A 65,085-nucleotide genomic window follows, 5' to 3' on the forward strand; every position below is an offset into this window, starting at 1 on the left:
AGTTGATTCTGACTCACAGCAACCCTATAGGGCAAAGTAGAAGTGCCCCTGTAGGTTTCTGAGGCAGTCAATCTTTGTAATTAAGAGAAGAAAGCCTCATCTTTTTCCTGAAGAGTGGTTGGTTATTTCAAACTACTGACCTTGCAGTTAACAGCCCCAAATTAAAACCGCACTTCTGTATTTGGGTTGGCTTCTGGATGGTGTTGTCATGTATCTTAATCACAGGTTGTTTGCCATTGTTTGTTCTCTGTCCAAAGGAATTCCTTTAACATTTCTTGTAAGGTTGATCTGGTTTTTACAAATTCCTTTAATTTCTGTTTATCTGGAAATGTACTAATTTCACCCTTGTATCTGAGGGATAGTTTTATTGGGTACATAATTCTTTTTTTTTGGGGGGGGTACATAATTCTCATTTGTCAACATTTGCTTTTGTAACTTGATATACATCATTCCATTGCCTCCTTGCCTGCAAGGTTTCATCTTAGAAATAAGAGCTTATTGGTCCTCCTTTGGAGGAAACTATTTGTTTTTCCCTGTTTGCTTTCAGGATTCTTTCTTTTCTCTTTGGTTTTGGAAAGTTTGATTATGATATGGCTTTTCTTTTTTGCCCTTTTAGGGTCTTATGGTGTTTGTTTGAGGTCAACTTCTTGAACACATATTTTCTCACACTTCATGATATTAGGCTTTTCTACCGCTTCTTTTTTATTGTTCCTCTAGCAGATTAGTATAGAGAGATTTCTTTTCAGTTTCATGAATTCTATCTTCTTTTGTTTCAATTATACTCCTTTGTCCTTTCAATGCACTATCTATTCCTTAAATTATAGTATTAATTGTCTGGATTTTTATTTAATTTTTTATTGTTTCTAATTTTAAATTTATTTGTCAGTTTGCTCCTTTACTGTTTTCTATTGTTTTGTAACTGGTATTTTATTGTGGTTTTGAGATTAGTAGAGATTTGTACACAAGTCTTAATGCTCGTATCAGAAGTTCTAAAATGACATGTAGTTATAAATCCTTTCTAAATCCCAGTGACTTTCCAGCTTTAAATTAAAGGCAAATTTTCCTTAAGAGATCAAGAGCCATTATCTTCAAATATTGACAAGGTGTAATTACATCATAAACCCCACTAATTCAGGATTTAATTCACATGCACTGCACACTCAAAATTTCAAGCACATAACAAAGTTATCAGGAAAACTGTATTACCATGACCAAAGGTGTTTCAGAATGCACACAGTTCTGACAAGAGAGCTATGATGAGGAAATTTTTCAAGCACATTTCTTCTAAAAATGACAACAACAGAGAAACAGAATTTAAAGTGTTCAAGTCATATAAATGCATAATGGTGATTACAAACTGCCCCCATCCAATCCCATGGAATGTTTCATTGACACCCAAGACAGTTGACTCTTCCCATAATTCAACATCCTACTATTTTCTAGTTCTATCACAAAATAAACAACCAGTAAATTATTTCATGTCTTAAAAAAAGAAGCATTCATACTTTAAAAAAATGGGATGAATGAACTGATACCCAGGGCTCAAGTAGAAAGAAAATGTTTCGAAAATGATGATGGCAACATATGCACAAATGTGCTTGTACATTGTATGTATGGATTGTGATAAGAGCTGTACAAGCCCCGAATGAAATGATTTTTTTTAATTGGGTGACGTGGGATTTCTTCCTTCTTAAAAATATTTCTAGAGCTACTAAAAACCGTGTATTTACAAAACAGTTGATAAAAAGATTCCTCTGGATTGTACCAGAAGGGAGATAACAAGGTCCACTAATAACACATGGTCAAAAGCAAACTCACTGCCGTACCAACTTGCAGTGATCCCATAGGACAGCGTAGAACTAACTGCTCCTGTGTGTTTCTGAGACTGCAACTGTTCATGGGAATAGAAAGCCTCGTCTTTCTCCCGCAGAGCAGCTGGTGGTTTCCAATTGTTGATCTTGCAGATCACAGCCAGACTCATAACCACTATGCCACCAGGCTTTTTTAAGACATGGTAGATAAACATGAATCAGACTTGGCTTCCTTTTTCTCTTGCTTCAACGGAGGCTGGACTCTGCTCATTTTTCGTTTCTCCATTTTCAGCAAGGTAACTCTAATTTCTTGGATAGCCACTTCAGCCTGCTTTCTCTTTGCTCCCTCTTTCCCATTTGTTTGCACTTTTTTGTCTGAAGATTTATCCATTCCTGCTCCCTGCTTTGGCTTTGTCTCCAATTTTGCAGGGAAGGTTGACAACCTCACTGATCTCCTTTTGGGCTCCTCCTCCATTGCCCCTTCGACTGAGCTAACCTACCTTATGGGCATCTTAGATGTGGGGGAGGGCAGAGGACGAGGAAGCACAATTAAATAGAAGTGTGCAACTGCAGAGACAGCAATCTCAATCAATACAGAAACACTTTGCCCACTACCAGAGCTGCTAGGACCTGTGGCGGAGGTGGGGGCTGTAGTGTTTTCTTGATTTTTCCCCTAGAGTTTTGCTTGTGTTTTCCTTGATTTTGTCTGCCCTGTCCTTGGTCTTTCTATATTATCATATACCTCCCATGCTGTGTCTTGTCCAGGAAGCTTTTCTGACTCTGTATTTTTGTTGCTTGTTTGAGCCACTTTTACTTGTTTCTGTATTGATTGAGATTGCTGTCTCTGCAACACTGTGGTTGCACACTTCTATTTAATTGTGATTGTATGTTGGTTTGCTCTGGGTGCTCACCACCTGTTTCCTGGTGGGAGCAATAAAGGATGGGAATGTGTGTACACAGGTGAGTGTGTGTTCGCTTGATGTTGGTCACCATCTGTAGTTGATCAGGTGGTATAGGAACAGGTGGTGTCCCCGGACCAGTGGGTAGGGCTTCAGGTGGTGTGAGTGTGGCTGGGCAGTCTCCTGCTGGGTAGGACAAAAAAAAATCACCCATTTCATCTGTCTCCTTGCTTCCTATTTTTGTTTAGCTTCTTTTTGTTGGTATTCAAGTCACTTCTCTGAAGCTCAGGCCAAAACTCTCAGACAATTTACTTCTTACACCTTTTAAAGCGCTCAAGCCAGCACTGTCATCGTTACCCAGTTACAAGGAAGCTTCAAATCCCATGGCTGTGTCAGCCATAAGGTACTGCAATCTCAAGGTATAATTTTAATTTTGCTAGCTGTTTATGTGACAATGATTGCCATTACATCAGGTGATACATGGGAATTATATTTTACAAGTCATGTTAGTACTCCCTAAATTGCCACTGCTTCTGTATGGTCTGGTGCAGGAGGCGGTCAGTGGGGGTGTGGTATATGTAATGTCAGTTCTAGTGACATCGTGCTATTCAACCGTAATAGTGATGTCTATTAAAAGTTCCCTTAATGTGTGGCCTAAGCACCCAAATGGGTACTTTCTTGGCCTGTGGTCCTTTGAAGTCAGTTTTAAACACACTTATGTAATAGAAGAAACACCGCTTTTTTTACTCATTATTATTAATGTAATTATCATTATCTTCTAATGTGGCAAAATATACACAATAAAAAACATTCTCCAATTCCACAACTTCCACTTGTATAATTCATTGCCATTGGTTATACTCTTCATGTTATACTACCATTATTGATATCCTTTTCCGAATTATTCCACCACTATTGACAAACTCAATGCCCTCTATGCAACCACTATTTCTCCTTCACCTATGGTAACCATTGGTCGTTTGTTTTTTTCTTCTTATTAGTTATCTTAGTGGTTTTCTTAATATAGTATTCACATATACACTTCCATGGTTAAATCGCTTTTAACATGAGTTGTTCAAGTGCTCCCTCTCCCCCAAGAAACACCTCTTGATGTAATTAGAACCTCCGTATGAACAGACGCTGAAGGCTGGTTTTGTGAAATTCCTCCGTGAGGAAAATGCTGTCGGCTTTCCAGACAGAACCCATCTCCAGATTTTGTTGGACAACCCTCTGGAGCCACCTTGTCTAACACGGTGGCTAGGGGTCACAGGTGGCCGAGACCACGTGGCCTGTTTGAACTGAGGTATGCTAGTGATTATCAGTTGAAATGATAATATCTGTATATACTGGGTTACATAAATACACTGTGCTTGGTTCCAGAGTCACAGCTTGCCTTTTAAAAGCAGGCACCAGAAAATTAGCATTACAGTACAGTATATGGTTCTTCTTATATTCCTGTGGGTGGGGCTGCAGTCATCTCCAGCCCTGGCTTGGCTCTGGGGCTACCTGCCCTGCCCGCTGCCCCTTGAATCTGGACAAGTTGATCGAGCTCCTCTCCCCAGGATCGCCACGCCCCCTGCTACACAGACAGAGAAGTCCATGAGCAAAGCCCGACGCCCGCTTCCTGTGTGCCGAGTCTGCACCGCCGCTGCTGCAGTTCACACTCGGTGCATAGGGCCAAGCTTTGCACGTGGGCTTCGCTGTCTGTGTAGCAGGGGACGTGATGATCCTGGGTAGAGAAGCTCAATCGACTTGGATTCAGGATCCAAGGAGGGGGGAGGCGGAGCAGACTCTGCACACAGGAGGGCGTGGTGGGGGGGGTGTCGGCTTTGCACGTGGGCGTCTCGCTGTCCGTGTAGCTGGGGTGTGACGATCTTGGGGAGATCGGCTTAACCAACTTGGGGTCTGGATTCAGGGAGAGGAGTGGGGGTTGGGGGTGGACGGCAGCAGCACAGGAGGCAGGGGTGGTGGTGGTGGTGGCTTTGCACATGGGCTTCGCTGTCCGTGTAGCAGGGGATGTGACGATCCTGGGGAGAGGAACTCAGCTAACTTGGGGTTTGGATTCAAGGAGAGGCGAAGCGAGGGCGGAGGGGCCTTTGTCCCCCCCACCTTTCCAGCCCCTGGGGCGGCATGCATGGGAACCCTGGGTGCTGAGCCCAGACTGCAGGGCTACCCAGTCTCCCAGACAGGCTGTAATTCCAGAGTCCGGTGGAGTTACACAGTGCTCTGGGGAGCCGACATCAGCTCCATGTCCCAGGCCCTGAGAAGGCAGTAGTGTCAAGGGTTACCACACTCCACCTTCCGTCACCTGGCAGAGCCTTACCAGCTCTTGTTAGCCAGCCCCCAGCCCCCTGAATCAGTTCCCACTCAACTGGAGTCAGCAGATATAGTGTCGGGTGCATGGCTCCTTTAAGATAAGGTGCCTTTGGAGTCCATTGTATCTATAAAATTAATACCAAAATCAAACTCACTGTCATTGAGTGGATTCCTACTCTTTACTAGACTACTACAGAAATAGAAAGCTTTATCTTTCTCCCACATAGAGGCTGGTGGTTTTGAACTGCTGACCTTGCAGATCACAGCCTGTCATTTAACCACTACACCACCAGGGCTTTATCTTTTACTATATTGGGGCCATTTTCAGCCATTATTAATTTAAATTCATTTTCCGTCCCATTCTCTCCCTTTTAAAAGAACCTAAGGGAGAAAGATGTAGCAGTTTGTTTCTGTAAAGATTACAGGCTTGGAAACCCTATGGAGCAATTCTATGGCTTTGCTTGAATTGGACTTGACTTGATCACAATGGGTTTGGGGCTTTTTGGTCTATTCTCTCCTTCTGGTACTGCAACGACTTCTTCCCACCCCCATTTATAGTCTCTATTTTGATAACATCGGAGGCATTTTATTCTCTTCTTCTCCCATCTCCAGTCTACCACTGAGTCCATCCGATGAGATTTTTATTTTGGTTATTATAGTTTTCATTTCTATAATTTCCATTTGTTTTTTCCCCTCCAACTTCTATTATTTTATTTAATTTTATTATTTTTTCACTTGCTTTAACAGAATTTATAATGTTTTTTGAAACATTTTTCTGATGGTTACTCCCACTCATATCTGTCCCTGGGGGGCCAGGGGGAGAAAAGCATTTCCAGGGCTTTGAACTGATTAATTCCTATTCAGCCCCTGCTCAGAATTTGTAGTCCCACTCCAGATATACTGAATCAGAATCTACAGTGTTAGATTCTGGAATAAAAATTCTTAGCAAGGATCAAACTGGAATGAACCAGTTTGAAGCCTTGGATATTTCCAACATCTGACTCATCTTAGTATTGTCATCTACTGTCTTTTCTCTTTTAAGTTTTTATTTCCCTAAATCTTGTGATCTGCAATATCAGCAGTTCAAAACCACCAGCCATTCCTACTCCCTTACAGTTACAGTTTTGGTAACTCACAGGGGCAGTTCTATCCTGCCCTGTAGGGTCACTATGAGTCAGCATTGACTTGATGGGAGTGTTTGCTTTTGTTTTTCTTTTGATATTATGACTTAACTCTTCAATTGGATCCTGGCCTTTTTGGATATTAGCCGGGCCAGGATTTTCCCATGATATGATCTAGCACAGTGTGGTCAACTCCATGATGGGATCTTCTGTGAAGCAGCCAAGCAGTTAATCTGCTCAGTCTTGAGCCAATTGAGGGAGGTCTTATGCAGGGTGTGGTCTCCTCTTAGTATAGACCAGCGGTTCTCAACCTGTGGGTCACGACCCCTTTGTGGATCAAACGACCCTTTCACAGGGGTCACCCAATTCATAACAGTAGCAAAATTACAGTTATGAAGTAGCAACAAAAATAATTTTATGGTTGTGGGGTCACCACAACATGAACTATATTAAAGGATCACGTCATTAGGAAGGTTGAGAACCACTGGTATAGACCGACTTCTTCATTTGAATCCTGCATCTGGTTTATGAACCTGTTCTATTGCCTGTCAATCCCAGGAACAATCAGCAGACTACTGACCTTGGATTCCTAAAACTTGGCATCTCCCAGCCTGTCTGGAGAATCTTTCCACTTATACCTGACCCATGGATTTGAACCAGACTGACGTACCCACTTCTACAACTATGTGAGCCATTTCTTGACATAAGTCTCTCTCTATATGTGCACATACAAGAGTCATTGATTTTGCTTCTCTAGAGAACCCAACCTAACACAGGTGACCCAGGAGCCTAATTAAGTCTTCTATTTCAGCAAGCAGTTACCCTGTTTAGGTTTAGTGCACAGCTTGATGCTGGTCTATTTTTGTTGGCTCTGGTTCCGATGACAATTTAGTTTTGGAACCCTTGCAGTGATTCTGGTCTGCTTTGTGTGCTACTTAGAAAGCACCTTGAAAACCTTGGTGGTCACATTGGATGGATGGATGGATTGTGATAAGAGCTGTAAGAGCGCCCAATAAAATGATTTAAAAATAATAAAAACAGAAAAAAAAACCTTGGTGGTATTTTATGCTGTAGTTTGGTTCTCAGACATGGTGTCATAGTCAGTTTCACCTTTGAGTTGGTCAGGTGTATTTCCAGGACTTCCTATGCAGATTTAAACATGTATCTAGTTCCTTCCTCTTGGAGCTCCTTCCCTCACTTTCTAATTGGAAAGAAGAGAGGCACTAGTTGTCACAGATATATAAAACCAAAAGTTTAAACTCCCCACTCTGTCTCCATTGATATGGAAACAGAAGGAGGGGAGTACTCTTCTGCATCTTCTGCTGATTCGTTTGGGATGTAGGTAAGGGGACAGGTCCCCAAACTGTCACTAGCTCTCTGCTGACAACATTGGTAGGTGAAGAAAGTACCTCTGCAGCTACTTGCCACTTGGTGGGTGTCTAGAGACTTGATTTACCCAAGATTATCAGGTCAGATGACTGGTGACAGAGGATAATGGATCCAAGGTCTGCTGGTAAAACGGCAGGCTGCTGATGACTCTTAGGATAGACAGGCAAAGACAGAATTCTTGCTCAAGTCTAAAGAACCAGAGGTCAGGTCACAAGTCAGATGCAGGATGCAGACCCACCAAAAAGCAAGCAATCTTTGTCAGAGAATTCACATGTGTTGGAAGCAAGCCAAATTTCCAAGAACACTCCCTTTCAGTTGATTGACTGTTCATAGCAGATTTCATCATGGAAATGATTACGTTCTATTAGATCTCATCATAGGGAATGGCTATATCTTCAAATCACTTAGAATCCTGGCTCAGCCAAGTTGACATATAACCTTAATTGTCACAAATGCCAAAAGAAGTAATGGTGGTTATATGTTACACTGCTAAATGCAAGATCAGCAGTTAGAAACTACCAGCTGAGGGACAGTGGGTTGGAAAGGGGGCACCGATTACAAGGATCTATATGTGACCTCCTCCCTGGGGGACGGACAACCAAAAAGTGGATGAAGGGAGACGGTGGACAGGGCAAGATATGACAAAATAATAACTTATAAATTAGTAAAGGCTCATGAGGGAGGGGGAAGCGGGGAGGGAGGGGAAAAATGAGGACCTGATGCCAGGAGCTTAAGTGGAGAGCAAATGTTTTGAGAATGATGAGGGCAATGAATGTACAAATGTGCTTTACATAATTGATGTATGTATGGATTGTGATAACGGTTGTATGAGCTCCTAATAAAATGATTTAAAAAAACTCAAAAGAAAAGAATGATAGCAACATGTACAGATATGCTTGATACAATTGATGTATGGATTGTTATCAGAGCTATAAGAGTCCCCAATAAAATGATCTTAAAGAAAAAGTCTTACTGACCCTCATCAAAAAAAAAAAAAAGAAAGAAAAAGAAAGAAAGAAAGAAACTACCAGCTACTCCATGGGAGAAAGATGAGACTTTCTACTTCCATAAAGATAGACCATCTTGGAAACAGACAGAGGCAGTTCTATTGTCCTATGTAGTCACTATGATTTGGGATCAAATTGTGGCAGTGATCTTGAGCTCGGATCACAATTGCCAGTAATATTTGTTTCTCCCTTTTTCATTTATTAAATGGAGCTGGTGATATTTGGACTATGGTAGAGAAATACTTTCAGAAGGCATAAGGATTTGTGTATCTGATGAAACTGTACAATATTTTTAAGCTACATGTGCTATTATTAAAATACTATGGTAGTGTAACTTGCCAGAAATTAGCTCAGAAAAGGACAGATTGTGAAATATTGTGAAATAATCATTTTTAACACCTTTTTCTCTCCAATATTTTTCTCTTACCCATCACACTATATTTCACATGATAAAAAATCAATTTCCCACATGATCAACAAAGAAAACCAAAACAAAACCAAATTCACTGCCATTAATTCTGATTCATAGCTATCAACAAGGATAGCAACCTGAAATCTGTAAGCCCAACTTCATAAGCACTCTGAAAAGTAAGCAGAGGTGTAGCAACTATTCATAAACTGAAACAAGGAAAATACGACAAATCGACTTTTAACTAATAGAAACTCACCCCAGCCCCTCATTACTGCATCTACCCTTCATCTTCACAAGTGTGAAAAGAGTGGCTTCTGTGGCTGAGGTAAACCATGCTTTATGTTTTCAGAGAGGGTCCAATCTCTGGCCCTGGAGTTAGTAGAACTTTTGTTAGTGGACTGTTCAATGTGTGTTCTGCTCTTTCTACTCTATCTGAGTGAGTGCTGCCTGAAGGACTAAAGCTTTGGTTTGGTATGACTCATATCTTACACTGTGCGGGAGAGGGCTGAGGAAGGACACATCGAACAACAGCTGATTCTCCTCATCATCCTTAATTGCTTGGGACTAATTGGTGAGTGTGACACAGACAACTCCCAAGAACTGAAAGAGAAGCCAGTGAAAGTTTAATGCAGAAATCAATCATTTTGAAATTATTATGTATACAGAGAAATTGAGAAAGTGGCACACATGCTCAGAACTAACATAATACTCCAACATCCTGGACTCAACAAAAATCACCAGGCATATACAGAAACCAGAAATGATGGTCCATTCAAAAAGACAAGATGAAGAGAGAGACCTTGTCTCTGTGGAAGCTTGGATAATGAACAAGCTAGAGATTTTTAAACAACAGTATTGAACATGCTCAAACAACTCAAGGGAAAAAAAAAATCCCAAGGAAATCAGAGAAACAATGCATATACAAAATGAGAATATCAATAAAGAGATAGATAGTATAAAAGCCACCTAAATTTGCCCATCAATGAAAGAAATGATAAACAAACGATCGCACATGTACACAGTGGAATAGTTTATAATATTAAATAACAATGGATATATGAAACACCTTGTAATATGAATTAATCTGGAAGACATTATATTGAATGAAATTAGTCAATCATAAAAAGCCAAATATTGCATGAGACCACCATTGTCAAAAGTCAAGCTTTCACACAAAAGAAACATTCTTTGATGTTTACCATGGGTGGGAAGGGGACGGAGAGTAAGTTGCCGGCTATAACATATGCACGTGTTAATTTGGGTGGGTGTGGGGAGACAATATACAAGAGGGAGGTTGGCAAAAGTGATGGAGGCAGAGGAAGACTGGGAGGAATTCAAGAGTTAAAAGCAAGGAGATAAATAGTTATATATACAACCCTGCATAAACAGAGATATACAAGTAATTACATGGATAGATATCCAGGCTGAATGGGTGTGGGAAGGAGTGGGAATATACCCATGAATACATATGGGTTTGACAGGATATTTGTACACCTTTGCTGCAAATATATCCATGAATGTGGTGGTGCGTACATGGACAAACTTCTCAGACATAGCCGACACCTTGAGGGGATGAATCACTGGGCCTAAGCACTTAGGGCCATGGTCTCAGGGGACCCCAAGGTCAACTGGCATAACAGAGTCCACAAAGACAATGTTCTATATCCTACTTTGGTGAGTAGCAATTAGTCTTAAAAGCTTGTGAGGGTCTAGCATGAGTGCTACTATTGGTCTCTCCCTGCTCAGAGTAAAGAATGAATAAAACCAAAGGCACAAGGAAACAACTAGTCCATGGGCTAATACAAACATAAACCTGAGACTAGAAGAACTAGATAGTTCCCAGTTACCACTACCAACTTCTGTGAAAGAGAACACATTAGAAAATCCTGGATAGAGTGAGAGAAAATGTAGAACAAAACTCCAAATCATAAAAAGGAATAAAATGCCAGGCTTACTAGTTGGATAGAGACTGGTGGGACCTCTGAGAGTATAGTCTGTAGTCACCCTTCAGACTTGGAAATGAACTCACTTCTGTGGCTTGATTTTCAGTCAAACAGTAGACAGATCTATCAGGGGAACTCTAGTGAGGTATGCACACCTTAGACTAAGCAACCATTTGAGATATAAAGGGAAGTATTTACTCAAGGACAAAGCTTAGAAGGGTTAGAAAAAGAGGGGGAATGGAAACAGGAAACAAGGAGGAAATGGGATAAGTATTGTACTATTTCATTGTAGGGATTGCAATGAATGAAATGAAATAGATGTGTATGAATTGTTAAATGAAAAGCTAATCTACTCTGTAAACCTTCACCCAATTCACAAAATAAAAATACAAAAAGGAATTGAATAGAATTACTGGACTAAGTTAAGTCCTCTTTTCTTTTTCTTTATTTTATGTTTTTCTGAATAGGGAAGTCAGGGTGAGTGGTTCTATGAAGACAGTACCTTTGGGCACAGAAAGGAAGGTGGGGAAATGGGGAAAGAATAGCACTGGGTACCAAAAGGAAGAAAATGTTCCAAAGTTGATTGTGGTAATGATTGAACACTATGAATGAAGTATTCAATTGTATGATATGTTAATTATATTGCTATAAAACTACTTTTAAATCTAAAAAAATACAGTAACTGAAATGAAAATATTATGAAGGTGATTAACAATATATTTGAACTGGAAGAAGACAGAATCAATGAACCAGAGGATAAAGCATGCTAAATTGATTTTGAAGAGAAAAAATAATCTAGAAAATTGAGCAAAGCCTGATGGAATTGTAGAATGCCATCAAATGACCAACATATACATCAGAGGAATCCTACCAGGCGAAAAAGAGATGGAAAGAATATTTAAGGAAATAATAGCTGAAAATTTTCCAAATATGGTGGAGATTAATCTGCAAATTCAAGAAGCTCAATGAACTACAAGTAGGATAAACTCAAGGGAGCCACATCAAGACACATTATAATCAAACTCTTAGAAACCAAAGGCAAAGAGAGGGTTCTGAATATAGCAAGAGAGACATACATTTTTATACTCAGGACTCCTCAATAAGATTAAATGCTAATTTGCCTCAGAAACATTGGAGGCCAGGAAGCAGTGGGAAGACATGAGGGTTGGGGATATCCAAAAAGTTTGTGGAAAATTGAATTGAAAGTTATTGGAAAGTTTTCATGAACTTCTTGAAGCCTCCTCCTATTTACAGTGCTAAAAGAAATAAACTGTCTACCAAGAATTCTTTATGGAGCAAAATTGCCTTTTAAGAATAAGGGGAAAATGAGGACATTGTCAGAGAAATAAAAGCTGAGGGAGAGACTAGAGCTGCCCTAAAAGAAAAGCAAAAGAGGTTTAAGATAGAACAGAAAGGACACTAGAAAATACAATGAAGACATGTGTAGTTGGAAAACAAAAAGATGCCTGGTGAAGGTAATCTATCTCATGGAAAAATAAAAGGACTAATTTTATGGTATTATTAGTTTATAGCTCTAGTAGTTATACCCTACATCATTTTTGAAAACCCACAAATGCATAAAATATAATTACATGCTATTGAGCACACATTATATGAAGATGAAATTTAGTATAATAACAAAAGAGGGAAGAGTGGTATAGGAAGAATTTTTTTGTTTGCTACTGCTATCAATTTGCACTATGTTTAATATGTTAAATGTCATCCTCATGATAACCACAAAGAAAAAAAACCTAAAACATACAGAAAAGGAAAAGAGAATAAAAATTTTCAACTAAACACAAGTAGTGCCAATATTTTAAGGAAACGAGGGACAAAACAATGGAAGACACAAAAACAAAGAGCAAAATGGCAGCTGTCCTTCGTTATGAGTAATTTCCTTAAATGTAAAGGTTAGACTCTCCGATCAAAAGGCAGAGAATAGCAGATGTATGCTGTATGCTGTTTACAAGAGCCACACTTATTTATATGTTTTGAATTTTATTTTCCTTTTAAAAATGTTTATTGGTATATAATTCATGTACTATGAAATTCAAAGGCTTAGATTTTTTTAAGTTGTGCAATTACCAGCACATTCAAATTTAGAACATTTTTTTCATTCTTGTATCCATTAGTGTTAGCTCTCCATTAACTCCCAATCTCTCCTGCCATAATACTAAGGAACTATTATTCTGGTTACTGTCTTTATAGACTACTTATCTTGGAGTTCATATAAAGAAAATCATACAAAAACCTCAACTATGGCAACGAAACAAAACACAGAAAAATCTTAATTCAAGAGAAAGCAGAATAGAATCTAGAACAAATTAAAAATGGCCCCAAAAGGGAAAACAAATGATAACATGTTAAATTTTAACCTAACTATATCTACAGCAATCCACTTTCGAATGTACTTTATTTATATCCCTAGTCAATGGTCTGAGGGTGCTCAATGGAGACTTAATTGGTGTGGGGACTCTGGAAATGAATTTTGAGCTTTTAATGTCACCCATAGCATTTTGTAAACTGGGGGCTCAGAATTTAAGCTCTAATACAATTCCCTCCTCTAATCTTGGATTTTATTATTTACAATCCTTGGATCATGTGGGCTGGTGTGCTCCTTCTGCGTGCACTTAGCTGACCCTCATTCAAATGAATGCTTGTTTTAAGACAAGCCTTTAAGACCCCAGACACTATTTTTTTCTGATAGCCAGGCACCATCTGATTTCTTTACCACACTTTGCTATAGCACCCATATCTTTGGTTATCACATCATGAGGCTAAGTCCTGAGCAGGGAGGGCTACATTGTAAGAACTAATTGTTCTTTGATTATGACTTATAATTAGGTTTGAGTTCAAAATCCATTCATATATCTAAAGTTTATGCATTCTTGGTTCACTTTATAGTCAGTGTTATCAGCTTGTTGAGAAATAATTTAAGTAACCCCCATGAAACATTGGGTAAGTCTAATAATAGTATTATTAATATAGTCAGTGGTATAGATTTTAAAGTCTATGGAGGAAAGGAAAACATACATGTACAGGAAAAGTGTTTTAGATGAAAATAAATGGGGTGTTCACTTATACAAGTTAAAAACTTACATAAGTGAACACTTTAAGAAAGGAATGAGGGTTAGACCCAAGGTAAATATTTCAAGAATGCTTATTCCCTAAGGCAAAACTAAGGAGACACATTTTAGACCAAAAGACGCAAATCAGGTTGAACAAGTTGAAAATGAACAAGAGAAAGATACTCCATGCAAATAGTGACCAAGAGAGCTGAACTATGTTACTATCAGACAAAATAAACTTTAGTTGTAAATTTCTCTATCCTACTTTCATTAAAAGTATTGGACAGAATATCTGGAAAGAAGACTAGTAAGGAAAGAGAGGACCCGAAAAACTCTATACAATAATTAGACCTCCCAGACACATATGCATATAGATCATTCTCTAGCATACGACTAAATAAAATTTTACTGATTTAAATTATACAATGATTCTTCTCTGATAACAATGAACTGAACCAAGAAATTAATAATAGAAGGAAAACAGGAAATATAGAGACAAATAAAAATTAATAACAACATATAATTAAACAACTAATGGGTCAAGGAAGAAAGCAAGAAATAAATCAGAAAATACTTTGACTAGAATAAAAATGAAAGCACACTGTACCAAAATTTATGGGATGCAGTGCTCAGAGGGAAATATATAGCTGTAAATACCTAAATTAAAAAGAATATTTCAAATTAATAACAAAACAAGAAAGAAGAGCAAATTAAACCCAAAGCTAACAAAAGGAAGAAAATATAAAGATCAGAGTGGAAAGAAAGAAAATAGAAAATCAGAAAATAATAGAATCAGCAAAATCAGAAGTTGGCTGCTTAAAGATCAATTAAATTGACAAATCATTGATTATACTTTTAAACACACAAAAAATCAAATAGCTTAAATTACTAATGAAAGCGGGGTCATTGTCAATGAAACAAGAAGGATTATAAAGAATCTTATCATCAAATTTACATCAACAAATTCGATAAAATAAATATAACAGATAAACAAACAAACTTCCTACATCCACTCAAGAAGAAATAGAATATCTCAAATACTCCTAACAAGTGAAGAAATTTAATCACCCAATAAAAAAACTCCCCAAAAGAAAGATGTTTATCTGTGGTTTGTTGACAATGCAAAGAGAGCTTCACTACATGGATCATAACAGATTATGGATAACATTGCAAAGAATGGAAAGTCCAGGACACTTAATTATACTCATATAGAGAACCTATACAGAGACCAAAAGGCAGCTGTTTGAACAGAACAAGGGGATACTACTCTGTTTTAAAATCAGGAAAGTTGTACGTCAGGGTTGTATCTTTTCACCATATGTAATCATTTTGTGTGCTGAGCAAGTTATCAGAGAAGCTGGGTTATATGAAGAATGCAGCATCAGAATTAGAGAAAGGCTCATTCAAAATCTGTGATATGCAAATGACACAACCTAGCTTGCTGAAACTAAAAAGGACTCAAAACACTACGGACGAAGATGAACTATAGTCTTCAGTACACTACAACATAAATCTATACAGAAGGAGACTGTTAACTCTTCTTTTTCAAACTGTCAATCTTTAGCTTAGTATTCAATTGCAAACAATAAGCCAGACACACACACACACACACACACACACACACACCAAACACTGCATGATTCCACTTAAATGAAATATCTAGAATAGGCAAGTACATAAAGAAAGTACTGCTGAGGAGCTGGAGCTGGGGAGGAGGGAGTAAAAGGGAGCTATTTCTTAATGAATAGAACTTTTCATTTGGGGAGATGAAAACATTTTGCAAACAAGTAATTGTGATGATTGTCCAACATTATGAATATTAACTGTCACTGAATTGTACACTTAAATGTGGAAAAATGTTATATATTCCCATATATATGTGTAAAGGAGGTCACTAAAACATCTGACTCTTTAAACCTAAGCACCATATCTGTGCACGTTTCTTCCTTGTTTCTGTTATGTTCCCTTTAAAACAGTAAGAAGAAGGGGTGATCATACATTACCTGGATCCTGGTCTACTCCCACCACTGATTAAATGTAATGAAATATTTTATAAGTATGACATTTGAGCCTCATATTAAGAAGTTAAGATTTATACTGAGGAAAGAGAAAGAAAAAACATTTAAAATAAGTGAAAGGTAATATGCATTTAGGATTTTACTTCCAAGTTTTCAATTTATAATTAAGCCTTTGTTCCAAAAAAGAAATAAAAGTTACTGTTACTACCATTTTTTCCCTTAAAATTTGGAGCAAAACGCAGCACTTCTGTGTCTAATCCTGCACATTTTATTGATGATGGCCAAGCTCATCCCTGAAAGAACAAAACCAAACCACTACCAAGAAAAAAACAAACCTCAAACCTGTTGTCATCAACTCAATAGTGACCTTGTAGGATGGAGTAGAATGGCTCCTTAGGGTTTTCAAGACTAAATCTTTATAGGAACAGATAGCTTCATCTTTCTTTTATGGAGTGACTGATGGGCTTGAACCACCGAGACTTTGCAATCAGTACCCCAACAGTTAACTTATCATACCACCAAGGCTCCCCTTTCACTCAGCCGTGGCATCACCAAATCACTGCACTGGTTTTACACACTTGCTACTTGAATAAAGCAATTCTGAATATGAAACTCGATTAGAAAATGAATCAGGAACTACTGTCCTCTTATGAATATCACAAATGTTCTTATAGCTCTTTAGGTCTGTCTCTTGGTGCAGAAACACCAAGTAGGAAAAAAATCATGATATACAGGTTTTTTAAATTCTAAAACCAACCATATATACTCAAGTATAAGCCAACCCAAATATCTGTTGAGGTACCTAATTTTACCACAAAAACTGCATTTTAAATGTGCTGGAAAACTCGGCTTATACAAGAGTATATACAGTATCTTCATTATCTTGTACTGCTATAACAGAAGTACCACAGATGGGTGGCTTTGACTAACAGAAAATTTTTTCTCACAGTTTAGGTTGCTAGAAGTCCTAATTCAGGGTGCCTGCTTCAGGAGGCACTGGAAGAAGGTCCTTGACTCTTCTGAGCTCCTGCTCTTGAGCAGTCATCAAGTAATTTGGCATCTCTTTTCCCTTTCTATGTCTTCTAGTTTACATGTTTAATATCTTTCATATTTCAAAAGACACTGATTCAAGATATACCTTACACTAATCCTACCTAGTTAACAAAACAAAGACACCCTGTTCCTAAATGGGATTATAACCACAGGCATAGTGGTTAGGATTTGCAGCACATATTTTTCAGGGTAACTCCAACCAAGGCAGATACATGAAGGGAAGAATTAAAGACTAAAATTTGAAGGTAAGAATTAAGAAGCACTAGATTGCAAATTGTTTATTTAAAATATTTATAAAATATGTTGAATGCAAAACTGATGATCTGCCCTGTAAACTTCACCTAGTTCACAATAAAAAGTTAACATTGTGACTCAAAATAGATCACATAGTGGACTCTAAGTTACTCTCTTGGAATACAAAGTTTTCTACGCCTTGATTATAGCCCATGAGGAGCTAATTGTCTAGCACAGAACTTCTTTAATTTTAATATGCATATGACTTCCCTGAGGATCTTTTTAAAACGCAGATGGTTGGTTATTCAATAGATCTGAAATGGGGCCTGAGATTGTAACAAGCTGCTAGAAGATGCTCATGCTGCTTGTCTGAGGGGGCTTCCAACAATTCATAGAGAAAAAGAATGCAAATATAATGGAATTTTCCCACGAACTTTCTGAAGTCCTTTCATAAATAGACTAAATCATTACAAGTACTTGGACATTTATACAGAGTACATGTGTGCACCAAAGAAGGAATGAATGAGCTCTTCTACCTGAAAAGGCTTCATAACTAAGGAATCCATGAGTTGGGTCTTATTCTCCTGGTAAACGAGGGGGTGGGAGTAGAGATGGGTGGGGCAAGTCAAGAGGCTTTTAGTTCTATGACTTAGGGTATAAGTTGAACTTAGTGGTGTAGTGTTGACAAGTTGGGGTATGACTGCAAGGTGAGCAGTTCAAAAGTATCAGCCACTCCACAGGAGAAAGTTGAGGCTTTCTACTCCCACAGAGTTAGTCCCTGAAAACCACGGGGACCATGAATCAGAATCGACTTGGTGGCAGTGAATTTGGTTTGGTTTGCTACTGCTATTGCAGTAAGCTCAAGTATTGCCAGTATCCACTTAAAATGATGACGTGTGATGCTAATTATCTCTTTGTGGGTAGTTCATTTTAGGGATACTTGTCACACAATGTGCAAGTTAATTTTCATTAATCCACTTACCAGTGGACCAGGTTAAAATGAAAGGGTAAGGGGAGGACCCAGAAGGAGTATCAAATCCGTGGTGAGAGTGTTGCGCTCTTTGCTTCCTGTGCTCTTGCTCCTTCACTAGTCAGTTATAGGTGAGAACCAGCCCTCACTCACCAGCAAAGCACTGAAACACTACAAAAGAGAAAAAGTTGTTTCTGAATCGGTTGCTGGAACTTGTCACTAGGAAATCCCTTCTCTTATAAACAGAGTTCAATTCTGTACCTTTTAAATGAGAAAAACAAAATTTAAGATTAGAACATCAAGTGCATGTTTTCTTTCTCAATTTCTCTAAAAAAATAAATGCTGTTTAAACACTAACAAATTTGCAGTTTCAGTACTTTTGTATTTTTTAGTACAGAAAGAATTACATTGGCAATTCCTTAAGACTAAACTTGATTTTCTACTTCCTTTGCTTATTTCCAGCATGCTTAGAATATGTGCATTTGCATTTGCATGTAGTTAATGTCTCATTAACCTAGGACACAGATTAGACTATTTTATTTAGCGTTAAACATTAAATTTTAAAAATTGTGTAATGTTCTATATGTGTAAGTAAATATGTGCTCTACAAAAAGAAGTGTTAAGCCATTTTCATTTTCAACATTTATTACAAATCACATTTTATAACCACTAGATAAATTACATACAAAAGCCAGGCATAAATATCCAGAAGCAAGAACAGTAGTACTATTAAAAGAATAGAAATAAAGCTAATATCAAATGTAAATATATATAATTTTAAGAAAGCTACTCATTTTTCATGAAACCAAAGCTAAACAATTAAATGTATATTCAGATTACTACCAATTTTTTAAACAACAGAACTAATTATACTTATTATTACTTATTGTTTAAAATCCAGTTAAACATTCAGAAGCCAAATTATTGTTCTTAAAGACATATTAAACTCAGGTAAGAGTTCCTATCTAACTTTAGTATATAAAATTTTAGGCTTTGGTTAATAGACACTAAATCTAATGGAAAAATTTTAGTTAATATCTCCTTTATATATTACATTCCTGAGTTTTTGCTAAGATGTTATAAGGAACTTAATTGTAAGTTTTGCTGAAGGAAGTGTATTTTTCTAAAGCAATAAATATTGTGCTCATTTTTAATGGGAACAATGATGTTTCATAATATAATCATAATCAGAGAATATGTTGAATGGGGTCACCATGAGTTGGATTAACCCGACTGGCAACTAACAAGCACACTAACAGCTTAGATAAGGGAAAAATAATGCCCTCTGATCATTGTTTGTAAAGCTCATTTGTAAATTGTGATCCAAATTATCACCCAATTTGATTTGCACCTTATGAAATAGTTTGTTCTAAAAGAGAATCTAGTTTTGTAGTATAGAATGCCTTAATAGAAGTATTGAAACGATGCACTGCTAACAGGTATCATAAGGCCACGCACAGGGTGGCTGGGTGCTCAATATTACTAATTTAATGTGAAAAGTCTTTCAGTGTACTATTTCTGAACATCCATACACAATTCAATGTAGGAATTAAAACTAATCGGAAAATATCCCCAAACATTTTCATTTAAAACATGAAAATACTCTTTTTAGTAATAAACAATAAGAGGAATTTTACAAGTGGCATTTTCAATCTTTGTTTCATCAAAATATAATTAAATTTAAAGTTTCTTTAAAAAATAGGCCTATTAAAGCTGGTTTCTTATTAGCTTCTACATATAATGTGAATGGCAGGTTGAGTTCCTTCTCATAAGCTGTCCTAGCAATATTCTCTGATTATTTTAGATTCTAACATACTCCTCAAAAGAGTGTCCCTAGAGACTGATAGCATTCATCTGGAGATTGAGCCTAAGAAGGTGTATTTTTAATAAGTAGATTCCTTGGCCCTAGTAAATGAGCAGCATGTTTGGGAAATAATGCTTCAAAGCAACTAAAATAAGTTTATCGTACTTCAACATTTTTTGACTTGTGAGGTATATTTACTGAAAGTAAAACTCATGTAGAAATTTAAAAATAATTTGCATAGCTTATAACCATGCCTCAGCATTTCTTAACCTGTTTGTCCAGGTTTTGTTCTAATGCTCTTAAAAGCCTACAAAATCTAATAAAACAATTTCCTTTTTAAGAACTGCCAGTGATAGGGCATCTAGAGTTTATTAGTCTTGCATATTTACCTTTTCTTATCAGGAAGCAGAAGAATCAGCCAGCATTGTGTTAAAAAACTAAACAGTATGGGATTTATTCAAATAATCATGCTACCCACAAAGTAGTCTTTAAATTGCTATACCAACATCGGTTAGTAGAGTTTAACTTGCAAAACTGGTTATCAAATACCTATCTCTTTAAAAATCAATGTACAAAGTATTACATCAACTCCATGTACAAAATCTCATTTGCTAGATCATGCAACTAGGAAACAATTGTTTAAATGAATATGCACACATGTAAATAACATATACAGGTTTATTATGCTAGATCAAATAGTAAAAAGTCCCTCTAAATAAAAAAAAATGTATTCTCAAACAAATATCATGGAGCACCGATGAAAGTCTACGTTCTTAGAAATTTGGAAGAACATTTACTTAGGATTAAAAAAAATGAACTATTAGTTACTTCTATTTTCTAATACGAGTATCATATGCAAAGAAATAAAACTGCAAGCTTAGTGGAGGAGTCGGTTCAATACTTTAACGCTAATTAAAACTATTCAATTTAAAATGAACTATTTTTGAGCCTCAAGTAAATAATGCAGTACTCATCAATTTATTAAAAATAAACTTTAAAAATTTTAGCATAGTAAAAATCATTGCTAATACAAAAATGTATATTATCATACTCTACATAAACAAGTTGGAAAAGCTTAATACCAAGTCCTTGGTTCCAAATTACACTTCATATTCCCATCTGTATATCAGCAAAGTTGTAGAAGCCGTCTACATCTCCAGCTGCTGTTTCCTTGCTTTCTGATACAAACATCTATTTTAAGTATAAAAGAAACAAAAAATAAATAATAGCAATCCCCCAAAGTCTGTTTTCTCCGTAGGTCAAAATCACATCCTCATAATATTTAATCTGTAGAATTCATCTAATATAGTTTCAATAACTCTTTGTCATTCAAAACCTCTTCCAATTAAATTCCTTTAAAAGTGCTCATAATTAAGGTCTCTGTGTTCATAATACTTTAGTTGTATTTTATTATGCTAGCAATTTTACATTTTTTCTCATATACAACACCCAATATCACAAATGCTACTGAATAACTGTGAGGATAGCACAGGGATGCACAGCATTTCGTTCTGTTGTACATAGCGCTGTTAAGAGTCAGAGCTACTTGAGGGTACCTAACAACAACACTGAATAATAAGACTTATTTGAAGACCCCATAGCTGCTTCTATTTTTTAATAACAATTTCAATTGGTTGGGAAGCCAAACTTGCAGAGGTAATATTTTTTAAAGCTACTAAAGATCTATAACTAATTTTAAGACCAAAACAAAACCTACTGTTACGGAGTTGATTCCCACTCCAAGTGACTGTAGAACTGCTTCATAGGGATTCTGAGGCTATAAAATCTTTATGTAAGCAGATGGCCTCATCTTTTTCCTATTGAGTTGCTGTTGAGCTTGAACCATTGAGCTTTTGGTTAGTAGTTCAAAGCTTAACCTATTTTGCCACCAGGACTCCTTATTAATTCTAAAGGAACTATTTTTCAAACCTCAGGCAAATAAAGCAGTGCTCAATAGAACCTTTCAAAACTAGCTTTTACAAATGTGAGCCAGGAATTAGATGAGACTGGGAGAAAGATGAGGCTAGCTACTTCCTTAAAACATTAGCCCCAGAAACCCACAAGGGCAGTTCTACCTTGTCCTATAGGGTCATTATGAATCAGAATTGACTTGATGGCAGTGAGTTTGTTTGTTTTTGGGGGGGTACTATTCTACTTTATTATAAATCAGTACTATTATATCTGTAAAACGTGCAGGTTCATAATCTCTAAATCATTCAGCTATAACAGCTCAGAATGATATATTTAATCATTTAATCTTCTTTGACATGCTTGGTTTTTAAGTTATATTGGGGTATTAAGTTGAACTTCTTAGATACAGCAACCTCATTAACATATCTACAAAATACCCATGTGATGGTTTCTAGACATGCTTCAAGTTCAATTTTTGGTGAAGCATAACTGAAGCAAATAAAAATAAACAACTGAGTAACAAAACTACCTGTCTAAACCATATATGATCTTAGAAATAGATCTTTAAGATATCATTATTTTAAAAAGTGTAACAACTTATGAACATATTTGCTCAGACTTTGACTTTAGAAACTATTGAGGGATTTTAATAAGCATATCTTTATTTTCTGAATATTTAAAAATTAAAAATCTTAGCTTTACAATGAAAAACCAAAGCTTAGCTTCCACTTATTTACCACAGAGTCAAAATCATGATCTGCTTTTTATTTTTTAAATTCCACACAACACTAGAGAAAAAAGCAATACTTGGCTGTAAGCTAAAGAAACAGATGAAAAGGCCTGACTGCAATATAATTAGTCAATAAAATCTTGTACCTTGGTCCCATTGAATATCTCATTTACAATGAGATGACATCCTTCTACAACACCATCTCCATTAAACTCCAAGGCAATAACAGGACCTATAAGCAAAACCAAGTATGTTGTTGGTTTATTTAACATGAATACATGTATGTTCTTAAATTAATGTTTTTATTATTATCTAAAGAATCTCCAGCATCTTCTTTGGGGATAAAAGAAAGGGGGAGGTACATGGGACACATCATCTCAGTTTCTTCTTTCTATGCTAATCTTAAAACAAATGAAATGAACATGGAGTCCCATCACATGAAGATTAGCTTCTGTAATATTAGAGGACTAGTGTGACATTTTAAAAGTGTTATAAATAGTCTGGTTTTCTGTTTTCATTCTTCTATAAAAACTAGAACTCTACCCAGTTAGTGTACTCCCCCAAAACCCAGATAAAATGGCAAATAAGATCAAAAGCAATTCAAGGGTGTCAAAACACCCTGAATCCCCCCCCCAAAACTATGTATTTAATTTTTTTAAAAAACAAAACAATCTTATCACCTTCAAAGTACTCTCCATTATACTTAATACATTTGTGAAATTTGTGATTCCATTCTTGGAAACATTTTTCAAACTCATCTGTTTTGATGCTGACAGCACCTCCCTCATTTTTTCTTCACCTCTTCTATGTTGTCAAATCACTGTCTTTTCATGTCCCTCTTCATTTGCGGAAACAAAAAGAAGTCCCATGGAGTGAGGTCAGGTGAGTAAGGGGCATGGGGCAAGAGACGCATGCTGTTTTTTGCCAAAAACTGGCTCATTGAGATGGCTGCATGAGTAGGTGCATTGCTGTGGTGGCAAAACCAGTTCCCCATCTGCCACAAATCAGGCCTTTGTTAACAGTCACACTTTGTTATGCAATCTTTTCAGAACCTCTAAATAGAAAGCTTGATTAACAGTCTAACCTGGGGGAATGAACTCCAAATGCATTAGGAGTTGACATTTTCATCTGTTCAGGAAGTCAATGGACGTCCAGAACGAGGTTTGTCATCAATCAACATTTCATCTTTTAGGAAATGAGAAAACCACGCGTACACTTTAGTTTTTCCCATAGTGCTGTCCTTGTAAGCTGTGTTCAACATCACAACAGTTTCTACAGCATTTTTCCTGAGCAAGAAACAAAATTTCACAGCCACATGCTGTTCTCTTAAATTGACCATCACAAAAAATGAGCTTTGAGTGAAACTGCTTTCACGAAAATATTCACTGTGACCAGAAAGAACCTTCTTAGGTTCTTCCCACTGGGTGCACTAACTCAGAGCAAGTTGCTTTATGCTCGCCTAGCAGAAAAAATGCATACTATAAAAGCTCTACTCCACCCAGCGCAATTCCGTTTTTCATGGAGGGGGGGACCCCACTTAAGTACATTTTGCCAAAAAACCTTTTCTCAAACTCTCCCCATTTACCAGCCAAATTCTAGGTCACAAATAATGGAACCATACCAAACAGGAATTGCAGCCAGGCACCAGTAGTAATAATTATTTGAAAATATTTTAAGGTAATTTAAAACTACATTCTAGAACCAAAGACTGAGTTTTTATTTTTCAATTCTCTAAACATCTGTTCTGTCATTCCTAGGCATTAATCTGAATACTTCTAAATTATCTTGTCCACCACTCATCTGTCAAATTTGTTGAACTGTGGTGAATTGTGTATTGCTATAAGGCTTGAAGCTATGTCACTGGTATTTCAAATACCACTGAAGGTGAACAGGTTTCAGCAGAGCTTCCAGAGTAAAAATACACTATGAGGAAAGAGGATGCTGTCCATTTCTGAGTAATTAGCCACTAAAACCTTATGAATAGCAGTGGAACACTGTCAGAGAGATTGCCAGAAGATAAGTCCCTTATGTCACAAGGCAATCAAAATATGACAGAGGAAGAGCTGCCTTCTCAAAGGACAGTCAACCATGTGACTCAGATAGAGTACAGTCTTCAGTACCTTTATTTGCCAATGGGGTTTGAGTCAAAATGAGAACAGCTGCAAACATCTACTAATAATTGGAACATGGAATATACAATGTGTGACTCGAGGAAGGCATACAGATCAATATCCTAGGCATTAGTGAGATGAAATGAATGGGTGTTGGGTATTTTCGATCAGACGATCATATGCTTTACTATGCCAGGAATGATAGCTTCAAGATGAATGATGTCGCAGACATCATCAAAAAGAATATTTCAAGTTGTATCTTGAAATACAATGCTATCTATGATAGGATAATACCGATACACCTACAGAGAAATTTTGTTAATGCAAGTATTATTCAAATTTACATACCAATCACTAAATCTAATGAAGAAATTAAATACTTCTATCAAAGTCTTTAGTCTGAAATTGATCAAACATGTGATCAAGATGCCTGATAATTATTGACAACTGGAATGAGAAATTTGGAAGCAAAGTGGAAGGAACAAAAGGAAAATGTGGCTTTGGTGATAGAAATGAAGCTGGAGACTACATGACAGAAAATTTCAAGAACAATGACTTCTTCATCATAAACACCTTTTTTAAACAACATAAATGGCAACTATACACATGGACTTCACCATATGGAATATACAGGAATTAAATGGACTATATCTGGGAAGTGACGATAGAGAATCAAGCTTCTAGTATCTTCAGCTGAAACAATGCCAGGGGCTGACTTTGGAACAGACTATCAAATTGCTCAGAAGAAAGTTCAGGTTAAAGCTGAAAAAATTAAAACAAGTTCATTAGAGCAAAATATGACCCTGGCTATATCCCACCTGAATTTAGAGTCCACCTCAAGAATAGATTTTACTCACTGACCACTAATACCAGAAGACTTGATGACCTGTGGGATCACATCAAGAACATCACACACGAAGAAAGCAAAAGGTCAGTAAAAAGACAAGAAAGAGAAAAGATCAAAGTGGATGTTAGAAGAGACTCTGAAACTTGCTCTTGAGCATAGAGCAGCTAGAAGATGGAAGAAACGATGTGCAAAAGCTGAACAAAAAATTTCAAAGGGAAGACAATGTATTATAATTAAATGTGCAAATATCAGTTGAAAACCAAAAAGAAAACACACTTAGGATATATCAAGTTGAAAGGAGTAAAGAAAAAATTCAAGCCTTGAGTTGCTAAAGTGAAAGATTCTATGGGCAAAATATTGAATGCTGGAGGAAGCATCAAAAGAAGATGGAAGGAATACACACAGTCACTGCATTATTAGATAGCAGGGTTTTTTTTCCTTTTCCTTTTGTGATTGACATATTTCACTTCAAGCTCTTTCCACATTGTAGCACATATTATGATTTCATAAAGAGCCCTGGTAACACCATGGTTAAGTGCTCAGCTGCAAACAGAAAAGTAAGCAGTTCAAACCCACCACATGCTTGGGGTGTAGCAGTCTGCTGCTGCCATAAATTTTGCAGCCTTAGAAATCCTGTGGGCAATTCTACTTTATTTTATGAGGTCTCTAGCAGTTGGAATCAATTTAATGACAATGGGTTTGGTTTTATTGGTATCAAAACTTCATTTCTCATACTGGCTGAGTAGTAGTTCATTGTATATAGGTACATTTTATTTATCCATTTGTCTGTTGATAGGCATTTAGGTTGTTTTCACCTTTTGACAATTGTGAATAGTACTGCAATGGACATTATTATACAAATGTCCTTTGAGTCTCTGTTTTTATATCTATTGGGAGTGGACTTTGTGAGTTATATAAAGTGCAAGAATGCCAATTTGAGGACTAAGGTGTGCCTGATCCAAACCATGGTGTTTTCAATTGCCTCATATTTATGTGAAAGCTGTATACTGAATAAAGAAGACTGCAGAACAACTGATGCATTTAGGTTATGGTGTTGGTGAAGAATATTGAAAATGCTGTGGACTGCCCGAAGAACAAACAAATCTGTTTTGGAAGAAGCACAGCAAGAATGTTCCTTAAAAGGAAGGATGCTAAAATTACATCTCACATACTTTGGGCGTGTTTTTCTGTTAATAGCCCCCAAATATATGAAGCAAACATTGGCAGAATTGAAGGGAGGAATGAATAGTTCTACAATAATCACTGTAGATTTCAACAAACGATTTTCAATGTTGTACAGATCATATACACAGAAGATCAATAAGGAAATAGAAGATTTGAACACTATAAACCATCTAACCGAGAGATATATAGGTAGTCCTAGAGTTAAGAATGTATGACTTACATACAATGTGAAGTTATAATTCAACTCCTGTAAAACTTATTATATTAAAAAATTGAGGTACATACAATGGTTTGTAATAACAAATGGGTGCTATTTTATAATATGCACCAAAACATTAACATTATTATTATTATATTGTTATGTTAAAGATGCTCTAGTGTTTATGGAAGTGCTTCTTTAATTTTTATGCCTACAGAGGTACACTATATACTATACACTAAGACAAACATTTAACTTACTAATGTTAGATATGAACTGTACCTAACTGTACTGACTTATGTACAAATTTGACTTAAAGAAAGACTTAGGAACGCAACCTGTTTATAATGTGGAGACTGCCTGTTTATAGGCCAATCCACCCAACAACGGCACAAGTACTCTTATCCAGTGTATATGAATCACTTTAGAGACTAGACCACATATTAGGTTGCAAATACCAAAACCAACTCATTGCCATCGAGTTGATTCCAACTCACAGAGACCCTGTAAGAGGGTAGAACTTCCCTTGTGGCTTTCCGAGACTATAAATCTTTACAGGATTAGAAAGCCTCATCTTTCTGCCAGAGTGGCTAGTGGTTTCTAACTGCTGACCTTGTGGGTTAGCAGTCAAAGTGTAACCCACTCTATTACCAGGGCTAAAATTGTCAGTAAATTTTAAAAGACTGAAATATTAAAGTATCTTCTCTGACCACAAAGGAGTCAAACTAGAAATCAATAACACAAAGAAAATGGAGAATTTCACAATTATGCTAAAAATTAAAATATACACTATTAAATATCCAATGAATCTAAGAAATCACAAAGAAAATAGAAAAGACTTAGAGATGATAGAAAATGAAAGTGTAACATTCCAAAACCTATGAGATGCAGTTAAAGTAGCATTCAAAGTAAAATTTATAGATTTAAATATCTGTTTTAGGAACGATAATAACCTAACTCTACACCTGGAGAGATTAGAAAAAGAAGATCAAACAAATCCTAATGCTACCAGAAGTAGGAAAATAAAAATCAGAGCAGAAATAAATTAGAGAATTAAAAATGAGAGAATAAAGGAAACCAAAAGTTGTTCTTTGAAAAGATCAACAGAATCTTCAAACCCTTATTTTGACTGACAAGGAGTAAAAACACATAAGAAACTAAAATCAGAAATGAAAGGAGGGCCATATTACCAACCTTACAGAAAGAAGTAGTAAAATAAGAGCTTGCTATGAATAAATGCATACCAGCATAATTAGATAACCTAAATCAGTGGTTCTCAACCTTCTTAATGCTGCAACCCTTTAATACAGTTCCTCATGTTGTGGCGACCCCCCAACCATAAAATTATTTTCGTTGCTACTTCATCACTGTCATTTTGCTACTGTTAGGAATCGGGCGACCCCCAAAGGGGTCGCAACTCACAGGTTGAGAACTGCTGACCTAAATGGAATGAACAAATTCCTAGAAATATATACACTATCTAAATAAACACATGAAGAAATAGAAAAACTCAACAAACTTCTGACAGGTGAAGAGACTGAGTCAGTAACACACTAGATAGATGTCAGGAACAATACTAGATGGCTTCATTGGTTTTTTGGGGTTTTTTTTTGCTTTCTACCATACATTTAAAAAAGAATTAACACTAATTCTGCTCAAATTCTTCAAAAACTAGAAGAGGAGTGAAAACTCCCTAATTCATTTTATAAAGCCAGCATTACCTAGATAGCAAAGTTAGATAAAGATGTTACAAGGAAACTACAGATCAATATCCTTATGAATTTAGATATAAAATTCCTTAATATTAATAAGCAGAATTTCAATTGTGTATTAAAAGGATTATACACCATGATCAAGTGGTTTTTACTTTGGGAATGCAAAGTAAAAATATAAGAAAATAAAGAGGAGTTGATACCAAGGGCTCAAGTAGGAAGAAAATGTTTTGGAAATGTTGATATACAAGTGTGCTTAATACAATTGAATGATGGATTGTCAGAAGATTTGTAACCCCCCCCAATAAAATGATTAACAAAAAAAGAAACAACGTATAATGTACTACATTAATTCAGTCCACTATTATTGAATTGATTCCAACTCAGGGAAAACCCTATGTGTTCCATAGTAGAATTGTGCCCCATAGGGTTTTTAATGGCTGGGATCTTTCAGAAGTACATTGTTGGACATTTCCTGGATTCAAGCCATCAACTTTTTAGTTAGCAGTTAAGTGCTTAACCATTTGCTCCACACAGGAGCTCCACATTAATAGATAAAGGAAAGAAAGCACATTAATCTCAACTGAAAAGAAAAGAAATCTGACAAAATCCAATAGCCTTTTATGTTAAAAAACAAACTAGCATAAGAATAGAAATTCCTCAACATGATAAACTACATTTATGAAAAACCCATAGAGAGCATCATACACATTGGCAAAAGAATGAAAGCTTTCTTTTAACATCATGAACAGGATATAGATGCCCATTTTCACCATTGCTATCTAACATTGTACTGGAAGTTCTAATTAGAAAAAATTAGGCAAGAAACAAAAGGTGCCCAAATGAGAAAGAAAGAAGTAAAACTCTTATTTTGCAGATTACACAGTCCTATATATAGAAAATCCACAAAATCCAGAAGAAAGCTACTAGAGTTAATAAATGAATTGGGGTAGAAGGCAGGGTGCAAAGATCACCACACAAACAGTTGTATTTCTATACACCAACAATGAAATAATATATGGAAAGGAAATAAATAAAACAATCCCCTTTACAATGGAATGTAAAAGACAAAAATAACTAGGAAAAAAATAAAGCCAGGTAGGTAAAAGACTTGTGCACTGAAAACTATAAAATGTTGCTAAGGAAAACTGTATAAGAGATAAAGTAATGGAAAGAAATCTGGTGATTCTGGAAGAATTATAAGATGTTAATGTTATCCAAAGCAATTAACACAATCTAAAATTCTAACAGCCCTTTTTTGCAGAAATGAAAAAGCTGAACCTCAAATTCACATAGACTCTTCAAATTCCTAAATAGTCAATCTTGAAATAGAATAAGGTAAAATAATTCACACTTCCTAATTTGGTGTCATATGCTATTGAGCCAATCCCAACTCATAAAAATCCTACATGGTAGAGTAGAATTGCACTAAAGGGTTTCCTGGGTTATAATCTTTAAAGGAACAAATTGTCAGATCCTTTCTCACAGTGGCTGTTTGGCTCAAATCACTGATCTTTTGGTTAGCAGCTGACTGCCAAACCATTGTACCACCAGAGTTCCTAATACTCATTATCAAAAACAAACAAAAAACAGTCCAAACTCATTGATGACTCATATTAAAAAATGTGGCTCTGGTATAAGGATAAATATGTAGACCACTGGAATAGAATGGAAAGTTCAAAAATAAATGCACGCATTTATGGCCAAGTGGCTGTTTTTTTATTTGTGTCTAGCAGTTTTATTAGCATGTCATCTATATGTCATACAATTCAATAATTCAATCATATCAAGAAGAGTTGTACACTTATCACCACATTCAATTCTAGAACATTTTCTTCTTCCTTAAGTGACTTTTAAAAACTTCCACTCAATGGTAGTGAAAATTTGGATAATAAATTTTGTTTTTAACAACTACTTATCAAACTCCCCTAAAAGTTTGTTCTACCCCACCTTTATCTTCTCCCTCTTGAGGAATACTATCTTCCCCTGCCCCCAAGTTAACACCTGTCTACCCTCTAGCCTACTGCTTTATCAACCCTCCCTTTCTCTCTTCCACTTGGTAACCATGAAAGTCTGTTTCCTTTGGTATGAACATTTTTATCTTGATTTTTTTCTTTATGACAGTAGCCTGTGATAACTTTTTCTTTTGTGACTTACTATTTCACTTAACACTGGTCAGGTCCATCCATGCCATGCAGTGCTTCAAAGTTTCATCATTATTTTTCAGTGGTGCACAGTATTCCATTATGTGTATGTACTGGGTGATTTTTTCAGCTATTCGTCTACTGATGGGCATTTAGTTTGTTTCTATATTCTTATTATAAATAGTGCTGCAATGAACATGGGTGTGCCTATGTCTGTTAGTATTATGGCTCTTACTTCTTTAAGGTATATACTCAGCAAAGGGATTGCTGAGTGATATGGAGTTTCTATTCCCAGTTGTTTGAGGTAGTGTCATATGACTTTCCACGGTGCCGCACCTTTTTTGTTATCATTTCATTGAAGGCTCGTACAGCTCTTATCACAATTCATATATTGTGTCAAGCACATTTGTACATGTTTCCATCATCATTTTCAAAACATTTTCTTTCTACTTTGAACCCTTGTTATCAAGCTCATTTTCCCCCTCCCTTCTCCCCCCTCCCTTCCTCATGAACCCTTGATAATTTATAAATTATTATTATTTTGTCATGTCTTACACTAACTGATGTCTCCCTTCACCCACTTTTCTGTTGTCTGTTCCCCTGTTAGGGGGTTATATGTAGATCGTGATCAGTTCCCTCTCTTCCTCCCCAGTTTCCCCTTCCACTCTTGGTATCGCTATTCTCATTATTGGTCCTGAGGGCTTTATTTGTCCTGGATTCCCTGTGTTTCCAGCTCTTATCTGTACCAGTGTACATGCTCTGGTCTAGCTGGATTTGTAAGGTAGAAATGGGGTCATGATAGTGGTGGGAGGGGCGGTAAGCATTAAAGAACTAGAGGAAAGTTGTATGTTTCAGAGTGCGATGTAGCAATGATGAAAAATACAACTTTCCTCTAGTTCCTAAATGCTCCCCCCCTCCCACTATCATGACCCCAATTCTACCTTGCAAGTTTGGCTAGACAAGAGGATGTACACTGGTACAGACAGGAACTGGAAACACAGGGAATCCAGGGCGATGATCCCTTCAGGACCAGTGGTGTGAGTGGAGATACTGGGAGGGCAGAGGGAGAGTGGGTTGGAAAGAGGGAACCGATTACAATGACCTCCTCCCTGGGGGATGGACAACAGAAAAGTGGGTGAAGGGAGATGTCGGACAGGGCAAGAATAATAATTTATAAGTTATCAAGGGCTAAAGAAAAAGAGGGGAGCGGGGAGGGGTTGGAATGAGGACCTGATGCGGGGGGGCTTAAGTAGAGAGCAAATGTTTGGAGAATGATGAGGGCAATGGATGTACAAATGTGCTTTACACAATTGATGTATGTATGGATTGTGGTAAGAGTTGTATGAGCCCCTAATAAAACTATTAAAAAAAAAGAAAGTTGTATGTTTCATTGGTGTTATACTGAGTGCCGCCCATTTTTAAAGTCCCACCAATACTGTGTAAGGGTTGCAATCTCTCTGCAGCCTTTAAATCACTTATTATTATTGTTTTACTTTGCTATCAATGGCATTGTCAAATGGTTGTTTGATTTACATCTCTCAGAGGGTAAGTGATGAGAGGATCATATCTGACCTCTTCTGGCTTCTCTACTGCCATGAGGCAGAGGTCAGATGTGCCGCCACGGTCCATACTTCTTTATTTATTACAGCACTAATTGTTCCTCCCACACTACAGTACATCTATGCAGGGTTTGATAATTTCACTGTAATGGCCACACAGAATATACTCAATTAAGGGGGAGTTAGCACAATTAGGGGAGTTAACAGGTTACCCAAAGCCAGGATCAGTAAACAGTTAAGGATACAGTCATCGGTCCACTTCCAAGACTTGTTTTTAGAGAAAAATTATTGATTATATTACCTTACAAAAGCTCATGAGCTTAAGACCAGTTGTTACTCACTAAAGCAGGATGTAGATCTGAATACACAACCACGTTTAAACATGCTTTGTTAGGAATAAAACTGCGCATGTATGAACTGGAACTACAGTAGTTAAACAGATAATAATCTTATAACACATAGCATTGAACTTCATATAGATCTTGAAATGTTCTTTTTAATGATAAATACAAAGCTATTTCTATTTAATATATTTTTTGACTTACATTCATACATGAAATAGCTTAACCACACTTAGCATTAGTTATTGAAATTATCCTAACATTATCCCTACATTTTCATAGTTTATTTTAATTTATTAGCACATAAAGATTATGTAAATCCAAATATGCTCTCTTTCCCTCTGGTATACAGTCAATTAATATAGAACATTATTGTACATATTTGTTTAGGCCAGTCAGAAAAAGCCTGGTGATCCTTAAGCAAACAACATCTGTGCTCTGGCAGATAAACAGTACTTTGTTCTCTAGAATCAGTAGACCTTAAAATACACAGGAAGACAGCAACCCTTCAGGAGGGACTATGAAGTTCAGCTCCTTTATAGACATAACTCAAGTTTACTGGTGGCACTCACTCACTGGGAGGGAAGCTACTTAATAATACCATACTATACAGATAAAATAGCATTGCATTTTACTTATGGTGCTTATTTATTTTCCCAGGTGGCACAGTGGTTACAAGTTGAGCTGTGATCCACAAGGTCAACAGTTTGAAACCACCAGCTGCTCCACAAAAGAAAGATAAGCTTTCTACTCCATAAAAAGGGGCAGTTCTACCTGTCCTTATTGGGTTCGTGAGTCAGAATTGACTTAATGGCAGTGAGTTTTTTCTATTTTTATTTTTAAAATGTATTTGCCAGGAAGGTCAAAGTACACTGAAAGCAGAGAAAAATCCAAAACCAAACAAACCCTGTGCTTTGTAACTCTGGAAATACTGTTCACTCAGTTCAGTATAATAACATAGCAATAAAATGGCACATTAAAAATACACAATAATAAAATATGGCCCTCAATTATTAGGAAAGTAGAATAGGAAAGAAAAGAAACATTGGCTAATTTCTAGTTATATAAGGCTTCTTTTTTATTAAACAGTTTTTGAGGGCTGTTACAGCTCTTTTAACAATCCATACATCTATTGTATCAAGAACATTTGTACATATGCTGCCATCATTATTTTCTAGACATTTAATTTCGATTGGACCCTTGTTGTCAGCTCCTTTCTCCCCCTTCCCTCTCTCCCCCTATGCTTCTTGAGTGATGTGAAAGTTGACATTTCTGAAAATGTATAGGAAAAAATATATAACAAATAGAAAGAAACGGCCATACAAGCGAAATGCCAAAAGCAGAAGTTACTCAAATCAGCATGTCACAGCACCATACCACCCATTCAGAAGGTATCTTACTTACCTTTGTCTAAAAGAGGAAGGAAGTCAGGTGCTTTTTCCTTGAAAACTCTTTGAGCATCCTCAGATTTCATTGTCACTTCCTTTGTTTGAACTAGGAAAAAGCATTTACCAACCATCTGTAGAAAATAAAATCTCCTTTAGAATTTAAAGTGAACCTCTGAGATGAAAACAATGTTTTCCCACTACGGTAATTTTCTGTATAAAATTCAAAACAGCATGCTGATTTTTTTAGGTTTTGATGCTTAATCGAGGATGTTTAGCGCAACAAGTTATATACATGGGGTTCTTTCTTCCATATGGGTATTAATGGTTAACAATGAATATTGCAGTGTCTTAAACCATTGACTGGTATGGTACTGAATTATATGTCAAACTCTTTTTTAAAAATATTGCAGCGCATGCTGTCAATATTCAGGATAAAATACACCTGAATTACTCATCTTTTATAGATTGAATCGTATCTTCCTAAAATATAGTTTGTAAATCCTACACCACCCCTATGGTCATAGAAAGGAGCCATGGTGGTGCAGAGGATAAGCACTCAACTCCTAACCAAAAGATCAGTAGTTTAAGCTCATTAGCTGCTCTGTTGGAGAAAGACAAAACAGTCTGCTTCTATAAAGATTTATAGTTTTTGGAAACCCCATGGGGCAGTTCTGCTCTGTTCTATGAGGTTGCTATGAATGGGAACCAACTTGACTTCCAAGGTTTGATTTTGGTTTCATACTTGTAATCCTATTTGGGAATAGGTTTCCTTTGTTTTGTCAATAAGGTTATACATGAACAGTATGTTTTAAACCAGTCACTGGTGATAGCATCATAAAAGAGCAGATTAGGCACCAACACTATCTGAAGGCAGATTCGTTTACCGCTCAGGAACTTCAAGGATGGCAGGCTAGAGAAGCTGAGACAAAGATTTCCCCCAAAGCTGACAGTCTCCCCTTTAGAACTCATGACTTGAATTCGGACTTGTAAACTCCCAAACTGTGAGAAAATAAATTTCAGTTCATTAAAGCCACCTGCTTGAACCATTTCTGTTGTAGCAGTACTAAGAAACTATGATAGTCTCAAAATTTAAAACATAATGTCAAAAAATTTGACTGAAATTAACCAGATAGAAGCTTTAGTTTAATGATATTTAAATTCAAATAGCCAGTGAGAGAAGAATGGTTCCATAAATTATGGAACATTCAAAAAATTATGGAACATTCACTTAATGAAATTGCATGCTTTGATAAATAAACTACTTTAAACAAAGATATTATAAAGATATGAATTTTGGAACCCACGCCCACTGCTCTCAAGCAAATTCTAACCCACAGTGATCCAACCCTACAGGACAGAGTAGAATTTCTCAAAGCTTTAAATTTTTAGGAAAACCGACTGTCCCGTGATGGGTTGAAACTGCTGACCTTTCAGTTAGTATCTGAATGATTTAACCACTGTGCCACCGGGGCTCCTTGAAATTTAAAAAGCATAATACAAATTTATATAGTATAGCATGGTAATGCTAGATCACATTTATGGGACATTTACTTATATCAGTTTATGTAGTTTACATGAATTAACACATTTAACTTTTTCATGAGATAGGTACTACTATTACTCTTACTTTACAGATGAGAAAATCAAGGAGTAGTTAAGAAACTTTTCCAAGGTCACACAACTATTAAGTAAAAGAGCTGTGATTTGAACCCAGTTCATCTGATTGCAGACTAAATGCATTGAAAAACTATTCCTAAAAAGGCTTCACAGGACTGCACAATTATGGATGAGTTTTCTTCTTCTTTTTCCATTTTAAAATTCTCCACAATGAGCATATATTAGTTTTTTAAAATAACTATAAAAATAGTTTATAAAAATTATAGTCATCCAGCCAACTAATTTCCCCAACAAAGCTTGAGCTTTTATTATAAAAAGTAACACATCTGCTCAACATAAAATATTTGAAAAATAAAAAACAGAAGCAAAGCTGTATCAACCAAGGTGCTATCACTCAGAGATATTACTGTCATAGAGGTATACTTCCTTTCATTTTCCCATATTAACCCCCACAACTTAAGAATTCAAAATCCTTGTGTTCAAGTTGATATACATTGTAAAAATCCATAAACTACACAAAAGGAAAGAAAGCCCTAGTGTTAACCTACTTCCTAAGACTAAGCACCTTTCTAGACTTAACTAGTTAGGAATAAAAACAAACACACAAAAATACATAATATTCTGAACAGTTTCCAGCAATTCTACTACAAAATCAGTTGTACCTAGCATTTCATCCTATGGCTACATTCCATTAAACTGATTTCAATTTCAAATCCTACTTCAGAATCTACTTAATTTTGTCTCAAAAAAAGAGAAAACATTTTAAATCAGCCCAAAATTGTATGGGTATTACTGTTAGATGATGATGATAAAGCTACTTAAAATATCAGAAAATCCTACCTCTGCTTTATTCTTTTCTAGATGGCTCATAGCCTCTCATTTTAGTCACGCACATACACTGACAAATTAAGGTGAACAATTCAAAATACAGTCACCTAAAACAAATAACTCAAAAGTTTTACTCCTTTTGATAAAAATTCTTCTACTTTTAAAGACTTGCAAATAAGTTGAGGAGTCTGGATCAGACAACACCTGACAACAGCCATCCAACTTAATCTATGCAATACTTTTATTTCCAAGCAATTAAAACTTACTTTTCCAAGAAATTCAAACTCGAATTTATCCTGTGTATGTCTGTAACATATTTCAGAACAACAAAAACCATTTCCTTCAAGTGAACTCCAACTCAGTCACCTTACAGGACAAAGTAGAACCCGCCCCAGAGGGTTTCCAAGGTTGTAAATCTTTATAGGAGTCTCTTGACTCTCTAAAGAACCTACTTTCCAAGCTTTCTGGATTTCCTATTCTTTCCAGTTTTATAATACTTCCTATCTCAACCATCATGATATGGGTAATTTATAAAAACACTGTGAAACAAAATTCTGTGATATCTCTAGGGTTTAACACTGTTCTAGTTTAAGTAGTCTTAAGATATTTGTGTTATGACATGAGAGACTAAAGTATTATTTATGTTTTATCTCAGAATTAACTAACTTCTATAAACATTTTGCCTGGGAAGTTGAGCTTCATTTTAAAATATGTAAGTCACTGTCTTTCAGCACTCTTTTTGTTATTTTCTTCCCATGTTCGTTGTATTTTCTTTTTATTGATTCCCAAACTCTGTGCTTGCAGAATTAGCTAACTAACAAATTAATCTCAGGGCTTCCTGTTGAGATGGAGCCTAATAACTGCTTTAAAAGTCCATACTCTTTTCATCACATTCTACTCTACCAGCAAATCAACAACTTCACTGCTGCGGCATTTGACAACCTCAAGGTTAAGACTGTGGCCTATAGAGCCAGACTATCTGGGTCTGAACCGTGGCTCTGAGTGACCTTGTGCAAGTTACTTTTGAGTATTAAATAAGTTCACTTCATCCCTTACAACAGTGCTTGGAATAGAAACAGTGCCACCAGAGTTCGCTGCTTCAGAGTAGAACTTGTTACAGTCTGCTTCTATAAAGCTATTACCCCTGGAAATAATACGTGACAGTTCTACTCTGTCTATTCTTTCCTTATACACCTCCCCTTCATGGTAATAGGATTCCAAACCAAAACCACACTCACTGCCATCAAATTAATACCAACTCATAACTACCCTGTAGGACAAGGCAGAACTGCCCCTGGGAGTTACCAAGGTTATAACTTTTTTAAAAAATCGTTTTATTAGGGGCTCATACAACTCATCACAATCCATACATACATCAATTGTGTAAAACACATTTGTACATTCATTGCCCTCATCATTCTCAAAACATTTGCTCTCCACTTAAACCTGAGGCATTAAGTCTTCATTTTTCCCCTCCCTCCCTCATGAGCCTTTGATAATTTATAAATTATCATTTTGTCATATCTTGCCCTGTCCGACATCTCCCTTCACCCATTTTTCTGTTGTGTGTCCCCCAGGGAGGAGGTCACACACAGATCCATGTACTTGGTTCCCTCTTTCCAACCCACTCTCCCTGTACCCTCCCAGTATCACCACTCACACCAATGGTCCTGAAGGGATCATCCACCCCGGATTCCCTGTGTTTCCAGTTCCTATCTGTACCAGTGTACATCCTCTGGTCTAGGCAGACTTGCAAGGTAGAATTTGGATCACGATAGTGGGGGCAAGGGTAGGAAGCATTTAGGAACTAGAGGAAAGTTGTATTTTTCATCGTTGCTACATCGCACCCTGACTGGCTCGTCTCCTCCCTGAGGCCTCTCTGCAAGGGGATCTCCAGTGGCCTACAAATGAGCTTTGAGCCTCCACTCAGCACTCCCCCCATCATTCACTGTGGTAAGATTTAGTCCTATCTTTTCCCCACGGAGTGGCTGGTGGTTTTGAACTGCTGACCTGGAGGTTCGCAGCCCAATGCATAATCATTATGTCACCAGGGCTCTGGTAATAAGGCTAAGGAAAATAATGGGAGGTTATGCTCACAGCACATAGTAAGGGCCTTCTAGTGTATAGTAAGCACTGTATTTATATAAAGGATCCAAGGTGGTCCTGTGGGATACGCATTGGGCTAACTGAAAACTCAGTGGTGGGTTCAAACCCAACAGCCACTCTGGAAGAAAGATGAGGCTGTCTACTCCCATAAAGATTTACAGTCTTGGAAACCCTATATGGGGTTGCTATGAGTCAGAATTGAGTAGATGGCAATGGGTTTAATTTTGGGGTTTATACTTAGCATCACATTACTCTTCCTGCTCATTCTCCTTTCAAGGGAATACACCATTGCCATTTCACACATCAGGTACCAAGGAGTGAATAAGCAAATGTGGTGAGTCATAAATACAGTGTTCATTTTGATAACATTTTTAATGAGTTAAATCTTCTTTATGCCCAGTCCTTATTACTTAGCAAAAAAAATTAACCTTAATAATTTGAGATTTGTATATAGATTAAAAAATTCATCATATAGTATATAACAAAAACATTTACCTTTTATATGTTGATATAACATGTAACTAAGATATCTTAAATGTTGGAGGCAATTTTTTCTATATTCATAGCATGATTTTTTTTATCAGATTGGTAAAATTACAAGAGAAAATATCCTCAAAGTCCTAAAATTATACTTTGGCTTCTATTGTTCTGAAAATTATTGTTAGGTGCTATTGAGCCGACTCTGACCCATAGTGACCCTATGTAAAAATGAACAAAACACTGCATGGTCCTGTGCCATCCTCACAATTATTCCTATGTTTTGAAAAGTATGCCTCATATATATTGTGTCGGTTTCACACCTGGGTTTTCACCATTGTAGGCATATATAATTATTTTTAAATAGGCATGTATAATTAAAGAGCAGTTTTAATTTTTTTCTCTTAAAATCATCCCTTTGACACATTACAACTTAAAAAAAATCCAACCAAAGAGGCTTGATGAGTTTTCCATTCGCTTCCTCATTTTCAGAAGTTTGATTTTAAAATTTAGATTCCTATTGAAGAAAAATCTGATTGGTGCATAAGCAATACATCCTACCATGGTCTCCCTACAGGAATGCATACCAACACAGAATCTGTTTTCAGAGCCCCTAACCTCTATGAAGGAGTCCTGGTAGGTTAAACATTGGACTGCTAACAGAAAGGTCAGTGGTTTGAATGTTGCTGTAAAGATTTTAGCCTTAGAAACATACTGGACAGTTCTACTCTGTCTTCCAGGGTTGCTATGAGTTGGACTCAACCTGATGCAACAGGTATGTTTTTGCTTCACCTGTATGTCCCCATTTATTTTTCAAGTGGAAGCTGCTACCTAACAAGCCCTCTCTATTCAAGAGCTCACCAAGAAACCCTGCTCATGGGCCTACAACTTTTGCCATCACAGTTCCCACCTCATTCTTCCTCATCCACTTCCCCTTCATGGCAATAGAGCTAAGACAAATAATGGGAGATTGTGCTCATAGTCACATTAGGGCCCCAAATTTGTATTCCAGAATGTTTTTCCCACCACGTAATCAATGAAAATGCTAAAGAAATTTCCCCACTACATAATTAGAAAAGGTCATATTTTATTATATACTACTTTAATGTGTTTCTGTAGAAATTGTTTATTATAAAGAATGGAAGTTCTTTGAGGACAGAAAATTCCATCTATTTATCTCCCTGAACAGCATATATTATATTAGGAGAATATATATCTTAAAATCAAGAAAATAGAGTAACAAGGAAGCTCGCACATAGTAGGTGTTTAATACATGTGTTTAGTGAATTGAATTATATTTTTTAAAAGTCTCTTTGGGAAAATGTAATTTGAGGCCCAAGCAAGTAGCTGTCAGACAATCGTGTGTGTGTGTGTGTGTGTGTGTGTGTGTGTGTGTTGGGGGTGGGGGTGGCACTGTATCTTAAGGACTATTTTTAATATCCAAATTAGAAAAGAATGGAAACTCCCTGGAATGGAGTATGTGTCTATCTAGGTATATGCCTAAGGAGCCCTGGTGATGTAGTGGGTTACATATTGGACTATTAACCACAAGGTCAGCAGTTCAAACCCACTAGCCACTCCTCCAGAGAAAGAGAAGGCTTTCTGCTCTCAAAGATTTACAGCCTTGGAAAGTTAAAGGGGGCAGTTCTACTCTGCCCTATAGGGTTGCTATGAGTTGGAATCAACTTGAAGGCAATGAGTTGAAGTGAGAGGCATGTTTGTTTTGCTTCTTTCCCCCTTACCTCATCAATTAGTTTCCTGGCATTTGCAGTAGTATAATCGCCAGCAAATAATACCACTAAGCATGATTCATCACTGCTCTTCTGTCTCTGACCCCGGGATATTGGAATGAGACTTCTGTTGGCTTCCGTGGAAACACGAACAGCTTTGAGCTCTTCTGTAGTAGGTAGAGGAACATAGTCTTGAACCACAGCATCTTCTGGCAGGAGGCTCCAGTTGAATTCTCCGGACACAGGCGTAAAGTCATGAATGTTACTCCATGTATTATTGAAGATACTTAGCCCTGCATCTTTGAACTGGAAAGCTAATTCAGGGTAGTACCATTGAAAGCAGCCAAACTTGATATTTGTAGAAGACTCAATGATGGGCTGAGTGGCACAGCACAAAAAGACTTCCAGTTTTCTACAGTCTCTCATGCGAAACTGTTGGCAGGCTAATGTGCACTTGCAATCTCTGCAATTGCGGAAAAATACACTGCCTTTCACGGGTCCCAGAAAAAATATGCAGTTAGTACAGTCATCAATAGTAATTGCAGCAGTGTGATCAAAAATATAGATGTTACAGTTCTCACAATCTTGAATGACAAATTGTTGTCCTGCCACTTTCCCAGGTAAGCGACCTACAGTTTCATCCTTCAGTCCACTAAACATATACTCTTTTGGATCCACCTGCAGAGACAAAGCAGAGATAGACCTTGAGTATTAGCAACATTATCTAACAAATCTTAATTTTTCTATTAGGTGCCAGGCATATATATAAATGTGCTAAAATATAAGCCCCTACTCCCAAAGTCTTTGCACTATATTAAGACAATGAATAAGTAAACAAGACTGCATATAAAAGGAGGACTGGGTTGCTTTGTGAGGAGAGACCCCCTTTGCGGGTTTTAAAAGCACTACTCATATGGAAAAGGAGTCCTAGTAGCATGGTTAGTTGTGCATTGAGCTGCTAACTGCAAGACCAGCAGTTTGAACCCACCAGCTACTCTGCAAGAGAAAGATGAGGCTTTCTAAAGCTCCTGTAAAGATTTAAAGCCTTGGAAGCCCCATAGGGAGAATTCTACTATATCCTATAGGGTCACTATGAGCCAATACTGACATGATGGCAGTGAGTAGCATAGTAGACGACACAATTCGTACAAAATGAATAATATTCTATCTTACAAGGTCACTATGAGGTGGAATCGACTCTCTGGCAGTGGTTAGACATAGAAGGTACTTGTATGGGAAGTGTCGCATGGCAAGAAACTACAGGTGGCTTCTAGAATAAGGTGACCAGATGTCCCGCTTTTGGTAGGACAGTCCCGATTTTTAACAATGTTTCCCGTGTCCCGCGGTGTTTTTTTAAAGTCCTGATTTTTGGAAAGAATGTACAACAATCTAGGGTATACGGTTTTCGGCTGCCATGTGGCTTTTTCGTCAGGATATGAGTTTTATCAATGGTGTCCCACCTTACCAATGTTAAAATCTGGTCACCTTATTCTAGAAGCCAAAAGCAGCTGCCAGCTGGCAGCCAATAAGCAAACAGGGACTCAGTTCTACAGCCACAAGGAGATGAATTCTGCCAACAACCTGAATGACCCTGGAAGCAAATTATTCTCCAGTAGAGCCTCAAGTTGAGAAGTGGAGCCCAGCCGTTACCATGATTGCAGCCTGGAAGGCTCAGAGCAGAGGATCTAGCTAAGCCACGCCTGGATTTCTGACCACAAAACTATGATAATATACATATGTTATTCTAAGTTATGAAGTTTGTGTTGCATAACAATGGAAAACTAATACAGTGGTTTTGAAACTACTTGTATGTACATTATACAATAAAGCAAATAATTTGGATGCTGTTTTATTTAGATAGGAGAACAAAGGTATAAAATAAACAGTTCAGTAAAAAAAAAACATCATTTAAATTTTAACTGGAGTATTAGTGTGAATTCATGTCTTCCCCTCCTTGCAAAAATACTACTTCCTAGTTCTGACCACTGAAAATATTTAGAAGGAACGATAATCTAGTAGCAGTGAGCACTTCTTAAATGGCACTGGGAACACAGATCATTTCAGATCAAGGGCCATTCACAAATAAATTACTAAGATGTGATTAAGATATCTTTGCACAATAAAAAAGAAGCTTTCAAAAACCACTGAGGACATATCACAAGAGCTAAGTTGGAGGGATTTCCACTGGTCCAAAATGAAACAATCAGAGTATCAAATAGACTATGACATCAATGGACTGAACTAGGCATTTAAATTATAATAAAAATTTTTGTTTTAAAAAACCTCTTTGTTTTTCTTTGGAGATTACTAAAGCATCAAAACTCATTGTTCTGAAAATTAATAAAGAAACATTATTAAGCATTTGCCTGAACAAAATGTAGGTAACTAAACAGATGAGGAAAAATTCTTCTAGAAGAAGTACAGCTAATAAATATGGAAGGAATGACAAAACTAGGAAGTCACCATTCTGTAAATCAAAATGAAAAAATTACAGCTCTAGGCACACTTTTAAATGACTGCTAAAACCCTTAGTTGTTTATGGGAACTTTGAATGAACAGATCAAGCTGACAACACCTAAACCCACAGTCAATCTTAGCATCACTAGACATGGACCAACAGACATTATGTATACCTAACATAGTAGGAAATACTAAGTACCACCTATTAAATATTTTTGCCAAATAAAACTAAAGCAGGATATAGTCAAGTCTCTGGAGCCAATTATCAGTTTACAGAAGATGCATGAGATATAATACTAAGTTAACACCATAAAGAAGAGTCAAATCCTGAGTGTGAGGGATTCCATAGGGCTATTTTTTAAACTTTTTTTTTAAACAAAAGACATGAAAAGTAAAGGGGGATTGGTTGACCGCCCCCTTCCTTTCTCCCACCTCCCCTTCTCCCGTGTTCCCTGGGAACTGTAGGTCCCGTTGTTTTTATCTCCAAATTGTTTACCCCACCTGTCTTATCTAGATAGACATGCAGAGACATTAATAAGCGCAAAAAAACAGGCAAAGCCAAACAAAACAACAAAGGATGACAAAACCAACCAAACAACAACAAAACAAAAAGAAAGCCAATGACAAAAAAAGGAAAAGCCTATAAATAGAGTCTACGGTGTGTGTGGGGGGGGTGTGCCACACTCTATCCCCAAAGTCTATTTTTGGTATTCCCTGGGGGAGAAAGGAAGGAGGGGAGTATCAACCAACCCAGGGGCAAGGGAACAACAAGTGAACTAAAATCAATGGTGAGAAGAGTGTAGGATGCCTAGTGGGGCTTAATCAAGGACAATGGAACCGTGAGGGATTACTTAACCCGAATGAAGGCTGAACATGATAGTGGGAAAAGAGGAAAGTAAAAGGAATTAGAGGAAAAAACAAGGAGGTAAAGGACATTTATAGAGGTCTAAATACAGGCATGTACATATGTAAATATATTTATACATAACAATAGGGAAATAGATCTATGTACTTATACCTATATGTTAAGAATTATGGTAGCAGACAGACATTGAGCCTCGACTCCAGTACTCCCTCAACCAAGAATACTTTGTTCTAATAATCCGGCATTCTGTGATGCTACTTTCCCAACACATTTGCTGAAGACAAAATGTGTGCATAGTAAATGTGTGAAGAAAGTTGATGGTGCCTGGCTATCAAAAGATATAGTCTGGGGTCTTAAAGGCTTGAAGATAAACAAGTGGCCATCTAGCTGAGAAGCAACAAAGCCCACATGAAAGAAGCACACCAGCCTGTGTGATCATAAAAAGAATAAAAAATCATATCATTGTGAATGAGGGGGAGTGTGGAGTAGAGACCCAAAGCCCATCTGTAGACAACGGGACATCCCCTTACAGAGGGTTACAAGAAAGAGATGAGTCAGGGTGCAATACAGCACCAATGAAACATACAACTTTCCTCTAACCCTTTAATGTTTCCTCCGCCCCCCACTATCATGACCCCAATTCTACCTTACAAATCAGACTAGACCAGAACACTACTACAGATAAGAGCCCGCAACACAGGGAATACAGGATAGATAAACCTCTCAGGACCAACAATGGGAATACAGATCCCAGGAGGATAAGGGGAAGATGGGGGGGAGAAAGAAGCAACCAATCACAAGGATTGACCTATAACCCACTCCCAAAGGGATGAACAACAGAAAAGGACGTGAAGGGTGACAGGACGATGTAAGATATGAAAATAATAATCTATAATTTATCAAGGCTTCATGAAGGAGGGTAGGTGGGAAAGGGAGGGGGAAAATGGGGAGCTGATATCAAGGGCTCAAGTAGAAAGAAAATGCTTTGAAAATGATGATGGCAACATATGTACAAATGTGCTTGATGCAATGGATGAACGTATGGATTGTGATAAGGGATGTAAGAGCCCCCAATATGGGTATTTAATAGAAAAGGGGGGGGGCTGGGGGAAATGACTATGGATAAAGAAAGACTCAAGAGAGTTATCAAATAAATGCAGTATGCAGACATTATTTTGACCCTGTTTCAATCATATCAGACAAGGTTCTGCCAAATCAGTTCCAACTCATGGCGACCCCAGTTGTGTGATTGTAGAACCATGATGCACAGTGGATTCAATGGCTGGCTGCTGGAAAAGCAGATCATCAGGTCTTTCTTTCAAGACACCTTTGGGTAGATTCCAACCTTCCTCCTTTTGGTTAGCAGCTGTGCTTGCTAATAATCATCTGGACACCAAGGGACTCCGTTTCAAACATATAAATTGTAAAATTATTTTAATTTTGAAATAATTCAAGAAATTCTTTCTCTGTCACACACAAAGAGCATATTAGATATTAAAGAATTTTAATTTTTATGTGCAATAACGACATTGTGGTTCTGTGGAAAGAAAGAGCTTATCAATTAAAAATTAAAATGTTTAGAGATTATTTGCCTAGTGACACATATAGAACCTGAGGTAGTTTATTGTGCCAACCTGGCCAATAAACACATGTGGGGTTAATTGAAGGGCAGAGAGATAAATGGTTCAGTGAACCTCGCCATTCTAGGTCTCGGGTCTCTTGCTTTCTGATGGGTGGACCAGGGTGCAGCTGCCTTAGCCAGTTCCCTGCTTTAGCTGGCAAGGCTCACTTTCTGCAAGACATCCCCCAGGAGAAGCCACATGGACCTACCCCGATGCAGCCCTGAGTGCTGGAGCAGCCATGTGGAGACCCCTGCCAGTGCTGAGGTGCTTACACATTCACTGACTCAGCTTTCCTCCTGCAGTCGGCATCATTGCGTGTGTTTTGTGAAATGGAGGAGGACTTTGTGGATTGGTGTTGGACACATGGGTTAATGTTGAATTTTTGTGGGCTTGGGTAGCACTGGGTTGGGATGTTTTCTTGATGCACACTTAACCTTTATAGAAAACTCTGTCTTATATATGAGTTTGTGTGGATTTGTTTCTCTAAAGTACGCAAACTAATACAGAACCCTAGTGGCATAGTGGGTTGTATGCACTTAGCTGCTAACCACGTAGTCAGCAGTTTGATATCATGAGCTGCTCTATGGGAGAAAGATGAGGCCTCAGAAACTGAAAGGGGCCAGTTCTATTCCATCCTATAAGGTTGCTATGAGTTGGAATTGACTCAATGGCCAGTGAGCTTGGTTTTGGCTTGAATATATGGTACATAGGAGTTCTGCGGTATGGTGGTTATGGGCTTAGATCACAACTTCAAAGTTAGCAGTTTGAACCTACCAGCCATTCCATGGGTGGGGGGATGTAGCAGCATGCTTATGTAATGGATTTACTTACAGCCTTGGAACAGGGGCAGGTCATATGAGGTACCTATGAGTTAGAATCAGAGTCAGAATTTTTATCTGGCGTATGTAGAGAAAAAACTCACTCTGAGGACTTGAGTGCTCATTTCCCTTGGCAACTACAGCTCTCATTATATAACATATGATGTTAGTTAATATATATCTACTGAACCCTCTTTACACTTACCCCTAGGCAATACAGCCACTATCTGCTATCAAATTGCATCTGTGAGCATGCAAAGATAAAGGCCAGCCACCTATTTTTTTTTGTAATCCAAGTGAGTTTTTATGAAGGAAAGGGAAAGTTTCAGGTTTTACAGTCTCAAACAGGCACACACTATTTCTGGAAAGCATGCCAGGCCATGCAGGTTTCACAACTGGGTGTGAAAACCACTTGGAAAGAATACAAGCTTGAAACCCACACACGTGGAACTGGGGAATCCCTGGAGGCCAAAAAGGGCATACAGGGCTGTGTCCCCTGCCTTTATTCTATCCCACTCCACTGGCTGGGGAGGCGTGGTTGAGGAAATTCACTGACCTAACTGGCTGGATTAGGACCACCTGTGTGATGTCATTTGCTCGTACCTAAGGTTGGTGTGCCTAGGTGGACCTTCTACCTAGGCCTAGGGGGCTTGTGTCTGAGCATGCTCAGTTCTGGATTTTCCCATAGGTGTCTAATTAGTGCCCAATTTCTTTCTAGCCCCTCTAAGTGTGCCTTTGCAGGCACTGGGGAGACAACTCCCCCCCTTAGTCCCTATTCTAGCTACCTTTCATGACCCACTGAAGGAGTTACAGACCCAAACCTTTGGGGGTACTGGGCAATGACATCTCTGGTTGCTTCCTGCTATCAAAATGGACATGGAGTGGGGGCTTTGGGGGTCCCCTTCCTTCCTACTCTATTGGGATGGGTTGTCGTCCACTTAGGGGCCCATGGTAGATGAGGCTGGGGTGATCCAGGCATTGGGTGATCTTGGGGTTGGCAGTCTTGGCTCAGTGTCATTAATAACCTGATGACTTCTGAAAGAAACAAAACAGGTGAACAGTAAGGCTAGGGCAAAGGCTATAGGCTGGTAATGTCCATGGAAGTGTGGGTTAGTCTCACACTGGGATATTCCAAAGGAAATCTCAGGAGGTACTAACACTGGACAGACAAGAGCCAGCCACTTTTAAACTATGGTTTTAGCTTTCTTGGGAGGTAATGCAGGGGATATCCATACTACCATTTCTACTGTAAATATGCCTTTTGCCTACCTGGAATTTCTAAGCTATGATCCTTATATAACAAAAAATGTATTAAGCTTTGTAGAGTAACCAGGGTCAACTATATTTTAAATGGTCTCTTTAAAGAGAGGAATGAAAAATTTAACTTATATCCAACAGATCATAACTGTTCTAACCTTATTTCATCTCTTTCTGATGGGTTTTCTTTTAAAAAAATTTTATTGTTTCTTCTTTTTCCCCCCAACAATTTTATTGGCACATAATTTACATATCATACGATTTAATACTTCAGTTGTTCAATCATATCAAGGAGAATTGTACAATCATTACCACATCGATTTTAGAGCATTCCCCCCCTCCACCATGGTAAAATCACCTATAAAATTAGTTGTGCAATCACAATCAGTTCTAGTGCTTCCTCCCCTCTCCCGCCTTCATGGTTTTTCTTTTTCTGATGCTTCACTTTGTCTTTATAAACTTCTCAAATTGGAAATATTCCAAGATTGAAACACATACACACACACACACACATATATTTTTTATGATGATGTGTGTGGGGTCTTGGTTTCTAAACTATGATTAATTTCTGCAACATGCTTCAGAAATTGGATAAACCTGAAGGCAACTAAAGAAATGAAGTGGGGATTACATTTGACCTCCTCCAGCTACACAAGAGGGGAGAATAGTCCAACTCTACATCAGCCCAAGGGTGATTTCCATAGGGCACAAGTGAGACATGCCTCTACCCTTCCTCCTTCTTTTTCCTATTCTGATCTCAGCTACCTCAAGCCAGGACCAGAAAACATTAGGAATATAATCCTTGTGCCCACAGAAACACCTCACCTCTTCTCAGCCATACTCTCAGTCATGTCTCTCTCTGGTGGTCAGCCTCTAAGCCACATTACCCATGGCCTCTGCCCTGTTTGGGCAAGTGTTATAAAGCTCTTTCAGTGTAGATGTACTCTTTCACTCAGATGTTCTCATTCCATGGGCTGGGAAGCCCAAGACCCTGTCTCATGGTCTCAGAATGGCTCCTCCGATCTGTCTTATGGTCTTAATATTGTGGCCTCTGGTGTCTCTGCCATTTCAGACATGTTCTCCTGGTGGCTTTTCTTTCATGATTGTCATGGGATTGCTCTTTTTCTGCTTCTGAGATGGCTTGTTTTTATACCCAGAATGGCAAAATTGACCGTGAGTATATGCCACCTGAATTTACCAACTATTTTGAGAATATACTTGACACTAATCACTAAAGAAGACCAGGTGAGTTGTGCAATGAAATCAAGGGCACCATATATGAATAAAGCAAAAGGAAAAACAGGAAAAAAATTAAAGACTGCATTGAATGTTAGAAGAGACTCTGAAACTTACTCTTCAATGCAGTGAGTGAAAGGAAGAAATAATGAAGAGCTGAACAGAAGATTTCAAAAGGTAATTCACAAGAACAAAGTAAAGTATTATAAATGAAATGTGCAAAGTCCTAGAGTTAAAAAAGGAGAAAAAAGAAAAGAACAGGCTTGACAGTTTTTAAGCTGAAGGAACTCAAGATTTAATTTAAGCCCTGAGTTACTATATTGAAAAAATTGTGGGCAAAAGCAAAAATTGAATGATGCAGGAAGCATCACAAGAAGATGGAAGAATTAGAGTCACTGTACCAAAAGGAACTGGTTGATATTGAATCATTTCAAGTGGTGCACAGGATGAAGACCTGATAGTATTGAAGTAAAAAGTCATCCAAGCTACACTGAAGGCATGGCGGGTGGTGGGAGGGCATCAAATCTGCAAAAATGTATGGAATGCCAAGAGAGATACAACAACAAAACAGATACAACACTGGAAGCTCTCACTGTCATTTTGACATAGTATAAATTAAAGAGCACAGAATTCCTTGCGGAAGGTTTAAAAAGATGGAAACATCCCACCCCTGATCTTATGTAAGGGGAATACCCCCTGGAGGGTAGCTTGAATGGCCTTTTATATTGCAAAAGATAATGAAGAGAGAAGCAAACAGAGAGAATGAGATCTACTACAAACAAGAAAGTAGAATTAGGAGCCAGATGCATCCTTTAAACCGTCCTAATGCCATGACCCTTTAATACAGTTCCTCAAGTTGTGGTGACCCCCCAACCATAAAATTATTTTCATTGCTACTTCATAACTGTAATTTTGCTACTGTGATGAATCATAAGGTAAAAATGTCTGATATGCAGGATGTATTTTCATTGCTACAAATTGAACATAATTAAAGCATAATGATTAATCACAAAAACATTAAAAAAGAGATGGAAACACTGCAATTACTAGTATATAGACTTAGATGAGGATATGTGTGGAAAAAGTAGCTTTATCCTTTGATAATTTTGTCAAAAAAAGGTTTGCATTATTTAATAGCAATACTTTCCTACGGTTTAAAACCAACAACGTATTGCTATGAAATAATGCCAAAAGTATGCGCTAGCCAGGGACCCAAATCATGTTCTTTTTATATGTTCTTAAGTTTTTTTGGGGAAAAAGAACCCTGACAAGGCAAGGTCATGGCTGTAGGATGAATGGGGTAAGGTTTCCCAGTGAAACTCCTTTAGGACAGCCCTTGCTACCCTCAAAGAATGAGCAGGTGCAGTGTCATGATGGGGGAAAAGAAATTACTCAGCACAACTTTTCTGGCCTTTTTTTCACCAATGCAGTTTCCCCCAAATTTCTTCAAAAGTGAGCCCCTCATGATCATCCTATGTCTCTCAAGAAAATCTACCACTGTTACCCTTTGAGATACCCAAACATAAACCTTCTGAGCTGACCTCTCTACCTTGAATTTAACTGGTCCAACAAATCCCCTTGGAAGCCACTGTTTTGATTTGACCCATTTTTTTGAAGGCATCCTAATGAGACCAAGACAAGTGAATTACCAAGAAAACATGTCTGCAGTAACTCACTGATCACAGAGACATGTTTATATATATATTGTTTAAATATATCTTGTTTTTAATAAACCTGTGCATATGTGAACTGGTACTCTAATAGCAATACTTTTGACTTATTTTCATACATTATTCATCACAGCTCAGTACACATTATCAATTTGTGCATGTATGAGGAGGCTTCAAAAGGTTCATGGAAAATTTTCATTTCCCTGAAAATTCTGTGAAGCTCCCTTGAACTATACCAAAGAAATAAGTTTCACAAAACACTCTAATGTTGTATTATGTCCTTTAATACTTTCTATCATTCCCATTAGTAGATCTGACAAAACATTTCTCTAATTGAAGTGATTGGATAGTGGTTGTACCACAAAGGAAAATGAATAATAGAGGACGCAATAGAGGCGTAGTGTGGTAAGAGGTATTAAAGTAATTCCATTTCTAGAGTGTGACAGGTTACTCATGAGTAAATATAAATATAAAGGTAAAGGAGATTCAGCTTGTTCTCTCTAATGAGCTAATACAGTTGCTGCTTCCATTGCCCCAGAATAATCTTAAAGAAACCAAGTAAAAGAAGAACCTAGAAAAGGCGAAACTCGGAACAATCCCTGTGGTGGAATGTGGAAGGGTAAGGATAAAAAGAACCCTGTGGAATTTCTGCTCTTGCTTCTTCCTCTCGCAAACTTTCAAACAAACAGTGCTTTCTCCATATCCCTTGGGAGTCACACCTCTGGTCCCGGTTTTCTTAGGAGCATATTCAAGGCAGAATTGAAACACTACAGTTTAGAAGAGCTGGGCAGAACCAAAACTAACAGTGGTGGTTGCTTCCCTACTTTCCCCAAACTCCCTACAAGTCCTCAGAACTGGTGAATTAAAATTTAAAGAATATCTTCTAATTCTGCTTTTCTCAATTATGAGACACCAATAATTATTTCTCAATTATTGAGTACTAAGCAGACCAAAAAAATTAAAATCAACAATATATATCTGAACCACACAATGAGTAAACCTAATTCTACATCCAAGTAGAGTATACCCACATATTTCTCAGGCGCACATTAATTTTTTTAAGTATGCATTAGACCTACCCTGAGAACTGAAGAACTAGACAGTGCCTTGCTACCCCTACTAACCTTCCACAATAGAACAGAAAAATCCTGAACAAAACTTCAAATTCCTAAAAGTAAAAGCAAAACAAACAAAACAGATCTAATGCACCGGTTGAGACTGCAGGTGTCTTCAAGACTATTGTCCTGAGAGACTCTTCATACCTTGAACTAAAGTTAACATGAGGTCATATTGTACCTAAGTAACAACAAATTGGCTGAAAAAAAGATTATCATCTATAAGTACTGTGCTCCTAAAAAAAAAGGCCACTATAAGACCAATGGTCATCAACTACTTTAAAACAAAAATGAGAAAATAAAGGAGCAGGGAAATTAGATAAATGGAAAGTGAACAACCAGAAGGGAAATAATGAGAATGGCTACACGTTAAGAAGAATGTTATCAATGAACAACTTGTATAGAAATTGTTGAATGGGAACTTCTGCGTACACTACCACTAAAAACAATATTTTAAAAAATCGTGCACTAGATCATTAATAAAAAACCTTACTAACTTTAAAAAAATCATTTTATTGGGGGCTCATGGAGCTCTTATCACAATCCATAATTGTATCCATTGTGTCAACCACATTTGTACACATCATCATCATTTTCAAAACATTTTCTTATTTTCTTTTTACTTGATTGAGCCCTTGGTATCAGTTCAGTTTTTCTTCCCTCTCCCACCCTCCCTCCCTCATGAACCCTTGAGAATGTATCAATTATTACTTTTTTCATGTCTTACACTGACCAGTGTCTCCCTTCACCCACTTTTCTGTTGTGTGTCCCCCTGGGTTATATATAGATCATTGTGATTGGTTCCCCCTTCCTCTCCCCACCTTCCGCTTCCCCTCCTGGTATTGCTACTCTCATTATTGGTCCTGAGGGGTTTATCTGTCCTGGATTCCCTGTGTTTCCAGCTCTTATCTGTACCCATGTATATGCTCTGGTCTAGCCGGGTTTGTAAGGTAGAATTGGGGTCATGATAGTGGGGGTGGGGTGGAAATGAAGCCTTAAAGAAGTAGAGGAAAGTTTTATGTTTCATTGGTGCTATACTGTACCCCAAAACCTTAATTACTGTAAAGAATATAAACCTTACAAGCCATGATTTGGAACCAACATGCAATTAAGCTAGAAATTAATAATAAAAGATATTTTCAATGCTTCTGCCTATGTGAAAATATTAAAAACCACACTGTTAAATAACTCACAGGTTAAAGAAGCAATCCAATCATCAAAACCTAAAACTACTTAAAATTAAATGTTAACACATTACATATGGGATATAGGACAAATCACGTTTTGAGTTTTATATAAATAACCCTAAATGTTCCATTTGAAAGTTTCAAAATTAACGTGTTCAATGTCCACATTAAGAACTTAGACAATAAATATAATAAACCCAAGAAGAGTTAAAATATTAAACAATAGCAGAAATTGGTAATTTAGAAATCAAATAATCACTTCCTCTTCGTTTATCAATTATTTAATTATGCAATATTTTGCATTTACAATATTGAAACTTTTACTACCTATTTTGAACATTAACTGGCAGTAACTAACACTGAGGAATAAGGTTATATGTCATCTTGGCTGGCCCATGGTTCTCAGTGGTTTGGCAGTTATGTAAGGATATGGCTTAGCAGTTCTATAATGATGTGGTCATCCTCCATTTTAGGATCTCCTGTGGTCATCCTCTACATTTACATACCATATATACTCGTGGATAAGCCAAGTTTTTCAGCACATTTTTAATGCAGTTTTTGTGGTAAAATTACGTGCCTTGGCTGAAATTCGGGTCAGCTTATACTTGAGTGTATACGGTAACTCTTATTTTTGCAAAATGACTTGGTCTTTGTAACCTACCCACATATAACAGAAAGCATTAGCAAAGCAAAAAACAAACAAACCAGGTTCTTAATAAAAATATCACTAAAAACCTAGCAATAATGATCAAGAAGAGAGAAGATACAAACAATAGAATGAGTAGAAAGATGAAAGTCTTAAGTAAAACTGAGAACTCAAACCCACTGACACTGAGTTGATGCCAACTGATAGTAACCCTATAGGACAAAGCAGAACTGTCCTATAGGGTTTTCAAAGCTGACGGACACATAATTCTCCTGCAAAGTAGCTGGGGGTAAGGTGGAGGAGGTTGATCTTTTGGTTAGCAGCTGAGTGTTTTGTTTTAATCACTTTATTGGGGGCTCATACAACTCTTATCGCAATCCATATACACATCCATTGTGTCAAGCACATTTTCACATCTGTTGCCATCATCATTCTCAAAACATTTTCTTTCTACTTGAGCGCTTAGTATCAGCTCTCCTCACTACCCCACCCTCCCTCAGGAACCCTTGATAATTTATAAATTATTATTATTTTGTCATGTCTTACACTGTCCAATGTCTCCCTTCACCCACTTTTCTGTTGTCCATGTTCAACCTTCATTCAGCTATTAGTCATTCCTGTCAGTTACATTGCACTTGATCAAGCCTAACCAGGCATCCTATGCCCTTCTCGCCATCAATTTTAGATCACTTATTGTTCCCTTATCCCTGTTGGCACCCCCCTTCCCCTGTGTATTCCCAGAACCGTTGGTCCTGTTGTTTTCTCCTTTGGATTGTTTATCGTGCCTATCTTATGTAGACAGACACACAAAAACAATAAGAAGCACAAAAACAGCAAAACAAAACAGCAAAAGAAAACAAACAACAACAAACCAACAACAAAAAGAAAAACCTATAAATAGTTCCAGGTCTGTTTGTCAACCTTTATGAGTGTTTTCTGTTCAAGTCTGAACAGAGCACACAGGAGCAAATGAAGAGGGAAGGAGATAGAGTGGAACACATCCTGGCCCACCAAAGACGATATTCCTGCTCAGAGCAGCAGAGAGGACCATAGGGCTGGCCCCACCACAAGACATGACGTCCCTCACTGACCCATAGTGCTACAGGGGAAAGCACTGGAGACACAGCGCGGGAATTGCTCCCGATCTGACCCCACCATACTGCGGCGAAACACTAAGGGCACGCAACAGAGAAGCAAGGCAAGTAAAGCAGTGAAGTCCCCGAGGAATGCCAAAAGTAGACTTTGGGGCCAGGGCATGGCACCCTATCAAACAGCAGTTTTTGCAGTGGTGTAAATCAAAGAGCACAGAATGCTTCATGGACAGGTTAGAGATGGAAACACCACCTTCAAAAGTGTATATACCTAGATAGAGGATATGTTGAGAAACAAAGGCTTCACATTTTGATATTTTTGTTTCACAAAGGTTTCTATGATTTCTACTTTTCGACCTTTCTTTGTATTGTCTAACTCTTCTTTTTTAGGGCAGGTCTTTACATTATTAAATATTATAGGTAGAAAAATCTTTAGTATTGTCCTATTTTATAGCTAGGGAACCAAAACTGTACACATTGGCTGTTTTACACAAAGTTTCACAACAGACTGCATAAAATCCAGTTATATGCATTTCTGTTATAAGGCCCTTTGCTTAGCATTATTTCTATCAAATATAGGACAAACATAAAAGATGTCAAAATTTGCTGTCTATACATTGTTAAGCAAATGAATCCTAATTCCTATCACCTAGGAGGAAGAAGTATTGGTAAGAATATAGAAAATAAAATTGCTTTTCTGTAGCACTTATTCTCATCTTGTTTGTATTTAAATACTTTGTGTGTTTTAATTACAAAAAGCCAGCAAGTTTATGGAGGGCAGGGATAATTCTTAGAATTTTGAGTCTTTCTTTGTGTCATATCCATATACAGCGGATAATTTACCTAGCTGTAGGAGGCAGCATACTTATTAACATGGACTACAGCATACATATATCTTTCCAACTGATTTAAACACATATCTTGCAATCCAAAAATATTGCTCATCATTTCAGTGTTGTAATTGTATAGTATGCTTATTTTCCTTTTCAAAGAAATTGAGTTTGACACAGCTGATTATACTATGTCGGTTGCCATGGCAACACTTAATATCCAAACATTCTTTCTAATTAAGACTGCTTCTCCTTGCTTCAGTCCCCTAAGACTGACCCAATTACACAACTTAAACGCAAAACCCAGGGGGTGCCCCTCAGTAAAGATACACTGATTACACAACCTAAGGAAAAGTTTAAACACTACTTGTTCAAGTTCAAAGGAAAATTTTCAGGCAATGCATTTTGTTTTTACATCAAAAGTTTGGAAGTCGAATGGGAATTGAACTAACTTTAAAACTGTATATATTATGTGACTAAAGAAACTTAATGCTTTGATTAACACAAACTATTTCTGCTAATATATGTGGAACATACTCATTTATGTTCTATAGGCTAGATCTATAGCCTACTCCTTTTTAAGGTACATAAAATCTTCTAGGAGAAAGCATGGCAATGCTAAACAGAAACAACAACAACAACAACCCACTGGCCTAATAAAAAGCATTTGTACACTAGTCTGAATTGGCCTCATGGTGATACTCAAAAAGCCAAACTCCCTGCCACTGAAGCAGTACTGACTCAGAGTGACCCTCTGGGACAGGGCAGAACTGCCCATGTGAGTTTCTAAGGCCTGTCTTTCCTCTGTGGAACCACTGGTGTTTCAGACTGCTGGCCTTGCATATAACAGTCCAGTGAGTAACCACTATACCACCAGGGCTCCTCCTGGGTGATAAGGAACTAGAAAATTATTTTCAATCAAAATGTAGCAGACTATCTTAAATGAGGCACCTTAGAGTACATCCATAAGGAGTTCTTGGGTCATACAAATAGTTAAGTGCTCAACTATTAGCTGGAAGGGGGGCAATTCAAACCCACCCAGAGGCACCTGGAAATCTACCTCAGAGAGGCCAGAGCCTTGGAAATGTTATGGAGCAGTTCTACTCTGCACACATAGGGTTGACAAGAGTCAGAACTGACTCGATGGCAAGTTGAAGACAACAGAGTGAATCCCTAGTAATTCCAGGAAGGGGAGGGCAGGGAATGTTGGGAAAAGTGGTAACTCTACTGTCTCAAAACGGAAGCTAACAATTCCTTTTCTCTAATAGTCCAAAGAATTTTAAACATGGATTGTTTTAATGGGAGTTTTTGCTTAGGGGCCAGGGAATTTATATGAATGGTAGTAGGAGAATTTAGAAAGGTATAGCAAGAATGGCTGCACAACTTGAAGAGTGTCACTCAATTTATGCATGTAGGACTTGTTGGACAAAACCTGAATTGCTCTTAGACTAGAATGCTCATTTAGTTAGAAAATTTTAATAGGTCAAAATTCCTGTGCACACTTCAGCAGTGCATATCCTAAAATTGCATGTCACCTGCTCAAGGATAACAGCAAATTCATGAAACATTCCAAATTTTTGTTAAAAAATTTTAACTTTCCTTGCACATATACCCTGAAGCGTGAGCTTATTTTATATATAAAGCAACATCTCTTACATCTCTGTAACTGCAGTCCTAGTAGTGTTCCCTTGAGAAAAATGTTCTCTGTAAGTGCAAAACAATATTCATAATTGAAAAGTTTACTTAAATGTTCATTTTGTGGGAAAAATCTTAGATGCTGGTATCTACTATTTGACTTTTTCAATATGTTTACTTAGTCAAAGAAGAAAAAAACACAGAACCCACCCATTTCTCTAAAAGGAGGGGGGAGCTAACATGAGAGATTTCAACTAACTCAAAACATTCTGTTAATAAAGGTAAACCGTGAATCAATTCTTATGAATTAAAGAGTCAGAGAGCAACCAAGGATAACTGTAAATAAAAAAAATAAAAGCCCTTTAATCTATTTTGAGCCTAGAATTTCAAAACAAATAACTAAGAAATTTAAATACAAAATTTTCTCTATGGTAGACACTTCAGGATTATAGAGCATTGTTAAAAATAGTAATGTGATAAAAATGAAAACAAGAATCTTTAAAAAAAAACTATTCATCAAATAATTTCAAATGATAGGTGTGATCTTCTTATGGGACAGAAAGTACACTACTTCCCCACATTATCAAATGCAGCTATCAGGATTAGATAAGCATGGATAAAAATACCATTTTATTAAAGAAAGGTAATACATTTTGGAAAAGAAAATCTCACAATTTCTCCCATATGACACTTGGAGACCTAACTTTACTTGAATAAACGTTGCTGGGTACTGAAAGTCATATGGAGATATCTAGGGTACCAAAAAGGTTAATGGTACATGTACAAAGTATTCTTGAATAAAGATGTCTTCTATCAACTGCTGTAGTAAGTATTAATGAACTGTTCACAACACTCTTTATTTCATTATTTTTAAAATCTCTCATTTTGTTAGGGAGAGAAAGTCTATTTACAAATGAAGAACCATGTAGAAAGCGGAAGCATTGTGAAATGTATGACTACGTGTGTTTTGTGCAGGAACTAGGGGACATTTGCAAAGCTCTCAGGGTTCTGCCTAGATACATAAAAGTCCAAACAAAGGGCGTCTTCATTTATGTAAAACTTATTCCCACTCATTCCGACTCATAGAGACCCTATAGAGAAGGGTGGAATTGCCCCTGTGGGTTTCTGGAACTCAACTCTACAATAGAGAAAGCCTAGTCTTTCTCCTGTGGAGCAGCTGGTGGTTTTGAACAGCTAACCTTGCAGTTAGTAGCTCAGCTGGTAGGTACAGCACCACAACTCCTCATTCATGTTAAAGCAATAGCAAAATATTGTCTGATTTATGCTGATTATTTTCACGTTACAGTTTCAACGCACATTTCAAGACTGACCGGAGTTTCATTCTACTTTTGGTCGCTATGAGTTGGCATCAACTCGACGGCAGTGAGTTTGTCTTGTTTTCAGAAAAACCGGAAGAGACCAAGCCAAGCTTTCTGTACATCACACTCAGTCATTGTGAAAAGTCTGCAATGGGGCACCGAAGACCAGGGAGAGCAAAGGAGAGAGCGAAAACAGCCACAGAACATGAGCCAAGAAGAGATGCGAATCAGTCCCATGTGCAATTCGAGGACGGGGCACAACTCTGCTCAGCGTGGCTGCTGGGACGGAGCCCACTGGAGACTGGGGACACGCTCCGCTCTCCTTTCTTCTCCCTGACACCTGCAGTCAAGGGGCTGAGCCTCTGGGGTCCACCCACCTAGACAACACTCGGTTACAACCATTGGGGCATCCTCCTCATTGCTCCATCTCACGCCCCCTCGACAAGCAAGGCGCCCCGATTTCAACTACATAGGTTCATCACACACACACAATCTCACGCCTCCTCAAAAAGCAAGGTGCCCCGATTTCAACCAAATAGGTTCATCACACACATACACATACACACACGAGGGTCGCCCCACAGCCCTCAGACGGCAAGCGTCGAGGGCGGGCGGAGGGAGCGCTGAGGGCGGGGCGTTACAAAGACTTCCTCACCTTCTTGCGCTGGTCCCAGCTGTACTGTTTGGGTTGCTCCTCCTCGCCCTCGGGCCGCGACTCCTTCTCCGCCTTCCTCCTCTTGGAAAAGAAACAGCCCATGGTCCCTGCTCGAGAATCTTGCAGGCCGCCACTCCCCGCCTGCTCAGCAGTTCCGACACCTCCGGGAGTGTGACGCGAACCCCGGACCGCCTGGGCCCCGTTGCTCTCCGGACACCGCCCCACAGAGCCACGGAACCACCCAGCCCTCAGCAACCTCGGTTCGCCCGCCAGGCCCAGCACCCCTTCTATTTTTTTCCCCTTCAATCGCCCTGACAACCCGTCGCAGCCAATGGCCGCTTAGCTCTTGGGAGGCAACCAATGCCCCTCGAGCAGCGGGGCGCCCGCCTAGGAAGCGAGGCCGACGTACGCATGCGCCTATCTCGAGCCGCTCGGCCGCCGGCCCCGCACGCCCCGCCTTCCTCTCGCTCCCAGGCAGCTCGGGCGTGGGGGGGCTCTGCAGCCTGGAGGACAGTCCATCCATTCTGACTCTGGTTCTCACGTCCAGTTCTAAGCGCAGGTGGGAGCCCTAATCGACCCTTTTCACTCACTGTCAAGGAGTTGCTGTCGACTCCCAGCGACCCTATAGGACAGAGTAGAACTGCCCCTGTGAGTTTCCCAGACTGTTAACTCTTGACGGGAGTAAGGAGTCCCCAACTTTCTCCCTCAGAGCGGCTGGTGGTTTGGAACTGCTGACCTTGCAGTTAGCAGCTCAAACGCATAGCCACCACTCTACTTTAGACCAGTTTTATGAAGCAAGAAGTGAGGAGAGGAATTCCTACGGACGCAAGAGAGGTCATGAAATTCTTCATGTTTACTCCTTTTCTCTTTTGTTTTCTTCAGGCAAAAAACATGCCTTGCCTTCCACTATTAACTAGTATCTTGCACTTTCGAGCCATATTTTTTTACCTCTTGACCTTGGCCAGACCAGTCCAGAATGCTGAACTTCATCCTCTCCACTCCCTACCTTCCAACCCAGACTCTACAGCACCTAGCCAGGGTCATCCTCTCAGACAATTTCCCTGCCAACCTCTCCAACTCCTGACCCCTTCTTCTGTGCGTTCTTAATTCTTACAGCCACCTCTCTCAAATTGTATAAGTTCTTAGCAAGATAATTACATGTATATTGTCTCCCTCTCAAACTGTGAATTTCTTGAAACCAAAGGGCATGTCTTAGACACTGCTAAATTTCCTTGGTCTGGCCTAAATCCATACTAGATACTCAGTAAAATGTTTGTCTAGTGAATGCATGCATGCATGCTAGTGAAGGAAGTATTAAAATCTTTCTTCTCAAGGAAAATGACCAGAATTATGTTTACAGTGGGTGGGATAGTTATGGCAGAGTGATGGTATAGGCACCATCTTCATAGAATCTGTAGACTACTTAAGCATTGCCAGAAGAGGGTAAGTTAAAAAGCAGTTCTATAAAATAATATAAATCTTTATTATACAAAAACATAAAACTGCGAAGCTATTGTTTCTCAACATATCCTCCATCTAGAATCTATATACTTTTGAAGAAGATGTTTCCAACTCCCGACCCTTTCCTAAAGAATTCTGGGCTCTTCTTCGATTTACATCATGTCAAAACATCAGTTTTGGCATCCTCAAGGGACTCAAATCGGGGTACTTTTAAATGTTCGTTGAGTTTAAGGACAACAAAGAAGTCTGAAGGGGCAAGACTTGGACTGCAGAATGGATAAGATGTCCCAATGAAATTCTCACAAGGTAGCTCTTGCTACCCTTCATTGGGGTGGGGGGTGGGGGCGGTGGAGGGGAGTCCTTGGCACTTTCCTAGACTTTTTCTCACCAATGCCGTTTTCAGTTTTCTTAAAACTTCTTCCTAAGAAGGCCCATGATTATCCTGCTTCTTCAAGAAAATCTGTCAGGATAACCCCGTTAAAATTCCGAAAAAACAATTGCTATGACCTGAGCTGACCCCTCTGCCTTGAATTAACTAGCCTAGCAGATTTCTTCAAAAGCTGCTGTTACCATTGGCCTTTTGCTTTAAAGCACCCTCATGAAACTAAAATGAGTGTGTTATCGAGAGAACTTGTCTGCAGCCACCCACTTGACAACAGAAACACATTTAACCATGTTTCTTGGTGAATACACCATGTGTGTATGAACCAGAATCCTAGTAGCAATAACTTTTTACATACACAAATCTAAACAGATCTGTTCAAATGGCACATGGGGTTACCGGAAATACTAAAAACCAAAAAAACAAAAACCAACCACCAAATACTGGCATTTGTTATATTTGGGTCAAAATTTACTACAATACTCCTGCTTATATAACTGAAGAGGCAAATTGTTGGTTTAATTTTCTAAGATATTATTTTGACATCTTAGTGGCACATCACATGCAGATGAATTCAGGTTCAAATTTGGTTATCTTTGTGCTTTTCGAGTTATTAACATCTAGTGTGTATCCTAAATGAGGCTCTGACTTAACTTGAGCTCAAGAATGTTCCTCTTTTCGCTTCCTGCCTTTTATTGCACAATCAGGAAGAAAAGTTCATGTGTTTAGGTATTAGAAATTGTTACAAATGCAAGTTCCAGATCTTAGGCAACAGCGTTTTTGCCCAGTGCATACTTTTCTTCTGCACAATGAGATGTTTTAGAATGAGGATTTTCTTTGACAAAACCTTCATTGTTGTTGTTAGGTACCATTGAGTTGGTTCCAACTCATAGCCCCCCTGCATACAACAAAACACTGCCAGGTCCTGCGCCACCCTCATAATTGTTATGTTTGAACCAGTGGTGGGATTCAGCTGCTTTGCATAGATTCAGTAGAACCAATACCTAATTTTTTGTTGAGTTCAGTGAACCACGTGTTAAAATGACACTTATAATCAGGGTTCTCTCTAAGGTCTGCAAGCTGCTTAATGTGGAAATTACAAATTTACATTCTTTATTTTCTCTCTCTGTTTTAAACATTCATTTTCACAACAGCAAATTCTAAAGGCCCACAGTAATGTTCCTTCTGTCCATAGGTATACAAAATTAGGCAGAACTATGCTTATAATATTGATTTATTCATTTCATAAAATTCATTATTCTTTTGATTAAATACATTCTTATTTCCTTGCATTTGTTACTTCCGCAAACAAGCATAGAACATAAAGAGAAAAAGTGCCCGACAACCAGAGGGTGACACGCTGTCATTCATTTCAGCTTTGTGTTATGCCCCAAATTCCCACAAGATACCATGAAGGATTTATATAATTCCTGAAAGTGTTCAAAGAGCTAAAACTATTGTCAGAACAATTTCTATAAGTTCAGCTAAATCAGAAAGGGGCTTTTCAAAGATGAACATAATATGTTCAGAGAGAAGAACTTGCCTGTTTCTAGTATATCAACCACAAAGACGATTGCCAATTTAGTCTACCTCTAAAGGCATGGGAGCTTACTCCTGCAGTGAAAAGATAGTTAAAGATAAATCACACAGATAATCATGATGCTTAGATAAAAGCGAAGACTAATGCAAGTGAGGATGCCAATCAAGAAGTAATACAGGAATATCTTTTTTTCAGGTATTATTTAATATTTGTCATTAGTATTTTAAAAATTCTTTCTTACAACATAATATAATTTTGTGTACTTCTTTTTTTATTTTTTATTTTTTTTAACATTTTATTAGGGGCTCATACAACTGTTATCCCAATCCATACACACATCAATTGTGTAAAGCACATTTGTACATCGTTTATCAAAACATTTTCTCTCCATTTAAACCCCCGACATTAGGTTCTCATTTTTCCCCTCCCTCCCCGCTCCCCCCTCCCGCATGAGCCCTTGATAGTTTATAAATGGGTATTTTGTCATAATTTTGTGTACTTCTTTTATCGTTCATATTTAACCATCAACTCTATGAAATAACAAAGCACATTTTGGTATATATATATATATTTATACTTAAGACAATCAGTAGGACAGCGAAACTTTTATTAAATTATTTGAATCCCACCACTGCCTTGAGCCCATTGTTGCAGCCACTGTCAATTCATTTTGTCTAAAGCCTTCCTCTTTTGCACTACCCCTCTGCTTCACCAAGCATGATATCTGTTTTGAGGGCCTGGTCTCTCCTGAGAGGATGTCCAAAGTACAGGAAATGAAGTCTTGCTTTCCTTGATTATTTTGTTCTTTGGGCAGTCCATGGTATTTTCAAAATCCTTCACCAGCACCATAATTCAAATGCTTCCATTCTTCTTCAGTCTTCCTTAAAACCCTCATTAAATATTTTCTATTTATAGAATGTTGCAGCTGTGACCATCACATCGTGTGGTGGAGGGAGCAGAAGACTAGAGAGGACTAATGGCAGAGAGATGGAACCTGGACTGGAAAAACCCAGAGCCTTTCATGGTACACTATTCCTTCCTGCCCCAATTTTTCTCTCTTTCCGGATATCTGAAATAACGAAGCATCTCTTTAGACCTTCTGATACCACTGGGAGCTCTTTCCACAATGATGATATTTCTCTTAAGGGACAAACAACCTATGAGAATTACTTGTAGAGAATCAATTCCTAAAATCTCATTGTTATGAAATATCCATCAATGATAAATTCAAACCTAAAACAAAGCTTGTATCCAACAGTGATTCATGTTGTCAAGCAAATGAAGCCTCGGATTTTAGAAAAAATCTACAGCTAATGGTTTCATTGTAAAAAAAAATTGACAACTCCTCTTCTTCCTCTTTGTCATAAGTTCTTTCTTCTTCAGTATTCCTTTCTTTTTCCAAACCCATTAAGTCCTGATCTATCAATTCCCCTTCTTCAAAAATCAATTAGCTGTTTCACATCAGTGATCCAAAGTCAAGCTCACTACTATGGAGTTCATTTCAACCGAGCAATCCTATATGAAAGTAGAATTGCCCCTGTGGGTTTCTGAGTTTGTGAATCTTTATAGGAGTAAAAAAAAATCTCATCTTTCTCCCATGAAGCAGCTGGTGGCTTGAACCACTGACCTTTTGCCACTGTTGTCTTTAACTCTTAAAACCTCCACATGTCTTCCTCTGCCTCCATCATTTTTTTGCCAACCTGCTTCGTATTATATATTGCCTTCCTTTTCACCTAAGTTAATGCTGGTCTACTTGCTAATGACTGCAACAACAGGCTCAAACGGAACCCATGTGAGAATGGTGCAAGACTGGGCAGGGTTTCATTCTGTTGTACATGGGGTCCCTGTGGGTCTGAACCAATTCAACAGCACCTAACAATAACCCTGTAGCCCAGGGTTGGCCAACTTTTGAAATAGAAACGTCAATTCTGTCCCTTACAATAATTGAAAAATTATTTGAGAGCCATAAATAGATTTTTTGCAAACAAATAAAATCACAATTGTCTGAATAATATCTTTAATTTTTTTCAATTTTGCTTCAGAGCCACTTGTATGGACCAGAAGTGCCGCCAATGGCTTGTGAGCCATGGTTTGCTGACCCCTGCTCTAGCCTGTCTTCCCCACCCTCCTTTATCCTCCCTTATTTTTTTTTTAACATTTTATTAGGGGCTCATACAACTGTTATCCCAATCCATACACACATCAGTTGTGTAAAGCGCATTTGTACATAGTTTCTCAAAACATTTTCTCTCCACTTAAACCCCCGACATTAGGTCATCATTTTCCCCCTCCCTCCCCGCTCCCCCCTCCCTCATGAGCCCTTGATAGTTTATAAATGGGTATTTTGTCATATCTTGCCCTGTCCG

The 65,085-nt window shown here is 37.8% G+C and overlaps 1 protein-coding gene and 1 pseudogene across 1 annotated transcript; both read right to left on the reverse strand.

Moving 5' to 3' along the window:
• Positions 1–2,029: 2,029 nt before the first annotated feature.
• LOC101646732 lies at positions 2,030–2,322 on the reverse strand (annotated as a pseudogene).
• A 16,596-nt stretch (positions 2,323–18,918) lies between these two features.
• RP2 (RP2 activator of ARL3 GTPase) lies at positions 18,919–59,575 on the reverse strand. Its single transcript, XM_004713194.2, has 5 exons — positions 59,337–59,575; positions 40,943–41,608; positions 34,189–34,303; positions 22,833–22,918; positions 18,919–21,236 (listed from the first exon to the last, which is right to left on the reverse strand). The coding sequence occupies exons 1-5, from the start codon at positions 59,436–59,438 to the stop codon at positions 21,153–21,155; spliced, it is 1,053 nt and encodes a 350-aa protein (XP_004713251.1). The 5' UTR covers positions 59,439–59,575; the 3' UTR covers positions 18,919–21,152.
• Between the last annotated feature and the right edge of the window lie 5,510 nt (positions 59,576–65,085).

This window comes from Echinops telfairi, unplaced genomic scaffold (genome assembly GCF_000313985.2).
Source record: "Echinops telfairi isolate 266 unplaced genomic scaffold, ASM31398v2 ScPeMD7_19;HRSCAF=73, whole genome shotgun sequence".
NCBI lineage: Eukaryota > Metazoa > Chordata > Mammalia > Afrosoricida > Tenrecidae > Echinops > Echinops telfairi.

Coding starts and splice junctions, on each gene's coding strand:
- RP2 (XM_004713194.2), bottom strand. CDS start 59,438: ATGGGCTGTTTCTTTTCCAAGAGGAGGAAGGCGGAGAAGGAGTCGCGG. Junction 41,609..59,336: donor GCTGGGACCAGCGCAAGAAG/GTGAGGAAGTCT, acceptor TTGTCTCTGCAG/GTGGATCCAAAAGAGTATAT. Junction 34,304..40,942: donor CCAGGAAACTAATTGATGAG/GTAAGGGGGAAA, acceptor TATTTTCTACAG/ATGGTTGGTAAATGCTTTTT.